The 72,089-nt window shown below is 46.5% G+C and overlaps 4 protein-coding genes across 7 annotated transcripts; 2 read left to right on the forward strand and 2 right to left on the reverse strand.

Moving 5' to 3' along the window:
* Positions 1–7,655: 7,655 nt before the first annotated feature.
* Positions 7,656–21,703, reverse strand: GPBP1L1 (GC-rich promoter binding protein 1 like 1). 2 transcript variants are annotated; one of them, XM_075287598.1, is made up of 12 exons: positions 21,592–21,703; positions 15,804–16,551; positions 14,545–14,667; positions 14,047–14,176; positions 13,618–13,907; positions 13,450–13,522; positions 12,714–12,907; positions 12,427–12,543; positions 11,851–12,003; positions 11,007–11,137; positions 10,631–10,733; positions 7,656–8,572 (listed from the first exon to the last, which is right to left on the reverse strand). In XM_075287598.1, the coding sequence occupies exons 3-12, from the start codon at positions 14,602–14,604 to the stop codon at positions 8,420–8,422; spliced, it is 1,404 nt and encodes a 467-aa protein (XP_075143699.1). In that variant the 5' UTR covers positions 14,605–14,667; positions 15,804–16,551; positions 21,592–21,703; the 3' UTR covers positions 7,656–8,419. The 2 variants fall into 2 exon arrangements, with proteins under 2 accessions (XP_075143699.1, XP_075143698.1); XM_075287597.1 differs by having other exon boundaries at positions 14,047–14,197.
* A 469-nt stretch (positions 21,704–22,172) lies between these two features.
* TMEM69 (transmembrane protein 69) lies at positions 22,173–26,992 on the forward strand. 3 transcript variants are annotated; one of them, XM_075287725.1, is made up of 3 exons: positions 22,173–22,212; positions 22,410–22,458; positions 26,121–26,992. In XM_075287725.1, exons 2-3 carry the CDS (start codon positions 22,411–22,413, stop codon positions 26,982–26,984), a joined length of 912 nt encoding a protein of 303 aa, XP_075143826.1. In that variant the 5' UTR covers positions 22,173–22,212; position 22,410; the 3' UTR covers positions 26,985–26,992. The 3 variants fall into 3 exon arrangements, with proteins under 3 accessions (XP_075143826.1, XP_075143825.1, XP_075143827.1); XM_075287724.1 differs by lacking the exon at positions 22,173–22,212 and having other exon boundaries at positions 22,244–22,458; XM_075287726.1 differs by lacking the exon at positions 22,173–22,212 and having other exon boundaries at positions 22,451–22,540.
* Positions 26,993–27,613: 621 nt separating this feature from the next.
* IPP (intracisternal A particle-promoted polypeptide) lies at positions 27,614–33,795 on the reverse strand. Its single transcript, XM_075287312.1, is given in 10 exon segments — positions 27,614–28,296; positions 28,471–28,691; positions 30,356–30,478; positions 30,563–30,590; positions 30,592–30,701; positions 30,977–31,144; positions 31,219–31,374; positions 31,454–31,885; positions 32,355–32,654; positions 33,777–33,795. Coding segments are annotated over 9 exon segments (1,740 nt in total). The 5' UTR covers positions 32,632–32,654; positions 33,777–33,795; the 3' UTR covers positions 27,614–28,071.
* Positions 33,796–33,891: 96 nt separating this feature from the next.
* On the forward strand, positions 33,892–40,608 carry DPH2 (diphthamide biosynthesis 2). The gene is made up of 7 exons (XM_075287313.1): positions 33,892–33,976; positions 34,436–34,606; positions 37,330–37,442; positions 37,874–38,094; positions 38,278–38,910; positions 39,114–39,305; positions 40,176–40,608. The coding sequence occupies exons 2-7, from the start codon at positions 34,448–34,450 to the stop codon at positions 40,298–40,300; spliced, it is 1,443 nt and encodes a 480-aa protein (XP_075143414.1). The 5' UTR covers positions 33,892–33,976; positions 34,436–34,447; the 3' UTR covers positions 40,301–40,608.
* Positions 40,609–72,089: the final 31,481 nt, after the last annotated feature.

A 72,089-nucleotide genomic window follows, 5' to 3' on the forward strand; every position in this document is an offset into this window, starting at 1 on the left:
GCATGGACGCTGTGACCGGTCAGTGACTACTCCATATACACAAGCTGTGCTGTCCTGTATATACTGACCCTTATATCATAGTCAGGGGTCAGCATGGGCGCTGTGACCGGTCAGTGACTACTCCATATACACAAGCTGCGCTGTCCTGTGTGTACTGACCCTTATATCATAGTCAGGGGTCAGCATGGACGCTGTGACCGGTCAGTGACTACCCCGTATACACAAGCTGTGATGTCCTGTATATACTGACCCTTATATCATAGTCAGGGGTCAGCATGGGCGCTGTGACCGGTCAGTGACTACTCCATATACACAAGCTGCGCTGTCCTGTATATACTGACCCTTATATCATAGTCAGGGGTCAGCATGGACGCTGTGACCGGTCAGTGACTACTCCATATACACAAGCTGTGCTGTCCTGTATATACTGACCCTTATATCATAGTCAGGGGTCAGCATGGGCGCTGTGACCGGTCAGTGACTACTCCATATACACAAGCTGTGCTGTCCTGTGTATACTGACCCTTATATCATAGTCAGGGGTCAGCATGGGCGCTGTGACCGGTCAGTGACTACTCCGTATACACAAGCTGTGATGTCCTGTATATACTGACCCTTATATCATAGTCAGGGGTCAGCATGGACGTTGTGACCGGTCAGTGACTACTCCATATACACAAGCTGTGCTGTCCTGTATATACTGACCCTTATATCACAGTCAGGGGTCAGCATGGACGTTGTGACCGGTCAGTGACTACTCCATATACACAAGCTGTGCTGTCCTGTATATACTGACCCTTATATCACAGTCAGGGGTCAGCATGGGCGCTGTGACCGGTCAGTGACTACTCCATATACACAAGCTGCGCTGTCCTGTATATACTGACCCTTATATCATAGTCAGGGGTCAGCATGGGCGCTGTGACCGGTCAGTGACTACTCCATATACACAAGCTGCGATGTCCTGTATATACTGACCCTTATATCACAGTCAGGTCAGCATGGGCGCTGTGACCGGTCAGTGACTACTCCATATACACAAGCTGCGATGTCCTGTATATACTGACCCTTATATCATAGTCAGGGGTCAGCATGGACGCTGTGACCGGTCAGTGACTACCCCATATACACAAGCTGCGCTGTCCTGTATATACTGACCCTTATATCATAGTCAGGGGTCAGCATGGGCGCTGTGACCGGTCAGTGACTACTCCATATACACAAGCTGTGCTGTCCTGTATATACTGACCCTTATATCATAGTCAGGGGTCAGCATGGACGCTGTGACCGGTCAGTGACTACTCCATATACACAAGCTGTGCTGTCCTGTATATACTGACCCTTATATCATAGTCAGGTCAGCATGGACGCTGTGACCGGTCAGTGACTACTCCGTATACACAAGCTGTGATGTCCTGTATATACTGACCCTTATATCATAGTCAGGGGTCAGCATGGACGCTGTGACCGGTCAGTGACTACTCCATATACACAAGCTGTGCTGTCCTGTCCTGTATACTGACCCTTATATCATAGTCAGGGGTCAGCATGGACGTTGTGACCGGTCAGTGACTACTCCATATACACAAGCTGTGCTGTCCTGTATATACTGACCCTTATATCATAGTCAGGGGTCAGCATGGGCGCTGTGACCGGTCAGTGACTACTCCATATACACAAGCTGCGCTGTCCTGTATATACTGACCCTTATATCATAGTCAGGGGTCAGCATGGGCGCTGTGACCGGTCAGTGACTACTCCGTATACACAAGCTGCGCTGTCCTGTGTGTACTGACCCTTATATCATAGTCAGGGGTCAGCATGGGCGCTGTGACCGGTCAGTGACTACTCCATATACACAAGCTGTGCTGTCCTGTATATACTGACCCTTATATCATAGTCAGGGGTCAGCATGGACGCTGTGACCGGTCAGTGACTACTCCATATACACAAGCTGTGATGTCCTGTATACTGACCCTTATATCATAGTCAGGGGTCAGCATGGGCGCTGTGACCGGTCAGTGACTACTCCATATACACAAGCTGCGCTGTCCTGTATATACTGACCCTTATATCATAGTCAGGGGTCAGCATGGGCGCTGTGACCGGTCAGTGACTACCCCATATACACAAGCTGCGCTGTCCTGTGTGTACTGACCCTTATATCATAGTCAGGGGTCAGCATGGGCGCTGTGACCGGTCAGTGACTACTCCATATACACAAGCTGTGCTGTCCTGTATATACTGACCCTTATATCATAGTCAGGGGTCAGCATGGGCGCTGTGACCGGTCAGTGACTACTCCATATACACAAGCTGCGCTGTCCTGTATATACTGACCCTTATATCATAGTCAGGGGTCAGCATGGGCGCTGTGACCGGTCAGTGACTACTCCGTATACACAAGCTGCGCTGTCCTGTATATACTGACCCTTATATCATAGTCAGGGGTCAGCATGGACGTTGTGACCGGTCAGTGACTACTCCGTATACACAAGCTGCGCTGTCCTGTATATACTGACCCTTATATCATAGTCAGGGGTCAGCATGGGCGCTGTGACCGGTCAGTGACTACTCCATATACACAAGCTGCGCTGTCCTGTGTATACTGACCCTTATATCATAGTCAGGGGTCAGCATGGACGCTGTGACCGGTCAGTGACTACTCCGTATACACAAGCTGCGCTGTCCTGTATATACTGACCCTTATATCACAGTCAGGGGTCAGCATGGGCGCTGTGACCGGTCAGTGACTACTCCATATACACAAGCTGTGCTGTCCTGTATATACTGACCCTTATATCATAGTCAGGGGTCAGCATGGACGTTGTGACCGGTCAGTGACTACTCCGTATACACAAGCTGCGCTGTCCTGTATATACTGACCCTTATATCATAGTCAGGGGTCAGCATGGACGTTGTGACCGGTCAGTGACTACTCCGTATACACAAGCTGCGCTGTCCTGTATATACTGACCCTTATATCATAGTCAGGGGTCAGCATGGACGTTGTGACCGGTCAGTGACTACTCCGTATACACAAGCTGCGCTGTCCTGTATATACTGACCCTTATATCATAGTCAGGGGTCAGCATGGACGCTGTGACCGGTCAGTGACTACTCCGTATACACAAGCTGCGCTGTCCTGTATATACTGACCCTTATATCATAGTCAGGGGTCAGCATGGACGCTGTGACCGGTCAGTGACTACTCCGTATACACAAGCTGCGCTGTCCTGTATATACTGACCCTTATATCATAGTCAGGGGTCAGCATGGACGTTGTGACCGGTCAGTGACTACTCCGTATACACAAGCTGCGCTGTCCTGTATATACTGACCCTTATATCATAGTCAGGGGTCAGCATGGACGCTGTGACCGGTCAGTGACTACTCCGTATACACAAGCTGTGCTGTCCTGTATATACTGACCCTTATATCATAGTCAGGGGTCAGCATGGACGCTGTGACTGGTCAGTGACTACCCCATATACACAAGCTGTGATGTCCTGTATATACTGACCCTTATATCATAGTCAGGGGTCAGCATGGGCGCTGTGACCGGTCAGTGACTACCCCATATACACAAGCTGTGCTGTCCTGTATATACTGACCCTTATATCATAGTCAGGGGTCAGCATGGACGCTGTGACCGGTCAGTGACTACTCCGTATACACAAGCTGTGCTGTCCTGTATATACTGACCCTTATATCATAGTCAGGGGTCAGTATGGACGCTGTGACCGGTCAGTGACTACTCCATATACACAAGCTGTGCTGTCCTGTATATACTGACCCTTATATCATAGTCAGGGGTCAGCATGGACGCTGTGACCGGTCAGTGACTACCCCATATACACAAGCTGTGATGTCCTGTATATACTGACCCTTATATCATAGTCAGGGGTCAGCATGGGCGCTGTGACCGGTCAGTGACTACTCCATATACACAAGCTGCGCTGTCCTGTGTGTACTGACCCTTATATCATAGTCAGGGGTCAGCATGGACGCTGTGACCGGTCAGTGACTACCCCGTATACACAAGCTGTGATGTCCTGTATATACTGACCCTTATATCATAGTCAGGGGTCAGCATGGGCGCTGTGACCGGTCAGTGACTACTCCATATACACAAGCTGCGCTGTCCTGTATATACTGACCCTTATATCATAGTCAGGGGTCAGCATGGACGCTGTGACCGGTCAGTGACTACCCCGTATACACAAGCTGTGATGTCCTGTATATACTGACCCTTATATCATAGTCAGGGGTCAGCATGGGCGCTGTGACCGGTCAGTGACTACTCCATATACACAAGCTGCGCTGTCCTGTATATACTGACCCTTATATCATAGTCAGGGGTCAGCATGGGCGCTGTGACCGGTCAGTGACTACTCCATATACACAAGCTGCGCTGTCCTGTATATACTGACCCTTATATCATAGTCAGGGGTCAGCATGGACGTTGTGACCGGTCAGTGACTACTCCGTATACACAAGCTGCGCTGTCCTGTGTGTACTGACCCTTATATCATAGTCAGGGGTCAGCATGGGCGCTGTGACCGGTCAGTGACTACTCCATATACACAAGCTGCGCTGTCCTGTATATACTGACCCTTATATCATAGTCAGGGGTCAGCATGGACGCTGTGACCGGTCAGTGACTACTCCATATACACAAGCTGTGCTGTCCTGTATATACTGACCCTTATATCATAGTCAGGGGTCAGCATGGACGCTGTGACCGGTCAGTGACTACCCCATATACACAAGCTGCGCTGTCCTGTATATACTGACCCTTATATCATAGTCAGGGGTCAGCATGGACGCTGTGACCGGTCAGTGACTACTCCATATACACAAGCTGCGCTGTCCTGTATATACTGACCCTTATATCATAGTCAGGGGTCAGCATGGACGCTGTGACCGGTCAGTGACTACTCCGTATACACAAGCTGTGATGTCCTGTGTATACTGACCCTTATATCATAGTCAGGGGTCAGCATGGGCGCTGTGACCGGTCAGTGACTACTCCATATACACAAGCTGCGCTGTCCTGTATATACTGACCCTTATATCATAGTCAGGGGTCAGCATGGACGCTGTGACCGGTCAGTGACTACTCCATATACACAAGCTGTGCTGTCCTGTATATACTGACCCTTATATCATAGTCAGGGGTCAGCATGGACGTTGTGACCGGTCAGTGACTACTCCATATACACAAGCTGTGCTGTCCTGTATATACTGACCCTTATATCACAGTCAGGGGTCAGCATGGACGTTGTGACCGGTCAGTGACTACTCCATATACACAAGCTGTGCTGTCCTGTATATACTGACCCTTATATCACAGTCAGGGGTCAGCATGGGCGCTGTGACCGGTCAGTGACTACTCCATATACACAAGCTGCGCTGTCCTGTATATACTGACCCTTATATCATAGTCAGGGGTCAGCATGGGCGCTGTGACCGGTCAGTGACTACTCCATATACACAAGCTGCGATGTCCTGTATATACTGACCCTTATATCATAGTCAGGGGTCAGCATGGGCGCTGTGACCGGTCAGTGACTACTCCATATACACAAGCTGTGCTGTCCTGTATATACTGACCCTTATATCATAGTCAGGGGTCAGCATGGACGCTGTGACCGGTCAGTGACTACTCCATATACACAAGCTGTGCTGTCCTGTATATACTGACCCTTATATCATAGTCAGGTCAGCATGGACGCTGTGACCGGTCAGTGACTACTCCATATACACAAGCTGTGCTGTCCTGTCCTGTATACTGACCCTTATATCATAGTCAGGGGTCAGCATGGACGTTGTGACCGGTCAGTGACTACTCCATATACACAAGCTGTGCTGTCCTGTATATACTGACCCTTATATCATAGTCAGGGGTCAGCATGGGCGCTGTGACCGGTCAGTGACTACTCCATATACACAAGCTGCGCTGTCCTGTATATACTGACCCTTATATCATAGTCAGGGGTCAGCATGGGCGCTGTGACCGGTCAGTGACTACTCCATATACACAAGCTGCGCTGTCCTGTATATACTGACCCTTATATCATAGTCAGGGGTCAGCATGGACGCTGTGACCGGTCAGTGACTACTCCATATACACAAGCTGTGATGTCCTGTATATACTGACCCTTATATCATAGTCAGGGGTCAGCATGGACGCTGTGACCGGTCAGTGACTACCCCATATACACAAGCTGCGCTGTCCTGTATATACTGACCCTTATATCATAGTCAGGGGTCAGCATGGGCGCTGTGACCGGTCAGTGACTACTCCGTATACACAAGCTGCGCTGTCCTGTATATACTGACCCTTATATCACAGTCAGGGGTCAGCATGGAGGCTGTGACCGGTCAGTGACTACTCCATATACACAAGCTGTGCTGTCCTGTATATACTGAGCCTTATATCATAGTCAGGGGTCAGCATGGAGGCTGTGACCGGTCAGTGACTACTCCATATACACAAGCTGTGCTGTCCTGTATATACTGAGCCTTATATCATAGTCAGGGGTCAGCATGGAGGCTGTGACCGGTCAGTGACTACTCCATATACACAAGCTGCGCTGTCCTGTATACTGACCCTTATATCATAGTCAGGGGTCAGCATGGGCGCAGTGACCGGTCAGTGACTACTCCGTATACACAAGCTGCGCTGTCCTGTGTGTACTGACCCTTATATCATAGTCAGGGGTCAGCATGGGCGCTGTGACCGGTCAGTGACTACCCCATATACACAAGCTGCGCTGTCCTGTATATACTGACCCTTATATCACAGTCAGGGGTCAGCATGGACGCTGTGACCGGTCAGTGACTACTCCATATACACAAGCTGCGCTGTCCTGTATATACTGACCCTTATATCACAGTCAGGGGTCAGCATGGACGCTGTGACCGGTCAGTGACTACCCCATATACACAAGCTGCGCTGTCCTGTATATACTGACCCTTATATCACAGTCAGGGGTCAGCATGGACGCTGTGACCGGTCAGTGACTACTCCATATACACAAGCTGTGCTGTCCTGTATATACTGACCCTTATATCACAGTCAGGGGTCAGCATGGACGCTGTGACCGGTCAGTGACTACTCCGTATACACAAGCTGTGCTGTCCTGTATATACTGACCCTTATATCACAGTCAGGGGACAGCATGGACGCTGTGACCGGTCAGTGACTACTCCATATACACAAGCTGTGATGTCCAGTGTATACTGACCCTTATATCACAGTCAGGGGTCAGCATGGACGCTGTGACCGGTCAGTGACTACTCCATATACACAAGCTGTGATGTCCTGTATACTGGCCCTCATATCATAGTCAGGGGTCAGCATGGGCGCTGTGACCGGTCAGTGACTACTCCATATACACAAGCTGCGCTGTCCTGTGTATACTGACCCTTATATCATAGTCAGGGGTCAGCATGGACGCTGTGACCGGTCAGTGACTACTCCGTATACACAAGCTGCGCTGTCCTGTATATACTGACCCTTATATCATAGTCAGGGGTCAGCATGGACGCTGTGACCGGTCAGTGACTACCCCATATACACAAGCTGCGCTGTCCAGTGTGTACTGACCCTTATATCTCAGCCTCGGCTCCTATAAGAGAAGACGACACGACTTAAGTTGCCAAACTGATGCAAAATATTTATTCCAAGTTATTAGCTGCAGTGCTGACGTCGCCCTCACATACAGGTAACCAATAATCTGTAAATAATGTTATCAAAATAATCTTCTGAAATCTTCCCCGACAACGGTCGTAGTTTTTTTTTTTTTTTTTAACATTTGTGATTTTTTTTTTTTTTTTTTTACCCAAATTTTTTATTTTACAATCCACCCTGAATGTCAAGGCTTTGAGAAAAGAAAGAAAAAAACAAAACTTCTTCTGAGATTCTTTCAGATGCAAAGTCATTCCCCCTTAGAGCAAGACACAAGCTAGAGAGCTCCAAGACAAAGTACCTGCCGCCACTAGCGCTGCAGAACATCCACGTGTCGCCGTGGTCAGGATCATCACAAAGAACAGGTGAGCATTTCTCCAAACAGTGATTGGTTTTAGTGGGTTAACGGGGATTTAATCTGCACAGTTAGAAGCTTCGCTGCCTGCAAATGATTCGTGTCAGACTCCAAGGAGGACGAGGGGGGAACAAAACCAAAAAGAGAAAAAAAAAAATCCCATGGGCCTCCAGAAACTGAGTCTAGGAAGCAGACGAGACTGTGTGCGCACCTCCCCCCTCCCCAAAAAGCTGCAAGGTAGCTCCCGATTTCCACAATACACTCCATAATCATTCTGACAGGCGGAGGCCGCTGACCCCAGACTGTGCTCATGGTAGGTACAATGCAGGACACAAGGGTGAGGAGAGATCTGCTGCCTGTCTGAAGTATCAAGAGTCATCATCTGAAGTGTCTGTGCTGCTTGTGTCGGTGTTAGAGCACTCGCTAGGGTCGGGGGTCAGAGGGCCACGCCAAGCAAAGAGTAGAGCGCATCTTCGGGGCTGCCTGAGGAAGCCATTTTGTCCAAGGCCGTTTCTTCTTAGCTGTAAAATAACAAATAAAATGATAAATTTCTAAAGTATTCAAAGAGTTTCTGAGAAATTGTAAAAGTGACACCAATATGGCCGAATAGGAAAAGACGACATGTAGGTGATATAGTGGGATATCATTAGGATATTACAGCTGGTGGCAGTGTGACCTCTGACGTAGTGTGGAGACCTGCACTGTACTGATCTATGGCACTAGCTGTCCCTGCACCCCCCCATGACTCCCCTGCCCAATACTGTCTATAGTGTACCTGCACCCCCTGCACTGTACTGATCTATGGCACTAGCTGTCCCTGCACCCCCCCATGACTCCCCTGCCCAATACTGTCTATAGTGTACCTGCACCCCCTGCACTGTAGTGATCTATGACACTAGCTGTCCTTGCACCCCCTATGACTCCCCTGCCCAATACTGTCTATGTTATACCTGCACCCCCTGCACTGTACTGATCTATGGCACTAGCTGTCCCTGCACCCCCCCATGACTCCCCTGCCCAATACTGTCTATAGTGTACCTGCACCCTCTGCACTGTACTGATCTATGGCGCTAGTCGTCCCTGCACCCCCCCATGACTCCCCTGCCCAATACTGTCTATGTTATACTCGCACCCCCTGCACTGTAGTGATCTATGACACTAGCTGTCCCTGCAACCCCCTATGACTCCCCTGCCCAATACTGTCTATGTTATACTCGCACCCCCTGCACTGTACTGATCTATGACACTAGCTGTCCCTGCAACCCCCCATGACTCCCCTGCCCAATACTGTCTATGTTATACCTGCACCCCCTGCACTGTACTGATCTATGGCGCTAGTCGTCCTTGCACCCCCCATGACTCCCCTGTTATACCCGCACCCCCTGCACTGTAGTGATCTATGGCACTAGTTGTCCCTGCACCCCCCCCCCCTTCATGACTCCCCTGCCCAATACTGTCTATGTTATACCTGCACCCCCTGCACTGTACTGATCTATGGCACTAGTTGTCCCTGCACCCCCTATGACTCCCCTGCCCAATACTGTCTATGTTATACCTGCACCCCCTGCACTGTACTGATCTATGGCACTAGCTGTCTCTGCCACCCCTCCCCCCCCCACTTCCCTCGTGACTCCACTGCCCAGTACTGTCTATGGTACAGAACAATAGAGCTGCGGGAAAGATGGGACTCCTAATATCAGAGGTCTCCAGACTCCGGGAAATTAAGTGGACACACAGAGGAGCCTAAAAAGAGTCTATGGGTCCTAAATGCCTCCCACACCAGTAACTGTGCAGAGAACTTTAATAGGAGCAGAAATGGAGCAATGCAGAGATAATCGTGCAAATCAGCATCAAGTGCACCGGGGCGGATTCATTGGCCTACAGATAATGGCATACAGGTAGAGGCAGATGTCAATCTGATCTAAAGAGGCGGTAATACTAGAGAGGCAGAGCACTTACCGGAAATCAGGCCCCGCCCCTGATGCACTTGGACATCAATTTACACATCCAGAAAAAGCAGAAATGGCTTAGGCTGCGTTCACACTACTACTGAATTCCATTATGAAGGTGTAACAAAACAAAAAAAAAAAAAAAGCGGACGCCTTACGTAACAGACACTAGCTGATGTTAACGTGTCCGGTTTTTTAACTGATCCATTTAATGGCGACACCGGCATCAATCAGTGTCACTTACTGTCAGTGTCTGGTTTGGTTTTCTTGTCTCTGCTTTCTGAGCATGTGCAGAAAAAACGGACACAAAATAAAGGACAGTAAGTCACTGTGTGTTACAAGTCCGGTGCCCATAGACTTCAATGGAGCTTGCCGTCTGGTTTTTCTAACGGACACAAACGTCCTCCTTGTAGGATTCTTTGTCCGCTGACTTCTGCCGGATTATGTATAAACGGATTTCTGACGGTTCATCTGGTGGCCGTTGTTAAGATCTTGTGATGGACACTGCTGACAGTCAGCAATGGTAGTGTGAACACAGCCTTAATCTGCTCGTCTATTAGCCCAGGAGGTTATTGTGGCTCTGACAGGCTCCCGTTATTGTAAATTCCAGAAGAGAGAAATCCTATTTACCTGCTGGAATTTAATGTGAAACTCTCGCAGCTCCTCCTCGGTCAGGGGCAGGCAATCCTCATCGTTCTCTGGAGACTCCTGCCATCCCATTTCTTTCAAAAGCCTGAAGGATGAAGAAGGACAAATCAATTAGGCCGCGCGATCCAGAGACAAGTAACGGGGAAGTCGCTATAGAGGAGGTGCTGGGAGACGGGGCTAAAAGCAATCTTTACATTTCTCTAGAAGGTTCAGGGTGGCGACACTAAGTTACCGCCATGTATAAGTTATGGTACGCTCATAGCAGACGTCTGCAGGCGTAACTCTAAAAGAAGGCACTGACCGCCGAGAAAGAGAAGTCACAAACATGGTGGGCGGCAGCATCGCTGTCATCACTTACCGGTGTTCTGCTTCCAGCGAGTATGACAGCCGCTCCTTCCTCTCCCCTCCTGAGACCCCGTTGTGATGGCCGCCCATGTTAATGTGCTCTGCAGAATTGTAGTTAAGATCCAAACTACACGGACTCGGCACCTGGAGGGAGAGGCAAAAAGCTTAAGGAAGACACAGAATCTAGGACTGGTACAGCTGGGATTGTGGAGGGAGAACACATGGACATCCCCTTTAACGTCAGAGCCCACTGAGTCCAATAAATAACTGGCGCAGCTGCTCTTAGAAAGCCCCAAAACAGAAGGAATGTATACAGCGTGTAGTGTGTGTGTATACTCGTATTATTTCACTTTTATACACACGAGGTATAAACCCTGTGTGTGTATATAATATATCCATCCTCATAGGCGCAGTGTGTACCCAGTGTGGATATAATGTAATATGATGGATAAATCTATATATTATATACACACATACAGGATGTACATTGTGTCTACAGAGATATATAGACAGATACACGTAGGCACAATGTATATAATATCTATCTATGTATACACGTAGGCACAATGTATATAATATATCTATGTATACACGTAGGCACAATGTATGTATATAATATAGCTATCTATGTATACACGTAGGCACAATGTATATAATATATCTATCTATGTATACACGTAGGCACAATGTATGTATATAATATAGCTATCTATGTATACACGTAGGCACAATGAGCTAGGAAGATCTCCCTCAATAACCAGCCATGGTCCTGTATTGTCACATATGGGGGGGGGGGGGGGGTCTCATATTTTATTCATCAGTGCAGGATTTATTCAGGCCCTTTGACTACGTCTTACATCTTCCAGTTTATCTCGGTCTTCATTCTGGTCCACATCCTGCTCGTCTTTTAGCGCTTTCAGAAACTCGCTCTTCTTGTCTGGGACTCGTCGTGTCATGCGGGTGAGACGTGAGATGCTGAGCTCCAGTGGAGGGGTAACACTGGCCGTACCCTGGGGGGGAAACAAAATGAATGGCATGAAACTGGTGATCAGACAATGCCCTGCACTCTGGCTCGATGGTTTGGGCTTGTACAGGTCACACAATGGCGGTGTTACAGTAAGTATCCCCGGGTTAGTCCTATATACACTGTACAACAGAGACAGCGGGAACGACCAGATTTCTTGCCCAATACAGTGAACATTATGCACAACTACTGGACATGAAAGATCCCGGCGATGACACGACAGTCATGACTGGATCAGAAATGCACAGTAATGATAAGCATGGAGTAGCCCCCCACCCCCATTACAGATCTGCCCATATTGTATCCCAGGATTTGGTAGGAACAATCACCAGGACTGCAGAAGAGCGGACACATACACCCCGTTTCACGCGCCAGTTTTGGCCTCTCTCTTTGCTTGGTTTGGACGTACCTCTTTTGGTGAGGACAACACAGGTGCCGGGACCAACACCGGGCTGGTGAAGGAGGAATCCCTGTTGAAAAACGAGCTGGATTTGGGCTCCCGGCCATTTGTCTTCCAGGGTCCAGGCTGTAAGAGACAGAGAGCTCCATTATAACCCGTCTACATGGAGAAGTCACTTCACGTTATAAACTTTGCTTCTGTCTACAAGTCCCCAGAGCCCTAAAGGCACAACTACTGCAAAGACAGTGGCCAGGTCTGCGGAGTCTATGGCGCAGGAGACTTTCACTTCTTCTTACCTTAGTGGATGAGGTCGCTGGTTTGGGAACCAGGTTTTTGTACATGATTGGCCCGGAGGGGCTGGTCTTGTTGTTTCCATTGGAAAGGTGAGGTACAGGAGAGGCGAATGCAGCGGAGAAAGCGGATGGATCGTCCTTGGAGATCTTCTTGATGACCAGCATCTTGAGCGGCTGCTTGGCACTGGGAGGGTTTTCTATAAAGAAATCCAGTCTATTAACAGGGCTCTGGGCAGAGACAATGACAGCACACATTGACACAGACGGGCCGGCAACTGAACATGGCTGCAAGCCTTAATATCGTGATACTGTGCAAGGACAGCAGAGGGTGAAGTGTCCCTATGCCAACACTTCCTGCACTGTGGACATAGGTATACCAGGATGATAGCAAGGTCTCCGCTCTCCTGGTGATCACTTACATGCCCAGCAATGGAACACCAGAGGAATTAGGAGTACAGCTCTGGATGTGACCACAGCATAAGGGATTATGTGCAGATTGGTGGCCACTGACCGCTCAGACCTCCACCAAAGACAACGGGGAGATTTTGCCCCTCTTCTGAATTAATCATTGGTATCAATGTATGGGATCTTTCCACTCCCACTGAAATAATTGGGGAACCAGTCTGAGCATTGGCCCCCCAACAAATCTACACGTTACCCCTTACCCTATAGATAGGGGATAACTAAGAAGGCAATAGTTAAGATTTGCACTGCTGTGGGTAGAAATGGTGTAACGTACCCCAGACTCCTGTCGGGGTCCCACTCTGCTTGTTCTGAACAACTTGCTTCCCAGGCTCAGGATTTAAGGAAGGCTGCAAAAGACAGAAGGAAAGAACAATAAGCGATTACTGCAGACGAATAGTGGGAGACCCCTGACGTAGCCCCCACCCCACACGCTGCCACATACAAAGTCTTCCTCTTCGAACTGTGGCTTCTTCTTGTCCGCGTTCTTTTCCTCTCTGGTCTCGGACGGCTGCTTGTCCTGCAGGGCAGCGTTCTTACGGAGAGCACTCCCGTTCCGGTGGCGATGGTTGCCACTCCCTGTCCCGTTACTGCCATTACCTCCTCTTGGCACTGGCCCATCCTGTTGCCCACGTGATGCCCCGTGCCACGCTGGCTGTGACGATGGGTTAGCACCTTTTGAGACACCAGAGTCCACCGAGTCATGACGTAGAAGGGATGGCTGATGCCATGGGTCTGTCAGGGAGATCATGGTGGTAATGTCATCATTCACTGACAGCAAACACAGGTCTTAAACAATGAAGAAATTAAACATACGATAGAAAGTTGCACAAGGCGGCCATGAATCCAGCTTTATTAACAAGTGGACACTCACCTCCTGTGGTGCGGAGGGGACCATTGTTGAAGAATCCATCAGACGAATTGTGTCTTCTGCGACTCACTCCCAGGCGGCCCTCGCCCCTAGGAAGGTGCTCTCCATGTTTCTCGACAACGCCTGCAGAGGACTGAGCCAGAGAGGAGACCGGCTGAAACCAATGACGGTAGATACAGCAATATCAGCAGACGCCAGAGAGCAGTAGCTGGTCTTCTCTCCTTATTCCCTACAAGTGACTCTATATCTTATGCTCTCCCAGCGCAGGCCCCGTACACACCCGACCCAGATCTCCCTCCATTACTGAGGTCAGCGCCGTTACCACATCCCACTGATGAGCCCGTACCAGCCCCCCACCAGAGGTACATGAGAGGCGACCTATGTAACCCTTCACAGACTGATTAATCTCCATTGATAGCAGCCTCCATGTTACTAGGTACTACTGTAAGGTTAATGCTAGGAGGGGAGCTCAGAAGGAAGAGCGAGGATGATGGCGGTTACCTTGGTGGACTGAGGTGTGGAGAAGCTAAGCCAAGCAGGAACAAAGTCATGCTGCGCCATTTAGGTTGTAGATCTTCTAACAATGAATTGAGGCATTAATCCTCATGGCCAAGGCAGGGTCTGCTGAAAGACAAAACCAAAAACACCTTCAGTGCACCTATCACAGAGAACAAGGTCACAACCTGTATTATACTCCAGAGCTGCGCTCACTATTCTGCTGGTACAGTCACTGTGTACATACATTACATTACTTATCCTGTATTATACTCCAGAGCTGCGCTCACTATTCTGCTGGTGCAGTCACTGTGTACATACATTACATTACTTATCCTGTATTATACCCCAGAGCTGCGCTCACTATTCTGCTGGTGCAGTCACTGTGTACATACATTACATTACTTATCCTGTATTATACTCCAGAGCTGCGCTCACTATTCTGCTGGTACAATCACTGTGTACATACATTACATTACTTATCCTGTATTACACTCCAGAGCTGCGCTCACTATTCTGCTGGTGCAGTCACTGTGTACATACATGACATTACTTATCCTGTATTATACTCCAGAGCTGCACTCACTATTCTGCTGGTACAGTCACTGTGTACATACATTACATTACTTATCCTGTATTATACCCCAGAGCTGCGCTCACTATTCTGCTGGTGCAGTCACTGTGTACATACATTACATTACTTATCCTGTATTATACTCCAGAGCTGCGCTCACTATTCTGCTGGTGCAGTCACTGTGTACATACATTACATTACTTATCCTGTATTATACTCCAGAGCTGCGCTCACTATTCTGCTGGTACAGTCACTGTGTACATACATTACATTACTTATCCTGTATTATACTCCAGAGCTGCGCTCACTATTCTGCTGGTACAGTCACTGTGTACATACATTACATTGCTTATCCTGTATTATACTCCAGAGCTGCACTCACTATTCTGCTGGTACAGTCACTGTGTACATACATTACATTACTTATCCTGTATTATACTCCAGAGCTGCGCTCACTATTCTGCTGGTACAGTCACTGTGTACATACATTACATTACTTATCCTGTATTATACTCCAGAGCTGCGCTCACTATTCTGCTGGTACAGTCACTGTGTACATACATTACATTACTTATCCTGTATTATACTCCAGAGCTGCGCTCACTATTCTGCTGGTGCAGTCACTGTGTACATACATTACATTACTTATCCTGTATTATACTCCAGAGCTGCGCTCACTATTCGGACTTACCCCTCAGTCTGAGCTCACAGGGCAGCACCTTCCAGTAATTTAGGCCAGTTCAGTCACTTCTTACTGGTTGGGGGAGGGGCGTTCCCTTGAGAAGACTGGCAGGGATCAGTCCGGCTCTACATGCCAGCTCGCCCTCTATCTTTCATGGACGTCAGGTGCGCATTCTGATCGCTTCCATGAAAAAAACTCCCCCAAAAAACTTTTAAAAAAATAAATAAAAAGAAAAAAAAAAAAAAAAAAATGAAATCCTGTAAATACAAGAGGTCACATGAGTCAGAAACCTCGTCACGGATCAGCACGGAAAAAAAGGAAAAGAAAAAAAAGTTCCCAGAATTCCACGTTCAGCTCATGAAACAGACATGAGGGTCAGTAAGAAGTCAATGCGGAGGAATATGTGCGTCATACAGAGGCAGCCATGCGGTCAGGGACGCAGACGGCACGGTGATGGGACAGGCCGCGCCAACGCTGAGCCGCAGCAACGCTGAAATCCTTCATGAAATTACAAAATACAAAGAATTCAAGTAAATCAAGTAAAAGTGTGAAAAACTTCTACAGCATTGATTGCAGAGCGCGATCCCCGGCGGCGGAGGAGCGACAACTACACGGCCATGATGGCGGAGACGGCGAGCTCATCAGAAGAGTCCGCAGCAGAGACACAGAAATCCAGTCATAGCCCCGGGCAGCATCAGGGGGCGAGGTATGGAGGAGGGCGGCGGAGGGGTCTCTGCGGAGCGCTCTGGATATCAACCTGCAAGAGGAAGAGGAAGACGTGAGAAACGGCCCCAAAACCCACAAGAGCCCCCCCCCCCCCCCCCCATGTCCTGTGCGCTGGGGGGCCACCGACCCCGTCCTGCAGGAGTTAGGCCTCGTTCACACAACGCATCACTACAACACTGAGATATAACCTGGCACAATAATCTCTTGGCTACGCTGGCGCGGAGCGGCGGCCACGTGACCGGCTGATATTTGTAGTCCCCGCCATTATCCACCAGGGCAGGGAGTGAGCGACACCTGGATCAGTGAGGACGAGCGCCGGTTATATAATGACAAGGGACTATTACATCACCCGCTGGCAGATAAAAACACGACAGACGAGTCCAAGACAACAGCAGCGCAACACCGCCCCGGCCCGTGCTCCACTCATACACCGCACACTCTCAGGTTATGGATGCAGATCTGGATGTGACTGGAGTATAACACCTGATCATTGGGGCACTAGCTGAAGATTGGGGTGAATCAGCGGGTGACTATTATATGGGGGGGGGGGGTCATTATAACGCCGGCAGCAGATCCTTTACCCGCAGCGCCGAACCGCGTGTCCTTCTAGGGAGATTCCTCAATGTAGGTGACGAGACATCAATGCTGCCCCTCCAGCCCCCGCCCCAATCCACACAGCAGCTTTATTAATAAAGACACCGACAACTGGTCCTGTGGACACAGCTGAGGTTTGTTACAGTGTATCACTACAGACAAGTGTGAGACCGGCACTGCCATTAGGATTAGGTTACAGGGACACACTGTAACAAAGCTTCAGCGAGGCAGCAGGACGGACATTACAAAGCTACAGAACTGTGCAGTAAGACTCCCAGCATCCAGCCTGTAGTCTCCATATCCTGATACAGAAGATCCTACGAGATATTACACCGGCCCGCCTGTCCTAATAACCGGGAGCACGACTACAGCCCGAGGGCCAGAACTGAGCACCTGCGGCCCCTGCAGACATCTCGTGTGGCCCCAGCATGTACTGATCATGTGACACGGGAGCAGCTTGGGATGTGGCTGGAGCAAAGACTGGTGAAAGTTCGCCGAAGCCACCGCAGCGAGGACGGATGTGCAGGAGCGGCCCCAGCGGGAGGATCAGACGTGCCGGATTTCTACATGCCCCATCATTGGCTTTCTCGGGGGGGGGGGGTTGTTGGAGCCCGGTGCGCTCACGTATGGGGGAGTAACAGCCCACCACTACCGTAACTCCTTAGCGCCCATGCAGCAGCGCAGGTCGGGCACCGATGCCCTGGGACGTATTGTGTATTCTTGTAAGGTCGCCCCCACACGTGCAGCAGACATACCGCTCTATAGTTCCTGCATCATTCCCCATCACTAGCTGGGTTCTTGTTCTGAGGAGGAAGGCCAAGCTCCTTACGGCTGCATTCACACGGTGCAGGTGAAATACATGGAAAAAGAATAAAGTGCACTGTGTGAATGAATCCTAAAACCAACCCTGGAGGACGCAGCAACACGAGCGGGGGAGAAAGACAACATTGTCCCCCCCCCCACAGTCTTCAGGACAGGGAATGAGTGTCTGATTGGTGGGATATCCTACAATCATGAGGATGGGGGGCCCCTGGTTATCCATATACAATCCCCCCCCCCTCCCCCCGGGTGAGGATATACAGGAGCCCGGCCATGGCATAGAAGTGTATGGAGCAGCGGCAATGCAGACACACCAGAGGGAGGAATCAGTGGTCAGACCCCCACGCCCCCGGCACATAACCCCACGTGCACAGAATCGGGTTATTGCCCTTTATGGGCCAGTGGTAACCACAGGGCAGATCCTCAGAGCTCACAATCCGGCCCCAGCCCCCGAGGCCACTTATCTCTCCCTGCACCTGGCACATTATCACAGGGCGCCGGCCGCGAGGGTGACGTAACCTCCAGAGACCACAGCGCTGAGGCGTCGCCATATACTGAGCAGTCCGACAACTCTGTGACAGGTTATATTAGGTCTGCCCTGTTGTCAGTGAATGGGAAGGTTCTGGTTTAGTGGCAGACCCCGCTGAAGGCATCACAGACATCTCTGGACTGAGCTTTGCTCAGACAAACACAGGAGAAGCTCCGCATGACGACACATTGTGCAAGACCTCCTGCAGCGAACAGAAAACAAAGGGCACAGGATTCCTGACAACCTGCGGCTCTGCAATAACTGGACCCACAACCAGCAGTAAAGTCTCATCGTGTCTGCCGGGACCCAAACCAGGAGTGACAGAGAATCCCTGCAGAGAATGCGGGAGACCGACAAGACGCGGCTGTAGTGGAGACATCATCTCCTGACAATGCAGGGGCCACAAGACTAGCGAGGTGCAGCGCTGAAGTAGCCCCGTAACTGGCGTCAGACCCCACCTAAGAGGGGCACGGGGGGGGGGGGGGGGGGGGGGTGCCATCTTAGACTAGGAACAGATAAGGGTTAATAGCACAGCTGTAGCCGCCTGCACTGTGTGAACACAGCCCTTACACAGACAGATCCAACCACAAGGTAAGGAACATCATCCACACCTAGGAATAAGGCGGAGGCCTCCCTTATAAAAGCCGATCCTTCAGACCTGTCCACAGAGGAGTCATCTGTAATCTCCATGGACTAACCTCCCCACCGGCCGCTGCCACCACCACCTGGGCAGTAACTACAAGAGGCAGATCCAAGGCCCATCCACAGACAGATTTACTGCAGATCTGCAACCTGACATTACAACCCCAGCGGTGGGGGCAACGTCCAGTCAGGAAGGGGTTACAGCCAATTGTAGAGATGACCACCCTCAGTAAGTGTCACAAACCAGGGCGGTCATGTGGAGCTGCAAATACCGAGGAGGAGGAGGAGGGCGCCTTTAAATAGCATGAGGGATATTTAGAGGAAGATCTGCCCGGTCCCTGTATGGTCGTCACCATGTCCTTACAGATAAGCACAGGACCAGGAGGCTGCTGCAAAGCCACCACATATCACAGGAGGAGCCAAGAAAAGGCAAATGGCGGGGGGGTCCTGCACCTCAACCAGGTCTACCAGAGTATTCCCCATCTACAAGACGTCTGACCACTGGGACTCCCAGAAATCAGTGGCCCCATGTGGTTGTCAGGCATGTCAGCTGGGTACAGTAATTCGCCACCTCTAGCACTGCCCTACAGCTGAACGGGGCAGCAAATACCCAACCTCTACCCCAGGAACACCCCCATTCCCTCAAAGGGCCAGACAAATAGAAGCCATGTCCTGTTTCCCTCCACATACAGCGCTGAAGGTCTGCTACAATGTACCAGTGCAGTCTGGAGTCCATGATCTGCAGCTCACATAAGTGAATACAGCTGAGGGGTTGTTACAATGGACCGGTCCACACAGAGGAGGCTCCAGCAGCACATCTCTCCTGTCCTGCTAGCAGGGGGGGACCTGATTGGCTGCCCGGAGTAACTACACTACTTGTGCCCATGATCTGCAGAATGCAGGAGACGTCAGCGCCGAGTCTGTGCACAGGAGATAAGGGGCCGCGCGCCCTGGACGGGGCCTCAGGTGTGACTAAGAGAGACCTGCACGGAAACAACAATTACTAAGCCGAGGGATCTGATAGTCAGCTCTGCGGGTCAGGATAGGTCCAGATCACATGACCAGGGACAGACACTAATATACCAGCCCTGCAACCCGGCACCTGTTCACACCTACACCCGACGCCATTGTGTCCCACTGGTCACCATTACACAGACTAGAGAGGTGCAAAGCTGATTCCTTTTGGAATCCACAAATGACTGATACCTGGGGCGCACATAATAAACGCTGACCCTCATCCTCCTCTCTGGCCTCCGCGGTGATGTCATGGGCCTGGGAGCTGCTGAGGGCCGTGATTGGACCTCGGTGGTCACATGGGGTGCGCCAGGATCAGGCCATAACATTGAGGCACTTCATGTGACCTGATCGGTGACCTGGGGGCCATAATGTCACCAAGGAGGGGGATCAGCCCCCTAATAATAACCAAGTCACAAAGTGTAAACCCCAGTGATGACCTATGACCCCTGAATGCTCCATACACTACAGCGCCACCACAGGTGAGTAGTAGCATTACAAGAAAGCAATGGCTGGTCCTGCATAGAGCTGCTCTGCCTCCATATAGCGCCCCCTCATGGACCACCAATGCTAGAAACCATTCAATACCCTGAAGAGCTTGTTACAATGTATCAGGGAGGACCTGCACTAATACACTGTAACAACCCCTCAGCTGTGTGAGATGGACCAGGTCAGGGTGAGCAGCAGCTGCATGTAAACAGTCTAGGGAACAATAAAGACTGCTCACAGCTGAGGGATTGTCACACTGTGTCAGTGCACTGAGCAGGATCTAGAGCCCTGGACACACAGCTGAGGGTTTGTCACAATGTATCAGTGCACTGAGCAGGATTCAGAGGCCTGGACACACAGCTGAGGACTTGTCACAATGTATCAGTGCACTGAGCAGGATTCAGAGGCCTGGACACACAGCTGAGGGATTGTCACAATGTGTCAGTGCACTGAGCAGGATCTAGAGCCCTGGACACACAGCTGAGGGTTTGTCACAATGTATCAGTGCACTGAGCAGGATTCAGAGGCCTGGACACACAGCTGAGGACTTGTCACAATGTATCAGTGCACTGAGCAGGATCCAGAGGCCTGGACACACAGCTGAGGGTTTGTCACAATGTAACATGACAGACAAATACTCCTGCAATGATACAATCTGAAGGTCACGTGTGTGGAGACTGCCAGCGCTGCGGGTCCGGTGCAGTGTCTGAGATCACGTGACTGGGAGCCCCCGCGATCCACACCAGGGGTACACATGGCTCCTCAGTGACGTCACACTACGGGTATACAGCTATTGATACAGGGCTGCAGCCGGGCCTCAGCATCACCCAGGACTCCGCTCCAGGCGGGGGCCACAGCACAGGGCCCCATCTCCACACAATCACGGCGACCCTGCACGGCTACAACTTGTCCCATACAAGCGCCCTCCCGCACCGCAGGGGCCCGCAGAGCCCGGCCCGGGGGCGCCCTCCCCCGCACACTCACCCTCGGGGCCTCTGTCACACCGGGCTCGGCCTCTCTCCCTCTCTCAGCCGCTGCTCGCTTCCTGCTCCTCACAAACCATAACAAAGCGCGCACCAAAATGGCGTCCCCTGGAACCTGACCATAGAGGAGAGCTCACGGGGTAGTTCGACTACGGACACGCCCCTCTCTAACTGCCGGCACCCACAGCGCCACCTACTAGGGGCCGCGAGCACTGCAGGCGCCGCCTCACTGACGTCACCCGAGCACCATGTTATGACTGGCTGCAGGATGACTGAACCGAGCCGGATGGCAGGCTGTAGGCTCTGATGTGTAGCGGCTAACCGTCAGTAGTCACGTGGTTAGTCGCATGGCTGGGTGAGAAGTGACAAGACTCCATGTATCTAAATAAAGCAGGAGGCTTAGATACAGCAGCTGAGCGGAGGGATCGGGGAGTAGCGGACATCACTGTACACACAACTTTCTAATGAGCGCTAGGATTTACTGCAGGGCAAAGATCTCAGTCTGCGCATGCTCAGTACCTGCTGCCCACACTTGTTATGGTTTCCCTGCTCACCGGAAGTAAAGCAGAACCACTTCCGGCTGGTGACCTTTCGCGGCAGTTCAGTAAAGCAGGTGGTGGAGGTAGGAAAGTGTAGAGGGTCATACCATTTATAATGAGGGGGAGCCATGGACTGACCTATAGGCCGTCCCATTAAAGGGGGAGTCAGGCTTGTGTGATGTCCCATCTCAGACCTATAGAGACCCCCCTAGAATGTGGGGGTGCTGGGGGCGGAGCTCTGTACAATATATGTAATAATAACCGCTTTCTCCTTTCTCAGGATGCTGCCGCTGCGTCTGGCCGGAAGGTGCGGGCCTGTGGTCTGGCAGGTATGACATCTGTAACAAACCCTCCGCTGTGTGAGCAGGACTAGGTCACCGTCAGAGGTTTGGGGCTCCATTGCTTGCTATGGTAACTAGGCCAGATGAGCTCTAATAATCCAGATTCCCACAGTAAGATTTATGTCTGGGACTATAGAGCGGGCCTGGTAGGGCGGTGAGGCCTCCCTTCTCCTGTATCGGGGGTACATTGCCATCCAAATCAGGATTTTATACGTATGCAGATTAGCTGAAAGGCCTTGGGGGTGTGGCTTGTCTAAACTTGCCCCCTAACTGCCAGCTCCGCCCCCAGAGGCTGAGGGACACCTCCCCCTATTGCCTAGATCAGGAGAGGACACGCCCCCTAGAGGGGGATCAGCTCATCTGCATAAGAATAAAACCCTGAAAGCCTTGGTATCCTGTACCACATACAGGATACCAAGGCTTTCTGAGAAGTATAGACTCCGCCCTCAAAGGGCCCATCCCTTTAAGTGACCACAAAATACAAGACAACACCAAACACAACTGACTAAATCTAGTGGATCTACAGACTAGATCACAAAGCTCGTAAACCCAAAGACTTCCCAGGTCTGCTAGGAGGCGGCCATTATTTCTCCCCCTCCCTAGTGCAGGTGGGGGGGGTACAATGTCTGGCCATTTCGGGTCAGTACCAACTGCTTGTTTGCCCAGCAGATTATATCATGTGATCTATAGGACCAGCAGATTATATCGTGTCATCTATAGGACCAGCAGATTATATCATGTCATCTATAGGACCAGCAGATTATATCATGTCATCTATAGGACCAGCAGATTATACCGTGTCATCTATAGGACCAGCAGATTATATCATGTCATCTATAGGACCAGCAGATTATATCATGTGATCTATAGGACCAGCAGATTATATCGTGTCATCTATAGGACCAGCAGATTATATTGTGTCATCTATAGGACCAGCAGATTATATTGTGTCATCTATAGGACCAGCAGATTATATCGTGTCATCTATAGGACCAGCAGATTATATTGTGTCCTCTATAGGACCAGCAGATTATATCATGTCATCTATAGGACCAGCAGATTATATCATGTCATCTATAGGACCAGCAGATTATATCATGTCATCTATAGGACCAGCAGATTATATCATGTCATCTATAGGACCAGCAGATTATATCATGTCATCTATAGGACCAGCAGATTATACCATGTGATCTATAGGACCAGCAGATTATACCATGTGATCTATAGGACCAGCAGATTATACCATGTGATCTATAGGACCAGCAGATTATACCATGTCATCTATAGGACCAGCAGATTATACCATGTCATCTATAGGACCAGCAGATTATATCATGTCATCTATAGGACCAGCAGATTATATCGTGTCATCTATAGGACCAGCAGATTATATCGTGTCATCTATAGGACCAGCAGATTATATCGTGTCATCTATAGGACCAGCAGATTATATCGTGTCATCTATAGGACCAGCAGATTATATCATGTCATCTATAGGACCAGCAGATTATATCGTGTCATCTATAGGACCAGCAGATTATATCGTGTCATCTATAGGACCAGCAGATTATATCATGTCATCTATAGGACCAGCAGATTATATTGTGTCATCTATAGGACCAGCAGATTATATCGTGTCATCTATAGGACCAGCAGATTATATCATGTCATCTATAGGACCAGCAGATTATATCATGTCATCTATAGGACCAGCAGATTATATCGTGTCATCTATAGGACCAGCAGATTATATTGTGTCATCTATAGGACCAGCAGATTATATTGTGTCATCTATAGGACCAGCAGATTATATTGTGTCATCTATAGGACCAGCAGATTATATCGTGTCATCTATAGGACCAGCAGATTATATCATGTCATCTATAGGACCAGCAGATTATATCATGTCATCTATAGGACCAGCAGATTATACCGTGTCATCTATAGGACCAGCAGATTATATTGTGTCATCTATAGGACCAGCAGATTATATCATGTCATCTATAGGACCAGCAGATTATATCGTGTCATCTATAGGACCAGCAGATTATATCGTGTCATCTATAGGACCAGCAGATTATACCGTGTCATCTATAGGACCAGCAGATTATATCATGTCATCTATAGGACCAGCAGATTATATTGTGTCATCTATAGGACCAGCAGATTATATCATGTCATCTATAGGACCAGCAGATTATATCGTGTCATCTATAGGACCAGCAGATTATATCATGTCATCTATAGGACCAGCAGATTATATTGTGTCATCTATAGGACCAGCAGATTATATTGTGTCATCTATAGGACCAGCAGATTATATCGTGTCATCTATAGGACCAGCAGATTATATCATGTCATCTATAGGACCAGCAGATTATATTGTGTCATCTATAGGACCAGCAGATTATATTGTGTCATCTATAGGACCAGCAGATTATATCATGTCCTCTATAGGACCAGCAGTATACTGTATACGATCAGTATGTGGGATATATACGCAGCACATTATAACCCAGAGAGTGAATCCCGCAGTTCAGTGACCGGCTTTGTGGTGAGTTTTGTCACATTGTTCTCTAGGACTAAAATCCAAGCGCGTCTTCTACGTTCAGCGCTCACGTGGCCGCTATACAGTGTACAGTACAGTCTGCCATGAGAACAGTGACCTGTCCTAAGGACAAGGCCGGGGAACCTATTACTGTGTAACTAGAGATGGCACCAAAGATGCCCCAACAGCCCAGAAAACCTTCTAGGCTAAAGCCTCACATTGTGCAAACCCAGGACTGGATTGAGCAGAAGGAAGGAGAATAAGAACAATAAGATCCTCCAAGATCTTTCCCCTTCCTTATGTAGCCATTCTTGGCTTTGGCACAAAAAAAATGCAACAAAATCTGCAACACTAAAAGCCTCCACCCCATGGGCACTTACCTCCAGTCCGGCCAATATCCAAGTTATCCAGGTCAGACTGTGACCAAGGCAAACTGTACAGAGCATTGACAAGGAATTGCATGAAGGCTAAGCCCCGCCCCGTGCACTGAGCCCCGCCCCTCCAGTTGGCTCTGTACATGCTGCTTTTTGTTGTGTATTGGAGATGTGAAGCCCCGCCCCACAGGCTAAGCCCCACCTCCTCCATTTAGCGCTGTACAGGGTGCCTTGTGCTGTGAAAGTGCATTGGAGATCTTAGACCCCCACCCCCAAACTAAGCCCCACCCCTTCCAAACCTCCTGTTTGAGTTCACACCGATTGCCCTGGCCAATGTGATGGTGACTGAGGAGCGGGCAGTAAGATTTGTAGCCAATCCTGGCTTTCAGGGTTGGGCGTCCCTTTAATAGAAACGATCAAGCAGGACAATTAAGGGTTCGCACAATTGTTGGGTGTCTGTTGTGATAGGGTCCATCCAAAATCCAGATGCCTATTATAATAGACACTGACTGATGTAAGCGTAAGGCTGGGTTCACACCTGCGCTGGATTCCATTCGGGGTTTCCGTTCCCAAATCCGTTTGAAGACCTCAGGACTTTTCTCTGCACGTTGTTCAGACGGAAACCCAGTGGGCCCCGTTACAGTCTAAATTCCGCTGTGTGACCCTAGCCATATAACACTTGTGTCACCCTGACTTGACACCCCCCCCTCCTTTTTTTATTCTAGTTTTGCAAGATGGCGGCACCAGAATACAGAATGAGGTCGCAGGTGGCGATGACCTGGAGGTCGTATAGGACGCAAGCCCCAATTACTGCCGCCCTCCCACCGCTGCAGCGCCCTATTACTGCCGCCCTCCCACCGCTGCAGCGCCCTATTACTGCCGCCCTCCCACCGCTGCAGCGCCCTATTACTGCCGCCCTCCCACCGCTGCAGCGCCCTATTACTGCCACCCTCCCACCGCTGCAGCGCCCTATTACTGCCGCCCTCCCGCCGCTGCAGCGCCCCTCTCCCCTCCTCCACTGTGGGGTCCACACCTCGAGTTCACTTCACAAGAGAAGAAGCAGCGCTGAAGACGACGAGGTCAGTCAGGCGCTGCAGAATTACGGCCAAGAGCTGAGAAAGACGCCGCGGCCGGCTGTGTACCTGAGCCTGGCCGGACTCCTCCCCGTGGTGGCCGCCCCCCTCACCATGACTTTTGGGGGTTATTATTACCCTGAGATGGCGTTTCTTCAACTTGCTGCCGCCAACTGCCTGCTGTCGTTCTATGGTGGGATTCGATGGGGTATTTCGGTTCCTGACAACAGCCCGCTGCGGCCGGACTCGCTGAACCTGGGCTTGGGCGCACTGCTTCCTCTCGTTGCATGGACTTCGTTACTTCTCTCGGACAATATAGGGGTGTCTGCGCTGATGCTGATTGGGGGGATGCTGATGGGGGTATTGGGGGGGGTTGGCCTGCTCCCACCTTACCCCTTTTGGCTCAGTTTCCTGAGAGCCGCCTCCTTCCTGGTCACCTTCATCTCCATCCTGGTCACTTTGTGGATTTCGGTTGTGTATCCAGAAAAATCATTGAAAAATCAAAGTGCAAAATAAAAACTGAGTCTTCAGGACGGTCGTGGTGCAGAAAACTATGTGGGCAGATCCTGACACCGGGGAAGGGGGGGATGGGTGTAAATTGTATAAAGATCAGACATTACAGGAGTCCCTGCAGACAAAACCTACAAAGTGTCAGCGATTGTCATTACAATCTGATCCATCCTGGCTTGTGCTCTAGTCACACCCACAGCTGCAACTATAATGCTAATGCCAGATATTTGCAAGCTATTCACCCCTGACAGCTTGAGGTGTCCTCCCTTGTTTGCCCATGTATATCCTGGATGTTACACTGCGACCCCCCACCCTCTTATTGCCATCCCATAATGCACTGCAAGTCTTTCTGCTCCACAGTGCCCAGTAGTGACACTACAACTCCCAGCATGCCCGCCACCAGACTCCAATCTATAGAAAATACAAGCAGAAAACATTAGCAGAATTTATATTACAACTGTCTGTGACTACAGTATAAACGTATCGGGGGAGGGGAGAATATTGTATTATTTTAATGCTCACACAAACCGTGCAGCGACAGCGTGAAAAAAAGTGGTTTATTATAAAAAATACTCAGTGACCACAAAACATCTAAGAATCTGACACTGCAGGTCCCCCTTACTTTACACTGCAGCTCTGCAAAGCTCTAGGAAGTCTCTGCAATGGAGCAAATGTACAGTATATAATGAGCTGTGCCAATATACATACAATACAGTCTATTACTATCTGTTATCAGCCATGTCAGGAGGTGAGGCCATGAGAAGTACTTTCTATCTCCAGAGCGGAGGTTCTTCTATATGGGACTGATCAGCCGCTCCTGCACTACTATAAGCTGCACACTTTCGGGTTAGCACCCAGTAGTCCTCCATGCTGACTGTTTCTCCTCACCACCAGTGGATTACCCAGCTGGCAGAACCCCGAGCCACTGGCATGTACCTGTCTGTGTGCACAGTGACTGCCAGGCAGAGCCCCCGTTACAGCGACACTAGTGTGCACACGGTTATAAACCACCAAGCTCCATCCTCAGCACCACTATCAGACATGGCTGCCGACGTCATCGGGCTGCACCCCCAGCCAGTACTGCAGCGTGTGGTTAGAGGACGGCCAGGCTGCCCTCACAGCGGCTTGTGATCATGCTGCCAATCTCCGTCCAGGAGTCAGTGTGCGGATTATAAACTTCCACAGAGTCAGAGGTCACAGGGGCTGAGAAGTTCTGTACGCTGGCTCTTCCCCCAGCAGCGTATAGGAGCCCGTTCACACTGATCACAGAGACACCGGCTCTGGGAATCCTCATCGCTGCCACCTCCACCCACTGCTCCTACAATGCCAGGAAAACAGAATGAGAATGAAGGTGAAGACAAGGACAGAGCAAACCTATTATCTGTCCTGATCGTTACAATGTGTCAGCCTGAAGGCTGGGCTGTTTAACTCCACTGGATAAAGTGTAACAAACCCCCAGCTGTGCACATCAGGGTCAGGAGCCAGAAATTACCTCCTCAAAAGAAAACCTCTCCACCGTGTTCAGGGCATCCTGGCGATCATTCCAGCCGCCCACCGCATACAAGCAGTCGTTTAAAGAGGCTACACCGAGGTACGCCCTGCGGGTCCCCATAGACGGCAACGATGTCCAGCGCTTGGCAATGGGATCAAATACTTCAGCCGAAGAAAGTTCTATCCCCTCGTGACTAATCCCCCCAACCACATAGATCAGACCTACAAGAGGAACCAGAGTACAGCGTCACAACAGAGTAGATGTCAGCTCTGAAGCTACAGAATGGTGAATGCAGCATCCGTACAGGATAAGTAATGTATGTACACAGTGACTGCACCAGCAGAATAGTGAGCGCAGCTCTGGAGTATAATACAGGATAAGTAATGTAATGTATGTACACAGTGACTGCACCAGCAGAATAGTGAGCGCAGCTCTGGAGTATAATACAGGATAAGTAATGTAATGTATGTACACAGTGACTGTACCAGCAGAATAGTGAGCGCAGCTCTGGAGTATAATACAGGATAAGTAATGTATGTACACAGTGACTGTACCAGCAGAATAGTGAGCGCAGCTCTGGAGTATAATACAGGATAAGTAATGTAATGTATGTACACAGTGACTGTACCAGCAGAATAGTGAGCGCAGCTCTGGAGTATAATACAGGATAAGTAATGTAATGTATGTACACAGTGACTGTCACAGCAGAATAGTGAGCGCAGCTCTGGAGTATAATACAGGATAAGTAATGTAATGTACGTACACAGTGACTGTACCAGCAGAATAGTGAGCGCTGCTCTGGAGTATAATACAGGATAAGTAATGTAATGTATGTACACAGTGACTGCACCAGCAGAATAGTGAGCGCAGCTCTGGAGTATAATACAGGATAAGTAATGTAATGTATGTACACAGTGACTGCACCAGCAGAATAGTGAGCGCAGCTCTGGAGTATAATACAGGATAAGTAATGTAATGTATGTACACAGTGACTGCACCAGCAGAATAGTGAGCGCAGCTCTGGAGTATAATACAGGATAAGTAATGTAATGTATGTACACAGTGACTGTACCAGCAGAGTAGTGAGCGCAGCTCTGGAGTATAATACAGGATAAGTAATGTATTGTATGTACACAGTGACTGTACCAGCAGAATAGTGAGCGCAGCTCTGGAGTATAATACAGGATAAGTAATGTATTGTATGTACACAGTGACTGTACCAGCAGAATAGTGAGCGCAGCTCTGGAGTATAATACAGGATAAGTAATGTAATGTATGTACACAGTGACTGCACCAGCAGAATAGTGAGCGCAGCTCTGGAGTATAATACAGGATAAGTAATGTAATGTATGTATACAGTGACTGTACCAGCAGAATAGTGAGTGCAGCTCTCGAGTATAATACAGGATAAGTAATGTAATGTATGTACACAGTGACTGCACCAGCAGGATAGTGAGCGCAGCTCTGGAGTATAATACAGGATAAGTAATGTAATGTATGTACACAGTGACTGCACCAGCAGAATAGTGAGCGCAGCTCTGGAGTATAATACAGGATAAGTAGTGTAATGTATGTACACAGTGACTGTACCAGCAGAATAGTGAGCGCAGCTCTGGAGTATAATACAGGATAGGTAATGTAATGTATGTACACAGTGACTGCACCAACAGAATAGTGAGTGCAGCTCTCGAGTATAATACAGGATAAGTAATGTAATGTATGTACACAGTGACTGCACCAGCAGAATAGTGAGCGCAGCTCTGGAGTATAATACAGGATAAGTAATGTAATGTATGTACACAGTGACTCCATTAGGGGGCAGTACTTTATTCCTTTAGTAATAGCAATAACATTACAATATGGATGAGATCTTTCTCCCGCTCACCTTGTCTCTCGCAGCAGGAGAAGTTGTACCTGGGCACAGACATTTGCCCCACTATCTGCCAGGCGTTGTCCTCCGGCGAATATCGCTCAATGCCATTTCCGATCTCTGCCCCCACCCACCCTCCTGTAATGACAGACGACATTTCTATCATCCTCCGGTTGTGACACAAGTTCAGTATTTAGTTATTATTTACGGAGCAGCGCTCACCCATTGCGTAGATGGCGCCGTGGCAGGGAACACACCCCTAGACCACAACGTGGCTGATTCATGGAAGGAATGGCTGTCCACTGTTTACTGACAGGGTCATAGCACTCCACACAGTCAAAGATCATTGAGTCCTTTTCCCCTTGAGAGGAGAAGAGCGTTACTTTACAGGGTAAAACACAAGATGTCACCTCTACAGGAGCCCGAGACAGAATTGCCCAGCACTGTGCCCACCACAAGCCCATCTGTCTGTGAAAGTGTCAGTCTTCACTGAGCCTCTAGCATTATGTTCATGAATCCAGAGGCCATCATCAATGTCTAGTAAATTGTGTAGATTATTAGAGGAACCTGGAGAGCAGCGTTACCTAACCACTTATGATGGAGAGTGACAATATTTTGGGAGGTGTGGAGCCGTACCTCCAACCACGTAGATCTTTCCCTCCAGGACAGCCACGCTCATCCCGCTCCGTGCCTGGTGCAGGGAGGACACTGTGCTCCAGTACTGACTGAACGTATCGAACCTCTCCACGCAGCTCAGCGCTCTGCTGTCGCTCCACCGTCCACCCTGCAGGCGGGTGTATCCCCCTGTACGGAGGAAGGTCAGAGGTCACAGTATTCAGGTCTCCAGTGTAACCCCTCCCCCTTCATGTTAGGCTTACCTATAGCATACAGAAATTTGCGCGCTTTCCTGCGGGGTCGGACACGTGAGGTCTGGAGGAAGCTGCAAAGCTTCTTATCTTTAGGAGACAGGTTGGGTTCACAATACTCTCTCAGAAGTGTCTGTAGCGCCACCCGCAGGCTGAAATCTGTGACTTCTGTAAGAATAAAGAGACCCAGACTGAGAACTAGCGGCGGCTCCGGTCTGAGGATGCAGTGAGTGGCGATTGTACTTACCTTCGATATTTTTCTGAAGTCGCTGCGGAGGAAGCAGAGAGAAGCGCACGGGCTCCAGGACCTCCACCACGTGTCTCTTCCGTGTCGCGGTGTCTTTCTGGAGCCAGGACATGGCGGCGGCGAACACCTGATGCTCGTCTTCAATGCACAGCTCCTCACTGCGCAGGAGGCGGATCAGCTGCTCCTTGGTCAGCGCCAGGAATTCATCCCCCTGTTGCACTTCCGGGAAATGGGTGTGGATGTAGGTCTCGGTGAATTCTAGCAGGGGCTGACAGGCCAGCTGCTCCGAGAACTGGAAGAAGCCGATGCAATTCCCAGGCTCTATCTGTTCCTTTAAGTAATCGCAGCACAGCGCCACCACGTGGTTCAGCTGCAGCATGTCGGCCGCCGTCATCAGGTCCTGAACATTGTCTGGACTAATAAGGACTGAGCCTGGGACCGAGAACAGACAAGGACATCGCAGGAACAGTCAGTATAAGCCTCTTCTGTTCCTGGGAGAGCTGGGTGAAGACCAATATGGCTGCCGACTACCCAGATGATTTACATGCCTGCACATTTATGGCGTCATTGCAGGCTGTGAGACAACCACACGGGAACCTTTGCGGCAGCCATACTGGTTGTCACCCATCTTTTCCAGAGGCAGATGTAGTTATTATTGCAGAGGAGGAAGAGAAGTGTTGTCACCTAACTTTCCAAGGACAGGAGATGACTAGAAATGGTTGAACACAGATTCTAGGAAGGAAATTCTCAGTCGTGTGCAGATGTAGCAGAGCTGACTTTGTAATTCTACATATTCTATGTCCTTATCCACAAAGTGCTCTGACACGGCACACTCAGCTCTGCTACACCTGCACAGCACTGCACGTTCTTGGCACTAGAGATGGTTTTATGATCCACTTACCAGAATATATATAATCCAGCAGGAGCTGAAAGATGGCGGGCGACACCTCCTGGATCTGCACCACGTCACCGGATGACTCCTTCATACCACCGGACAGCAGGGCAGCAAAGTAAGGACTGCTCGCCGCCAGCACCAGCTTGTGCACCCCAAAAACCGCCTGACCGATGTGGACGTGCAGGTCGCAGAACTCCATCTGCTGCCTCATCTTACTCATCTGCTGCAGCACCATCTGTGCGTGCTTCTCCACCGAGCGCAGCGAGCCGGCGGCGGCGTCCATGACTGCGGCACAACCAGAGCGACCTGAAAAACGTAAAGAGCAGCTATGAACAGGCGAGTCTGGGGGTGCACAAGTCCCATGAGCGCGTCTCCCTCCAGTCATGTGTTAAGATCAGAAATATAGCGGAAGAGAAAATAATAAAATACCCCCCCCCCCCCCCTCCCCATATACTGACGTATGGCGGCCACACGGGAACGCACCGAGGCGCAGGTTACAGGACGGCATTAACCCTGTGATCACCACTACATGTAACCTGCCCTGTACAGTGACCACAGGCACCACAACTATCAGGATACAACTGGGGGGACATTACAGGGGGGTGCAGGGAAGATGCACAGAGCACAAGGGTCAGACTGCGGGGGTTACAGGATATGGGGGGTGATACAATATATAACAGATGTCGGGGAATTGGGGGGGGGGGGGGGGTTTACAATATACTAGAGATATCGGGGTGTCCTGGGGGTAATATAATGTGTGACAGATGTCAGGGTGTCCTGGGGGGGGTGATACAATGTTCCACAGTTGTCAGGGTATGGGGGGGGTGATACATTATATGACACTTGTCAGGGTGTCCTGGGAATGGAGGGGTGATACAATATACGACAGTTATCGGGGTGTCCTGGGGTTGATATAATGTGTGACAGATGTCTGAGTGTCCTGGGGGGTGATACAATATATGACAGATGTCGGTGAATTGGGGGGGTATACAATATACTAGAGATATCGGGGTGTCCTGGGGGGTAATATAATGTTCCCCAGTTGTCAGTGTATGGGGGGGGTGATACATTATATGACACTTGTCAGGGTGTCCTGGGAATGGAGGGGTGATACAATATGCTAGAGATATCGGGGGTGTCCTGGGGTTGATATAATGTGTGACAGATGTCGGGGTGTCCTGGGGGGGATGATACCATGTATGACAGATGTCGGTGAATTGGGGGGGGTATACAATATACTAGAGATATCGGGGTGTCCTGGGGGGTAATATAATGTTCCCCAGTTGTCAGGGTATGGGGGGGGGGGGGGGGGTGATACATTATATGACACTTGTCGGGGAATGAGGGGTGATACAATATGCTAGAGATATCGGGGTGTCCTGGGGTTGATATAATGTGTGACAGTTGTCGGGGGGCCGATACAATCACCTTCTCCGTTCAGCTCTTCATTCAGTCAGCTCTGTTGTGATGACGTCATGACGCTTACGTCCTATCTGTAATCCGGCCAGTGCGGGCGGCCATGTTGGAGGTGGCGCGGAGGGTTCCGGGGCTCCATGTGTTCTCTGCGCTGCTTACAGTGTGTCTGGTGCCTGTAGTACTGCGCTGAGCTCCGGACCTCGGGCACACAGGTAAGTCACAGTCACATATACGGCTGTTAGTCAGGATAGCACTGTCACATACAGCATGTCCTCAGCTAATATCATCCTGCCGAACTCCTGAAATCCTCTGTACTGCTGGGGACCCTGCTCCTCCACTATGTAACTCTGTGACCTCCTCTATAAGATCAGCACACTGCTCTCCTGAAATCCTCTGTACTGCTGGGGACCCTGCTCCTCCACTATGTAACTCTGTGACCTCCTCTATAAGATCAGCACACTGCTCTCCTGAAATCCTCTGTACTGCTGGGGACCCTGCTCCTCCACTATGTAACTCTGTGACCTCCTCTATAAGATCAGCACACTGCTCTCCTGAAATCCTCTGTACTGCTGGGGACCCTGCTCCTCCACTATATAACTCTGTGACCTCCTCTATAAGATCAAAACACTCCTCTCCTGAAATCCTCTGTGCTGCTGTTCTCTGTCCTGCAGGTCCTGGCGGTGATGGCGGCCGCTCTGTTCAGCAGTGATGGGGCAGACGTCATCCAGCGGGTGTTGAGTCCCCCGGAGCTGAGTGATTTGGCGTTGGCTGACGCGGCGCTGGACGACGTTTACGACATTCAGAGGACTGTTGATTTCCTTAAGGAAAAGGCGGCAAAGAAGGTGAGAGATGAGGCTGCGGTCCGATAGTCCGGCCCCGTACTACAGTGAGGTATTATATAGATATATATATATATTATGCTCCTCCCCCTCTATGGATACTTTGTAGCATCTCATTGTGGGAGGAGCCAATATTCAGGTCAATGATGACATCATCAGTCCATACTATTCGGTGTCCGCAGACTACCCACCTTATTCTATACATTGTAGCGGTTCCCCGTCGCCATGGTTACAGTATAATCAGTGAGTGGTAAGATTGTCCCAATCACACAGCTGAGGGTCTGTTACAATGTATCAGTGTGAACAAGGCTCTAATATACACACAGCAACATGGAGCTTTCTCCAGTCCTGGACTGCTGCCATAGCTCTCGTCTCTGCTGGTACATTGTCACAAACCCTCAGCAGACAAAGTAACAGCCCCGGCACTGACAGCAGGCGAGGGCCTGAATCCTGTCACTGTAAAGAGGAACCGAGCGGTCGGACAACCTGCGAGGCCTGGACGGACTTGTGTCATTCATACAATCTGTAATAACTTTATTAGCACATTGTGTCTCCTTCCTGTGACATCCCCCCCCCCCCCCCCCCGTCCCCTGAGATCTGTTCCGGCCTCTCACTGATGTTACTTATAGAATCTATACAGTATATAGGAGGATCCAGGGGGTCTGATCTGCCCAGCGAGGAGGGGGCCGTGTAATATACTATAAGAGAATCTCCTCTATGTGCATTGTATAATGTCTGAGCTATAACTGTATGTAGTGACCCCCCCCCTCCATTCTCTATATATTACACAGCCCCCTCCTCCATACACAGTGTATATCCTATTAATATTATAAATGTGAAAGTTTGTGAGTTTGTGGGTTTGTGAGTTTGGATGTTTGCATGTTCGGATGTTTGTTCCTCAATCACGGAAAAACCGCTCCACCGATTTGGCTGAAATTTTCCACAAACATAGTCATTACACCCGATTAAACAATAGGCTACTTTTCGTCACAATAGCGCACATACGTTTGTGCCAGGACCTCCACAAAACCCAAACTCACACCACCATCTCTGCAATCTCACACACTTTGGACCATAGCAAGCCACAAAATTCATATTACCGTCTACAGCCTCGCCCCTAACCCCACACAATCTCATATACATATACTTTACCACTTTGCCCCTCACCTTAACGATACTCCAGGAGGTTCTCTTTAACGCTCCGGAGCAGCCATATTTGCCGACCCCCACCGCTCTGACAATCCGCGACACCGCCCACCCATGTCAATACTCCTAGGCGGTCTAATAAATGCAAAAATAAAAGTTTAAAAAAAGTAAAAAAAAATATAAAATAAATAAATAAAAAGGATTAAAAATTCAAATCACCCCCCCCCCTTTCCCTAGAACACATATAAAAGTAGTTAAAAACTGTGAAACACATACATGTTAGGTATCCGCACGTCCTAAATCGGCCACTCTACAAAGTTATACAAATATTTTTCCTGTTCGGTAAACGCCGTAGCGGGAAAAATGGTCAAAAGTGCCAAACCGCCGTTTTTTTCACTGTTTTGATTCTGCTAAAAATTTGAATAAAAAGTGATCAAAGCAATAACATTTCCCGAAAATGGTAGAACTACAAAGTACACCTGGTCCCGCAAAAAAAAGACGCCCTATACATCCCTGTACACGCACGTATAAAAAAGTTACCGCTGTTGGAATATGGCGACTTTTCAAAAACTAATTTTTTAACACAGTTTTGGATTTTTTTTAAGGGGTCAAAATGTAAATAAAACCATATAAATTTGGTCTCCCCGGAATCGTAACGAAGCACAGAATACAGGGGACATGTCATTTTGGTTGCACAGTGAACGCCGTAAAACCAAAGCCCGTAAGAAAGTCGCAGAAATGCATTTTTTCTTCAAATCCACCCCATTCTGAATTTTTCCCTGCTTCCCAGTACATTATATAGAATAAATAATGGCGGCATCATGAAGAAAAATTTGTCCCAGGAAAAATTAAGACCTCATATGACTCTGGGAGCGGAGAAATAAAAAAGTTATGGGGTTTAGAAGGAGGGGAGTCAAAAACGAAAATCAAAAAATGCCATCGGCGTGAAAGGGTTAACTTCAAATACTTCTGTCCCAAAGTCACTATGTACAGTATATACCAACACCGTATATATAGCAGCTCAAATACAAAGTAACTGCAACACAAAACTCTCACATATTCTCAGAATTACAGCAACAACAAGATACAAAGTTACATTTCATATCCCATCCCTTATACACAGTACGGAAACCTTACCCACACCTGTATATACCCACTGCTACAATCACCGCAGACTAAGTCGCGGGTACCAGCTAGTAGATTATATAAGAAGAGAATCTGCTCTATGTACATTGTATAATGTCTGAGCTATAACTGTAGGTAGTGACCCCCCCCCCCCCAATTCTCTATATATTACACAGCCCCCTCCTCCATACACAGTGTATATAGATGAGCTGCTCAGATCACTGCATTATCCTTATATACTGTATAGATTCTATACGTAACATCAGTGAGAGGCAGGAACAGATCTCAGGGGACGGGAGGAGAGATGTCACAGGGAGGAGACAAAATGTGCTAATAAAGTTATGACAAATTGTATCAATGACACAAAAATTGCCAGAAATCACAAGTTGTCGCAACGTTCGGTTACATCTATCCTGACTCTGGAGTTTCCCTGTAATTCTGCTCTCCCTCTCCAGGTGGCGCTGCAGTTCCCGGACAATCTCCTTGCCTGCTCCATCACCATAGCCAGGAGACTTGAGGAGGCCACCGGAGCCAAGACCTACATCCTGGGGGACACGTCGTACGGCAGGTGAGGGGGGGGGGGGGCGCCATGCCATGCCATGCCAGGGGTCGACAATCTGCAGGACTACAAGTCCCATCATGTATGGAACTCCCATATAACTGAATGGAGCATGCTGGGAATTGGAGTTTCATAAATCATCTCTTTCTAACCAATTTGGCCGTCTGTTCACCTTTCTCAGGGGTTGTCACCCAGCTTTCCTGAAGTCCTGAACAGCTTCATTGTATTGAAACGTCACCCCAACCCTCATACCAATGTGTGTTTTTGCCACTCAGGACTGTGAGAAAGCAGAGTGACGACTTTATAAAGTGTGCCCCCCACCCCGTACTCCTGGGCTTTGTGCGCAGTTATGGCGGTCTGTCTGTCTCGTTTTCACCCAGCTTTCCCAGGTACTGATATACCTATAAGCTATAGCATGTCCCTCTTCTTGCCTCCGGCAGCTGCTGTGTGGACGAGGTGGCGGCAGAACACGTCGGAGCTGATGCTTTGGTACATTATGGTTGGGCCTGTCTGAGCCCGTGTCGCCGGCTGCCTGTCACATACGTGTTTGGACGTAAAGCCGTGAGCGCCGATCTCTGCACAGAGGCTTTCCGGAACCTGTTCCCTGAGCGAGACGCTGTGGTCGTGGTTTTCAGTGACGTTGTGTATGATTATATTTTAGGTATGTTTGTGCCCCATCCCCCTTAGACTCCAGAGTCATGTGACTGTAACGCCACAGTCTGTACAAGAGTTACTGATGCTATACCTCCTGCCATCTCCAGGTGTCGCCATTGTCTATGCTATTTGTAAGATCCGCGGCTTTGTAGCTTTCGGTGCCCTGACCGCACTGCTCTTCTGTCCGCAGGTGACCTGGAAACCCGCTTGTCGGCTGCTTATCCCCGTGTTGTCTTTTGTAAGCTGTGCTGGCTGGAGGTGGCGCCCGCTGCTGGTGAGGTCTATAAGTTTGGCAGGAAGTTCTCCCCTGACCTGAGCCTCTGGCCAGACGGCTACAGCATCTTCTACGTGGGGGGTGAAGGCGCGACACTCAGTAACCTCCTGCTGACTTGGCCGCGCTGCACCTTCTACAGCTTCAACCCAGCGACCAATGAGTCCCGGAGGGAGGGCGTCCATGTCAACCGCGCACTCATGAAGCGCTTCTACCTGATTGAGAAGGCGCGGGATGCCCAGGTAGTGGGTATCCTGGTGGGCACCCTAGGGGTCTCGGACTATCTCTCTGCTCTGTCGCACCTGAAGAGCCTCATCCATCGGGCCGGGAAGAAGAGTTACCTGCTGTCCATGGGGAAGCTGAACCCCGCCAAGCTCGCCAACTTCCCTGAGATCGACATCTTTGTGCTGGTGGCCTGTCCTGAAAACTCGCTGCTGGACTCTTCAGATTTCTACCGTCCAATCATCACCCCCGATGAGATGGAGGTGGCCTGTAACCCGGCGCGGGAGTGGGGTGGCCAGTGCATCACTGACTTCCGGGAACTACTTCCAGGTAAGTAGAGTTAAAGGGGCTGCAGGGGGCGCTAAAGGGGGTAGGGCAATTCCCTAATCTCATGTGCTCACACTCCTGAGACTCCAATAGACGGTGCGGTCAGGCCGGAGTCACAGGTCCTCACTGCAGTGTAAAGCACAAGGGTGGAACAAGGTGCAGCTGTGTATGTTACACCATGTCCTTCCTGTCTGATGACATCATAGGCGGTCCTGCTCATGTGACGTTCCCAGAGATTAACCCTGAAGATGCCGAACGGACAGATGTCTCCTTGATCACAGGGGAGCTGAGGTCTCTCCGATTCTCATCGGCGGTGGAGGAAACCTCAGAGGAGGCGCCAAGTATGACCCTGGTACAAAGGAACAGCAACACCACTGTGGCAGAGCTCGGAGCGGCAGGTAAGGGGCGGCCATCTTAATAATATCGTGTGATTAGAGGGGAAAGAATTCACTGTAAATGCAGATTGTGTTGTGACTCTCCCCTGTGAATGGAGAAGAAATTCCACTATGGCCTCCCTATACATAGCCTTATAATCCTGAATTACATCATATCTTATACTACAGTCAGATTCCAGAGCTGCATACGTGGTTTTATAGTTTCATCATGTCTTTTACTCTAGTCAGATTCAAAGCTGCTCTTACTTATAGTCAGGACCTATAAGTACCGGGGTGCGCTCCCCAATAATAAGCTGGACCGGGCCGATCACCTGGCACAGTAAGGGCCACACTAGGCTCTACCTGCTCAGGAGGCCGAGGGTCCAGGGGCCACTCCTTAGGGGCTGTGGGGTCCAGGGGACACTTCTTAGGGCTTTTCCATCTTCTCTGGAGTGGCCTGCTGGGGGCGCTGTATACCAGCCAGGGATAGGAATAGACTTGTCAGGCTGCTTAGAAGGGCCGGCTCTGTCCTGGGGGGCCCCTGGGCCCAGTACAGGTGGGGGGTGACAGAAGGACACTGTCCGTGGTGACCTCCATGCTGGAGAACATCTCCCACCCCATGTATGAGACGTGATAGCACCGGGCAGTCCTGTCAGTGACCGACTGCTGCACCCCAAGTGTGAGAAGGAGCTATCGGAGATCCTTGCTCCCTGCTGTGGAACGTTACTCGCTCTACATAAACGTTGCTTGAATATTGGCGAATAAATTGACGGTTCGTACACCACACGCACAGCTTACATTGTGCCCCTGGAATCCCCTCATGCTGTATTGTATTGTGGGACATGTAGTTCTTCCTGCCCCGCTGCCTCTGACCTCTTCCATTTTCTCCTGCAGCCTTCTTCTTGTCTTCCCGGAGCTGGCAGGGACTGGACAAGGCTTTGGGTGAGACGCCGGTGGTGAAGGCCGTGGAGGGACGCAGAGGGATCGCTATAGCGTATGAGGATGAAGTGAGCAGCTGATGGCGAGATCTCCTGTGACTGGCGCCCCCTGGTGCATGGACTGTAGGTGACTCTTCGCAGTAGATGGTGCTGTCCCGGAGCTGCTGCCATGTTTGAGGAGGTGTTATCGGTCACACATGGCGGTCGGTCATCTGGCTGTGTCCTGATTGTAGTGACCTCACTGACTAGCCGGGTGATGAGGCTCAGCTGCAGGGACTACTCGCTCATCATTCTTCGGGTGGCGCTGTGCACTTCTAGGCTGCTGGATCCAGTGAAATCGGCGCAGGTTTCTAGGCCACTGGTTTTATCCGATTTCCACCCAAATCACCCGCCCCACCCCCATCACTGGGATGTCTAATGTAAATAAAATATCATTGTACATAAAATCCTCAGTCTTTCTAATATTTTTCTTTCTTTCATGACCGGGGACAGCCAGAGACCTGCAGAGTGTTACAATGTATCAGTCTGAACCATAGAGGGTTATAGGTCAGCTCCACTGATACATTGTAACAAACCCACAGCTGCGTCCTGAATGCTGGGACAAAGTGAGGGCAATCACTGACCGCCCCACTGGACAGGCGGCCATGTTTACTCCCCTGGGTGTTTCTTCACAGTAGGGGGCGCTGTCCCTGAGCCATGGACCTGTTCACCATTTCCTGAACGCTCCAGCTGGTGATCTGCCTGAAACAAGAAGGTGAGCGGCTCCATGACTTGTATTAGAGGATAGTCGATGTTTCCTTAAAGCAGCAGTTGTGATTGTTTTGCTGTCATACATCATTTGGCCACCCAGGGGCGACGTGGCTGCAGTTTTATTTATGAAGACCTCAAGCTGAACTGAATCGGCGGCGTTGGCATCGATAGTCAGGAGTCAGTGCCAGGCGGATATACAAAGAAGAAAATGTGTGCAGCGACAGGCGTCTGAGAGCTGCGCGGCCCCTGGCACGGCTGCACGATGTGACTAATGGCAGGCGCTGCGCTCCGTGCCTACGAGACATGATTGGAGCCGCAGCCGCCGGGAACGCCAGAAAACAACGTCACTTAGCAGCGATTTCTGCAGATAAATGGAGGGAAGAAAATGAAAGACAATTTATCATTACATTTAAATCAGTGGCGAAGCATCTGCAGGAGTCAACGGCACGTGGCCGGGGGAGGGGGCGCCGTGTCTGCGCATTCGGAGCGGGGGGTGACGGCTCCCATCTGATGACTTAAGAGATGGTTTTGTTTGTGGGTTTTTTCATGTTTTGTGCAGAGAAGAAGGAAAATTAAATTATTGCGACATTCAGAACAAAGATTCTGCGGCTTTTACCTAAAAAATCTGTCTTAGGTCTTCCATATCATACAAAATGCTGACTGAAACTCGCCAAACATCAGATCTCTGCTTGCTGTCAGTGAATGTCAGTCTGCAGGGCTTGTGGCAGCAGGTCAGGGCGGGTTATGGGTTATATAGGGCCGCACTGAGCCATACAGCTGTGTTAACAGGTCTGGGCTTAGCTATCAGTGGTGCGGTGTAATATCACTAGCTATCATTGTAGCGGTATAATAACAGCTGTCAATGATGCAGTGTAATAACACTTAGCTGTCAGTGGTGCGGTGTAATAACACTTAGCTGTCAGTGGTGCGGTGTAATAACAGCTGTCAGTGGTGCGGTATAATATCACTATCAGTGGTGCGGTGTAATAACACTTAGCTGTCAGTGGTGCGGTGTAATAACACTTAGCTGTCAGTGGTGCGGTGTAATAACAGCTGTCAGTGGTGCGGTATAATATCACTATCAGTGGTGCGGTGTAATAACACTTAGCTGTCAGTGGTGCGGTGTAATAACACTTAGCTGTCAGTGGTGCGGTGTAATAACAACTGTCAGTGGTGCGGTATAATATCACTATCAGTGGTGCGGTGTAATAACACTTAGCTGTCAGTGGTGCGGTGTAATAACACTTAGCTGTCAGTGGTGCGGTGTAATAACACTTAGCTGTCAGTGGCGCGGTATAATAACAGATGTCAGTGGTGCGGTATAACACCATCATGGTTTGGCTCCTGGGCCCCATTGCCTGCTGCGGTGCCTCAGACTGTACAACAGAAGGAGATTCGAGTCTCTGATAACGGTAAGAACAGATTGAAAGTTGCAGAGCGATGCCGTGAGGGATCCAGCGATCAATATTCCAGGTTATGTGACAACGTTATTGATGGGCTGTGACAGTAATGATGGTGAGGGTCAGCAGAAGCCCCTCAGGCAGGAGACGCCCCCTGTGGTGTTCTAAGGGGGAGCAGAGCCCCTACTTATCTCACCCTGGATTGGCCCTGTATCTATGGTCATTAGTGTATACTCGAGCCTGGTATTGACTTGGCTCCCAGCTCCATTAATGACCCCATACACAGGATATCAGCCGCAGCGCCTCTTATGTCCTATGACCTGTAGGGGGCACTCAGCTGCCGGCACGTTCCTGCCTTATGAACATCAGGTCTACCCATTAGTATGTAGCGGTTGTGTGTCTGCGGCGGACATCACAGGGAGGCGGCACAGCCTGCGCTGCCAAGGTGTCATTACATATTCAGTATCGCAGCAGGCAGTAAAGCTGGATGCTCCTCTGGACTGTATGACTGACATCTAGTGGCCAAGATGAAAGCTGAAACACCTCAGAATTCATTTTATATGGATAATATAAGATGGAGATGAAGACGGAAGATGTGGCGGAGGCTCTGCCTTGGGGTTCAGGGGCCCTGTGATTTTGCTGAGACCCTGATTGGGATGTTACTTGTCTCATCGCTGTAGTCTGAGGGGATGATATATATTCCTCTGTCACGCTGCTCCCTCTTCATCATTGCTTCTTTCTTATTAATTGTTACCCCCCAATCCCTTTGACCGTTGCCGTGTGTCAGTATTGACATGTCAGAGCCCCTGGACGTACCCCAGCCCTCATCTGTCTGCCCCCGGGGCTCTGTGACGTATGAGAACCTCAGTAACTATATACATGTAGCTATAACACTATATACACTGCTCAAAAGAATAAAGAGACCCCCCAATAACCTCCTGGATCTGAAGCAATGAAATCTTCTCATTGTTTGTTCTGTATAAAGTTGAATGTGATGACAACAAAATCCCACAAAAATCACATTTATTAACCAATGGAGGCCTGGATTTAGAGTCACCCCCAAAATTAATGTGGAAAAACTCACTGCAGCCTGATCCAACTGAGGTAATGTCCTTATAACATGTCCCAATGAGGCTGAGTAGTGTGTGTGGCCTCCATGGGCCTGTATGACCTCCCTACAATGGCTGAGTAGTGTGTGTGGCCTCCATGGGCCTGTATGACCTCCCTACAATGGCTGAGTAGTGTGTGCGGCCTCCACGGGCCTGTATGTCCTCCCTACAATGGCTGAGTAGTGTGTGTGGCCTCCACGGGCCTGTATCACCTCCCTACAATGGCTGAGTAGTGTGTGTGCGGCCTCCATGGGCCTGTATGTCCTCCCTACAATGGCTGAGTAGTGTGTGTGGCCTCCACGTGTCTGTATGACCTCCCTACAATGGCTGAGTAGTGTGTGTGGCCTCCACGTGTCTGTATGACCTCCCTACAATGGCTGAGTAGTGTGTGTGGCCTCCACGGGCCTGTATGTCCTCCCTACAATGGCTGAGTAGTGTGTGTGGCCTCCACGGGCCTGTATGTCTTCCCTACAATGGCTGAGTAGTGTGTGTGACCTCCACGGGCCTGTATGACCTCCCTACAATGGCTGAGTAGTGTGTGCGGCCTCCACGGGCCTGTATGACCTCCTTACAATGGCTGAGTAGTGTGTGCGGCCTCCATGGGCCTGTATGTCCTCCCTACAATGGCTGAGTAGTGTGTGTGGCCTCCACGGGCCTGTATCACCTCCCTACAATGGCTGAGTAGTGTGTGTGGCCTCCATGGGCCTGTATGTCCTCCCTACAATGGCTGAGTAGTGTGTGTGGCCTCCATGGGCCTGTATGACCACCCTACAATGGCTGAGTAGTGTGTGTGCGGCCTCCATGGGCCTGTATGGCCTCCCTACCACGCCTGGCCATGCTCCTGATGAGGTTGTGCATGGTCTCCTGAGGGATGGCACATCAATGTGAGCTGTGGCAAGAAGGTTTGCTGTGTCTGTCAGCGTAGTGTCCAGAGCCTTCTATCGTCGTCCCCTCCATAGTTCATCATCACATCACTCAAAGAAGCTTCACCAGGACAACGACCGATCCTGGAGGTCTCTTGTCAATGATTGTATATGGCAAATGAGTGGAGGAGACCAGACGCCATAACAGCGGGACAATGGTGAGATATTCTACAGAGTGCTCCATATGTAGACAGTCATACACATTAGGCTGCCATCTCCTCCATCTACCCCGCACACATGCACCCTCGGCTCAAATCTATCCTTGGCTGCCTCAGACCTGTCAGATGTTTGGCGCCGCTGCGAAGACCGAGAGCAACGAGATACCTGCAGGGATTACAGGCGACCACAGAAACCTGCAGCGGGGTCCTGTGTGACCACCGCCCTAATCCGCCTCTTGATTATTTATTCCGCCAAGCTCAAAAATGATCATCATGTCCGCTGGCAGCAACAGCAAAATCTGGAGAAATGTCATAAAATGGATGAGATGGAACGAAAGCCATTTAGATACCTGAGATACAGCGTGACTACAGGCGTCTGCTGCATTTGCACTCGGCTTCTTCTGACACTTCTGGTGGGTTGTGACAATGTGTGATGACTGTGAGATAACGCATAAGATAATGAGTATACGGAGTCTGGGCAGTATATGGGGTGCATGTAAGAGTTACTGAATCTCCAGCGTCACATACAATGTCCTACTATCCAGAATACAATCCTCTATTCTTTACACTGCAGGCTGCAAACAGTTGTGAAGCCTGAAAAATAGGAAGCAATTTTATATCTCACCAGAACTTCTTCTTCCCTGTCATGTCTCTGATCCCCTGAGAATATGGACACGGTAAGAAGCTTTATAATCTCCAGCAACAGCTCCTGGTGATATTCCTCTTCCCGCAGGTTATTACCTCTCCTGGATTCAACGTTTCATGCTCTGAAGATTCATATTAAAGCTGCAGCTCAACCCCTGGTGACCTGGATCTAGATGAGCGAAGTCTGAAAATATCTAATAGGAAGAAAACCTCAAGATGAAAATCAGATATGAGAAGATGGAAAATCACAGCAGATGTCCACCAGATAACACCTCCTGGCATCAAGGTGGACTATAGGACTGATCACTGGGAAATCTGGCAACTGATTGTATTCTCCTGTCCTACAGTCGGCCTCTCCTCTCCTGACATGGCTGATAACAGATAGTAATAGATTGTATTCCCCTGTCCTACAGTCGGCCTCTCCTCTCCTGACATGGCTGATAGCAGATAGTAATAGATTGTATTCCCCTGTCCTACAGTCGGCCTCTCTTCTCCTGACATGGCTGATAACAGATAGCAATAGATTGTATTCTCCTGTCCTACAGTCGGCCTCTCCCCTCCTGACATGGCTGATAACAGATAGTAATAGATTGTATTCCCCTGTCCTACAGTCGGCCTCTCCTCTCCTGACATGGCTGATAACAGATAGTAATAGATTGTATTCCCCTGTCCTACAGTCGGCCTCTCCTCTCCTGACATGGCTGATAACAGATAGTAATAGATTGTATTCCCTGTCCTACAGTCGGCCTCTCCTCTCCTGACATGGCTGATAACAGATAGTAATAGATTGTATTCCCCTGTCCTACAGTCGGCCTCTCCTGACATGGCTGATAACAGATAGTAATAGATTGTATTCTCCTGTCCTACAGTCGGTCTCTCCTCTCCTGACATGGCTGATAACAGATAGTAATAGATTGTATTCTCCTGTCCTACAGTCGGCCTCTCCTCTCCTGACATGGCTGATAACAGATAGTAATAGATTGTATTCTCCTGTCCTACAGTCGGCCTCTCCTCTCCTGACATGGCTGATAACAGATAGTAATAGATTGTATTCCCCTGTCCTACAGTCGGTCTCTCCTGACATGGCTGATAACAGATAGTAATAGATTGTATTCCCCTGTCCTACAGTCGGCCTCTCCTCTCCTGACATGGCTGATAGCAGATAGCAATAGATTGTATTCCCCTGTCCTACAGTCGGCCTCTCCTCTCCAGACATGGCTGATAACAGATAGTAATAGATTGTATTCCCCTGTCCTACAGTCGGCCTCTCCCCTCCTGACATGGCTGATAACAGATAGCAATAGATTGTATTCCCCTGTCCTACAGTCGGCCTCTCCTGACATGGCTGATAACAGATAGTAATAGATTGTATTCCCCTATCCTTACAGTCGGCCTCTCCCCTCCTGACATGGCTGATAACAGATAGTAATAGATTGTATTCCCCTGTCCTACAGTCGGCCTCTCCTCTCCTGACATGGCTGATAACAGATAGTAATAGATTGTATTCCCCTGTCCTACAGTCGGCCTCTCCCCTCCTGACATGGCTGATAACAGATAGTAATAGATTGTATTCCCCTATCCTACAGTCGGCCTCTCCTCTCCTGACATGGCTGATAACAGATAGTAATAGATTGTATTCTCCTGTCCTACAGTCGGCCTCTCCTCTCCTGACATGGCTGATAACAGATAGTAATAGATTGTATTCTCCTGTCCTACAGTCGGCCTCTCCTCTCCTGACATGGCTGATAACAGATAGTAATAGATTGTATTCCCCTGTCCTACAGTCGGCCTCTCCTGACATGGCTGATAACAGATAGTAATAGATTGTATTCCCCTATCCTTACAGTCGGCCTCTCCTCTCCTGACATGGCTGATAACAGATAGTAATAGATTGTATTCCCCTGTCCTACAGTCGGCCTCTCCTCTCCTGACATGGCTGATAACAGATAGTAATAGATTGTATTCTCCTGTCCTAAAGTCGGCCTCTCCTCTCCTGACATGGCTGATAACAGATAGTAATAGATTGTATTCCCCTGTCCTACAGTCGGCCTCTCCTCTCCTGACATGGCTGATAACAGATAGTAATAGATTGTATTCTCCTGTCCTACAGTCGGCCTCTCCTCTCCTGACATGGCTGATAACAGATAGTAATAGATTGTATTCTCCTGTCCTACAGTCGGCCTCTCCCCTCCTGACATGGCTGATAACAGATAGTAATAGATTGTATTCTCCTGTCCTACAGTCGGCCTCTCCTCTCCTGACATGGCTGATAACAGATAGTAATAGATTGTATTCTCCTGTCCTACAGTCGGCCTCTCCTGACATGGCTGATAACAGATAGTAATAGATTGTATTCCCCTGTCCTACAGTCGGCCTCTCCTCTCCTGACGTGGCTGATAACAGATAGTAATAGATTGTATTCTCCTGTCCTACAGTCGGTCTCTCCTCTCCTGACATGGCTGATAACAGATAGTAATAGATTGTATTCTCCTGTCCTACAGTCGGTCTCTCCTCTCCTGACATGGCTGATAACAGATAGTAATAGATTGTATTCTCCTGTCCTACAGTCGGCCTCTCCTCTCCTGACGTGGCTGATAACAGATAGTAATAGATTGTATTCCCCTGTCCTACAGTCGGCCTCTCCCCTCCTGACATGGCTGATAACAGATAGTAATAGATTGTATTCTCCTGTCCTACAGTCGGCCTCTCCTCTCCTGACATGGCTGATAACAGATAGTAATAGATTGTATTCCCCTGTCCTACAGTCGGCCTCTCCTGACATGGCTGATAACAGATAGTAATAGATTGTATTCCCCTGTCCTACAGTCGGCCTCTCCCCTCCTGACATGGCTGATAACAGATAGTAATAGATTGTATTCTCCTGTCCTACAGTCGGCCTCTCCTCTCCTGACATGGCTGATAACAGATAGTAATAGATTGTATTCTCCTGTCCTACAGTCGGCCTCTCCTGACATGGCTGATAACAGATAGTAATAGATTGTATTCCCCTGTCCTACAGTCGGCCTCTCCTCTCCTGACGTGGCTGATAACAGATAGTAATAGATTGTATTCCCCTGTACTACAGTCGGCCTCTCCTCTCCTGACATGGCTGATAACAGATAGTAATAGATTGTACAGTTATAGGATTGCGGCCCCAGTAACCCCTGCTCTCCCTCTGATGTCTCGGTGACACTTCAGCACTCTGGACAGCTCCTTCTCTCTCCCTTGCAGTTAGTATAATACATGTATGAGGACACTTCTAGATTTTGTCACCCCCCCTCCCCCGGTCACCATTACTCTGTATATAACCCCCCCCCCCTCCTCCATTATCCTGTATATGTATCTCTGCATGTTTCTCGTACATTATGCGGTATTTGTGGCGGTACACACTGTCCCAGTCTCGCACATGTGATTGCTCATTACACTATTAGTGCAGTACAAAGGCTCCATTCACCGGCTGCCTCCAGAGCTGAAAGCCTCTCGTCTCAGAATGTTCTGTCTTCACCTACTAAGTAAATGACCCCAGAAATGACCCATGAGATGGGGGGGGGGGGCAGCGCGGCCCCCCGACATGAGGACAGGGTGCTGAGGTCACTGCGAGCACTGGAGGCATCTCAGGAGGAGGCAATAAACTATAGGGGTGCAGAGGTAGAGGCCGCACTCCGGACCCGGGGGCCTAAGGACCACCCCACCCCCACCCCCCCTCCCTGGAGCAAAGCGGCCGACACAGGAGGAAAACAGCCGAAATGACTTAGGCGAGGTTCACATCTGCAGTCGGGTGCCTTCCATCCACTGGTTGCATCAGTCCCTGCTAATAAGGGGGTGGTACCAAGTTATGGCTGTCCTGCAGGGTCAGTGAGGTCTGGGGGTCACCCACCACAGAGGGGTGCTCTCATCCTGCTCTCGGGCTGCTTCATTCTGTATAGAAGTGCTGGATAGTGGAGAACTTCATATCTGGTGCGGTCCCTTTAAGGATGTGTTCACACGGTGCAGCCAGTGCTTTGTGGTTTCTTATTCTCACTGGTGATTTACATTTACAAAATCTGCTCCATATAAATGTGTTGAGGTGTTTTTATGACACAGTTGTCACTGCACAGTGTGAATGCGGCCGAAGAGTGTTCAGGATTTTCTGTGATGAAGAACATCCCATTAATGTGAGGCCTTGGCCCCCGGGGAGCTGTTATATGAAAACACTCCATGAAATGTCACCCCGGCTCATTATCACACCCCTCTGGGACAGGTCACCGCCGCCGCCATGAAATATATATACACCAGGAAGCGAGCGCTGCTCTGGGCTCAGTGTACACAGACTACAGCGCAGGAGAGGGGGCTAGAGAACCCTCCCCCAACTCTCCATACACTGCACATGTCCTACCATATCATCTTTTTATCAATGTCCTCCTACATTCCCATCCCTGTAGCTCTGTTCAGCCTGAGCTTTCTGGTTCCTGAATAAAATGCTAGGACCACAGTGAAGACTGAGACATGAGACCTGAGGATTTGGCCCCATCAGCCATGAGATCTAGAGGTGCCATGCTCTTACTTTAGGGGTGATTGGTACCCCCCACTTGTTCTCAACCCACAGACTCCATCTTACCTTTCGGTTGATATCCAGACCCCAGAAGAGATTCATCCACATTTCTCGGCAGTAGCGACATAAATTATAAACCCCGAGAGTCTGATCACTTGTTTAACTCTGTCATTATACTATGTGCCCCCACATAGTATAATGTACCCACACATAGTATAATGTGCCCCCACATAGTATAATGTACCCACACATAGTATAATGTACCCCCACATAGTATAATGTGCCCCCACATAGTATAATGTACCCCCACATAGTATAATGTGCCCCCACATAGTATAATGTGCCCCCACATAGTATAATGTACCCACACATAGTATAATGTGCCCCCACATAGTATAATGTACCCCCACATAGTATAATGTGCCCCCACATAGTATAATGTACCCCCACATAGTATAATGTACCCATAGTGCCCCCACATAGTATAATGTACCCACAGTGCCCCCACATAGTATAATGTACCCACAGTGCCCCCACATAGTATAATGTACCCACAGTGCCCCCACATAGTATAATGTACCCCCACATAGTATAATGTACCCATAGTGCCCCCACATAGTATAATGTACCCACAGTGCCCCCACATAGTATAATGTACCCCCACATAGTATAATGTACCCACAGTGCCCCCACATAGTATAATGTACCCACAGTGCCCCCACAAAGTATAATGTGCCCCCACATAGTATAATGTACCCACAGTGCCCCCACATAGTATAATGTACCCACAGTGCCCCCACATAGTATAATGTACCCACAGTGCCCCCACAAGCAGAATAAACAAGATGCATGAGGCTGAATACCACGATAATTGAGCCCCGATCCCTCGCCCTAAATACCCCCGATTCTGTGACCTCATCACTCCATTCTTCAGCCTCAGCTCCGGCACTTTAATTAACCCCGGCAGCGAAGCCTGATATAAAACGTCAACAGGCGGCTGAATCAGAGAAATTCCTGGAAATATGGAGAAGCCGCAGGTAGAGGCAACATCAGGATAGTAAGGGTTAATATCGGTGCATGAGCCAAAGAACATTAACCCTTCAGTGTCCTTGAGAACAATTGGTGCAGCCGAAAAATTGCACCTTGTAGGATGTAGGTAAGAGCCACAAGCATGGGCAGGAGCAAGGATGACAGTCATTGAATATACCGTACAAGGCAGCAACCACTGAATATACCGTACATGGCAACAACCACTGCATATACCGTACATGGCAACAGCTACTACTATAATACTACCTCCTATGTACAAGAATATAACTACTATAATACTACTCCTATGTACAAGAATATAACTACTATAATACTGCTCCTATGTACAAGAATATAACTACTATAATACTACTCCTATGTACAAGAATATAACTACTATAATACTACCTCCTATGTACAAGAATATAACTACTATAATACTACCTCCTATGTACAAGAATATAACTACTATAATACTACCTCCTATGTACAAGAATATAACTACTATAATACTACCTCCTATGTACAAGAATATAACTACTATAATACTACCTCCTATGTACAAGAATATAACTACTATAATACTACCTCCTATGTACAAGAATATAACTACTATAATACTACCTCCTATGTACAAGAATATAACTACTATAATACTACCTCCTATGTACAAGAATATAACTACTATAATACTGCTCCTATGTACAAGAATATAACTACTATAATACTACTCCTATGTACAAGAATATAACTACTATAATACTGCTCCTATGTACAAGAATATAACTACTATAATACTACTCCTATGTACAAGAATATAACTACTATAATACTGCTCCTATGTACAAGAATATAACTACTATAATACTACTCCTATGTACAAGAATATAACTACTATAATACTGCTCCTATGTACAAGAATATAACTACTATAATACTGCTCCTATGTACAAGAATATAACTACTATAATACTACTCCTATATACAAGAATATAACTACTATAATACTACCTCCTATGTACAAGAATATAACTAATATAATACTACCTCCTATGTAGAAGAATATAACTACTATAATACTGTTCCTATGTACAAGAATATAACTACTATAATACTGCTCCTATGTACAAGAATATAACTACTATAATACTGCTCCATGTACAAGAATATAACTACTATAATACTGCTATGTACAAGAATATAATTACTATAATACTACTCCTATGTACAGGAATATAACTACTATAATACTACTATGTACAAGAATATAATTACTATAATACTACTCCTATATACAAGAATATAACTACTATAATACTGCTCCTATATACAAGAATATAACTACTATAATACTACCTCCTATGTACAAGAATATAACTAATATAATACTACCTCCTATGTAGAAGAATATAACTACTATAATACTGTTCCTATGTACAAGAATATAACTACTATAATACTGCTCCTATGTACAAGAATATAACTACTATAATACTGCTCCATGTACAAGAATATAACTACTATAATACTGCTATGTACAAGAATATAATTACTATAATACTACTCCTATGTACAGGAATATAACTACTATAATACTACTATGTACAAGAATATAATTACTATAATACTACTCCTATGTACAGGAATATAACTACTATAATACTGCTCCTATGTACAAGATAAAAATAATATAATACTACTCCTATGTACAAGAATATAACTACTATAATACTACTCCTATGTACAAGAATATAACTATTATAATACTGCTCCTATGTACAAGAATATAACAACTATAATACTACTCCTATGTATAAGAATATAACTACTATAATACTACTCCTATGTACAAGAATATAACTACTATAATACTACCTCCTATGTACAAGAGTATAACTACTATATTACTACTCCTATGTACAAGAATATAACTACTATGATACTGCTCCTATGTACAAGAGTATAACTACTATAATACTACCTCCTATGTACAAGAGTATAACTACTATAATACTACTCCTATGTACAAGAATATAACTACTATAATACTACTCCCATGTACAAGAATATAACTACTATAAAACTGCTCCTATGTACAAGAATATAACTACTATAATACTGCTCCTATGTACAAGAATATAACTACTATAATACTACTTCTATGTACAAGAATATAACTACTATAATACTACTCCTATGTACAAGAATATAACTACTATAATACTACTCCTATGTACAAGAATATAACTACTATAATACTACTCCTATGTACAAGAATATAACTACTATAATACTACTCCTATGTACAAGAATATAACTACTATAATACTACTCCTATGTACAAGAATATAACTACTATAATACTACTCCTATGTACAAGAATATAACTACTATAATACTACTCCTATGTACAAGAATATAACTACTATAATACTGCTCCTATGTACAAGAATATAACTACTATAATACTACTCCTATGTACAAGAATATAACTACTATAATACTACCTCCTATGTACAAGAATATAACTACTATAATACTACTCCTATGTACAAGAATATAACTACTATAATACTGCTCCTATGTACAAAAATATAACTACTATAATACTACTCCTATGTACAAGAATATAACTACTATAATACTGCTTCTACGTACAAGAATATAACTACTATAATACTACTCCTATGTACAAGAATATAACTACTATAATACTGCTTCTACGTACAAGAATATAACTACTATAATACTACTCCTATGTACAAGAATATAACTACTATAATACTACTCCTATGTACAAGAATATAACTACTATAATACTACTCCTATGTACAAGAATATAACTACTATAATACTACCTCCTATGTACAAGAATACAACTACTATAATACTGTTCCTATGTACAAGAATATAACTACTATAATACTACTCCTATGTACAAGAATATAACTACTATAATACTACTCCTATGTACAAGAATATAACTACTATAATACTACCTCCTATGTACAAGAATATAACTAATATAATACTACCTCCTATGTAGAAGAATATAACTACTATAATACTGTTCCTATGTACAAGAATATAACTACTATAATACTACTCCTATGTACAAGAATATAACTACTATAATACTACTCATATGTACAAGAATATAACTACTATAATACTACCTCCTATGTACAAGAATATAATTACTATAATACTACTCCTATGTACAGGAAAATAACTACTATAATACTGCTCCTATGTACAAGATAAAAATAATATAATACTACTCCTATGTGCAAGAATATAGCTACTATAATACTACTCCTATGTACAAGAATATAACAACTATAATACTACTCCTATGTACAAGAATATAACTATTATAATACTGCTCCTATGTACAAGAATATAACAACTATAATACTACTCCTATGTACAAGAATATAACTACTATAATACTACTCCTATGTACAAGAATATAACTACTATAATACTACCTCCTATGTACAAGAGTATAACTACTATATTACTACTCCTATGTACAAGAATATAACTACTATGATACTGCTCCTATGTACAAGAGTATAACTACTATAATACTACCTCCTATGTACAAGAGTATAACTACTATAATACTACTCCTATGTACAAGAATATAACTATTATAATACTGCTCCTATGTACAAGAATATAACAACTATAATACTACTCCTATGTACAAGAATATAACTACTATAATACTACTCCTATGTACAAGAATATAACTACTATAATACTACCTCCTATGTACAAGAGTATAACTACTATATTACTACTCCTATGTACAAGAATATAACTACTATGATACTGCTCCTATGTACAAGAGTATAACTACTATAATACTACCTCCTATGTACAAGAGTATAACTACTATAATACTACTCCTATGTACAAGAATATAACTACTATAATACTACTCCTATGTACAAGAATATAATTACTATAAAACTGCTCCTATGTACAAGAATATAACTACTATAATACTGCTCCTATGTACAAGAATATAACTACTATAATACTACTCCCATGTACAAGAATATAACTACTATAAAACTGCTCCTATGTACAAGAATATAACTACTATAATACTGCTCCTATGTACAAGAATATAACTACTATAATACTACTCCTATGTACAAGAATATAACTACTATAATACTACTCCTATGTACAAGAATATAACTACTATAATACTACTCCTATGTACAAGAATATAACTACTATAATACTACTCCTATGTACAAGAATATAACTACTATAATACTACTCCTATGTACAAGAATACAACTACTATAATACTACTCCTATGTACAAGAATATAACTACTATAATACTACTCCTATGTACAAGAATATAACTACTATAATACTGTTCCTATGTTCAAGAATATAACTACTATAATACTACCTCCTATGTACAAGAATATAACTACTATAATACTGCTCCTATGTACAAGAATATAACTACTATAATACTACTCCTATGTACAAGAATATAACTACTATAATACTACTCCTATGTACAAGAATATAACTACTATAATATTGCTCCTATGTACAAGAATATAACTACCATAATACTACTCCTATATACAAGAATATAACTACTATAATACTACTCCTATGTACAAGAATATAAGTACTATAATACTGCTTCTATGTACAAGAATATAACTACTATAATACTGCTCCTATGTACAAGAATATAACTACTATAATACTACCTCCTATGTACAAGAATATAACTACTATAATACTACTCCTATGTACAAGAATATAACTACTATAATACTACTCCTATGTACAAGAATATAACTACTATAATACTACTCCTATGTACAAGAATATAACTACTATAATACTACTCCTATGTACAAGAGTATAACTACTATAATACTACTCCTATGTACAAGAATATAACTACCATAATACTACCTCCTATGTACAAGAATATAACTACTATAATACTACTCCTATGTACAAGAATATAACTACTATAATACTACTCCTATGTACAAGAGTATAACTACTATAATACTACTCCTATATACAAGAATATAACTACTATAATACTACCTCCTATATACAAGAATATAACTACTATAATACTACTCCTATGTACAAGAATATAACTACTATAATACTACTCCTATGTACAAGAATATAACTACTATAATACTACTCCTATGTACAAGAGTATAACTACTATAATACTACTCCTATGTACAAGAATATAACTACTATAATACTACTCCTATATACAAGAATATAACTACTATAATACTACTCCTATATACAAGAATATAACTACTATAATACTACTCCTATGTACAAGAATATAACTACTATAATACTACTCCTATGTACAAGAATATAACTACTATAATACTACTCCTATGTACAAGAATATAACTACTATAATACTACTCCTATGTACAAGAATATAACTACTATTATACTACTCCTATGTACAAGAATATAACTATTATAATACTACTCCTATGTACAAGAATATAACTACTATAATACTACTCCTATGTACAAGAATATAACTACCATAATACTACCTCCTATGTACAAGAATATAACTACTATAATACTACCTCCTATATACAAGAATATAACTACTATAATACTACTCCTATATACAAGAATATAACTACTATAATACTACTCCTATGTACAAGAATATAACTACTATAATACTACTCCTATGTACAAGAATATAACTACTATAATACTACCTCCTATGTACAAGAATATAACTACTATAATACTACTCCTATGTACAAGAATATAACTACTATAATACTACCTCCTATGTACAAGAGTATAACTACTATAATACTACTCCTATGTACAAGAATATAACTACTATAATACTACCTCCTATGTACAAGAATACAACTACTATAATACTACTCCTATATACAAGAATATAACTACTATAATACTGTCCCTATGTACAAGAATATAACTACTATAATACTACTCCTATGTACAAGAATATAACTACTATAATACTACTCCTATGTACAAGAATATAACTACTATAATACTGTTCCTATGTACAAGAATATAACTACTATAATACTACTATGTACAAGAATATAACTACTATAATACTACTCCTATGTACAGGAATATAACTACTATAATACTGCTCCTATGTACAAGAATATAACTAAAATAATACTACTCCTATGTACAAGAATATAACTACTATAATACTACCTCCTATGTACAAGAATATAACTAATATAATACTACCTCCTATGTAGAAGAATATAACTACTATAATACTGTTCCTATGTACAAGAATATAACTACTATAATACTACTATGTACAAGAATATAACTACTATAATACTACTCCTATGTACAGGAATATAACTACTATAATACTGCTCCTATGTACAGGAATATAACTACTATAATACTACTCTTATGTACAAGAATATAACTACTATAATACTACTCCTATGTACAAGAATATAACTACTATAATACTACTCCTATGTACAAGAATATAACAACTATAATATTACTCCTATGTACAAGAATATAACTATTATAATACTGCTCCTATGTACAAGAATATAACAACTATAATACTACTCCTATGTATAAGAATATAACTACTATAATACTACTCCTATGTACAAGAATATAACTACTATAATACTACCTCCTATGTACAAGAGTATAACTACTATAATACTACTCCTATGTACAAGAATATAACTACTATGATACTGCTCCTATGTACAAGAGTATAACTACTATAATACTACTCCTATGTACAAGAATATAACTACTATAATACTACTCCTATGTACAAGAATATAACTACTATAATACTACCTCCTATGTACAAGAGTATAACTACTATAATACTACCTCCTATGTACAAGAGTATAACTACTATAATACTACTCCTATGTACAAGAATATAACTACTATAATACTACCTCCTATGTACAAGAGTATAACTACTATAATACTACTCCTATGTACAAGAATATAACTACTATAATACTACCTCCTATATACAAGAATATAACTACTATAATACTACCTCCTATGTACAAGAGTATAACTACTATAATACTACTCCTATGTACAAGAATATAACTACTATAATACTACTCCTATGTACAAGAATATAACTACTATAATACTACCTCCTATGTACAAGAGTATAACTACTATAATACTACCTCCTATGTACAAGAGTATAACTACTATAATACTACTCCTATGTACAAGAATATAACTACTATAATACTACCTCCTATGTACAAGAGTATAACTACTATAATACTACTCCTATGTACAAGAATATAACTACTATAATACTACCTCCTATATACAAGAATATAACTACTATAATACTACCTCCTATGTACAAGAGTATAACTACTATAATACTACTCCTATGTACAAGAATATAACTACTATAATACTACTCCTATGTACAAGAATATAACTACTATAATACTACTCCTATGTACAAGAATATAACTACTATAATACTACTCCTATGTACAAGAATATAACTACTATAATACTACTCCTATGTACAAGAATATAACTACTATAATACTACTCCTATGTACAAGAATATAATTACTATAATATTGCTCCTATGTACAAGAATATAACTACTATAATACTGCTCCTATGTACAAGAATATAAGTACTATAATACTGCTTCTATGTACAAGAATATAACTACTATAATACTGCTCCTATGTACAAGAATATAACTACTATAATACTACCTCCTATGTACAAGAATATAACTACTATAATACTACTCCTATGTACAAGAATATAACTACTATAATACTACTCCTATGTACAAGAATATAACTACTATAATACTGCTCCTATGTACAAAAATATAACTACTATAATACTACTCCTATGTACAAGAATATAACTACTATAATACTGCTCCTATGTACAAGAATATAACTACTATAATACTACTCCTATATACAAGAATATAACTACTATAATACTACTCCTATGTACAAGAATATAACTACTATAATACTATTCCTATGTACAAGAATATAACTACTATAATACTACCTCCTATGTACAAGAATATAACTACTATAATACTACTCCTATGTACAAGAATATAACTACTATAATACTGCTCCTATGTACAAGAATATAACTACTATAATACTACTCCTATGTACAAGAATATAACTACTATAATACTAATCTTATTACAGACCTTGGCATTGTACGGCCCGCAGCCACATCCGTCCCTCTAACTGTCTCTGATCGCATAGGGCGTAGGATAAAGGTAGATGCTGAATGGCAATTCAGGTAAAGGACCTTTGATGTCGTCATCAAAGGTCCTTTAACTCACTATGCTATGAGCAGACTCTTTAGTGGTGTAAAGAGTGTTTTTCAGTGTGTTACACAGGAAGAACAAGCTGCCGGGAATGGAGACTGATGGAAGATGAGGAGAGAAGAGACAGTATGATTGAGCAAGAGAGAGAGACTGGGGGCAGATGTAGCGACAGTTAAACTGATGGCAGATGGAGGGAGGAATTAAAGTGGGCAGCTGGAGGAGGATATTAAACCATGGGGGTACCTGGAGGGGGACATGTCTGCCTCTAGTTGCCCCCAGTTTAATGTCCAACTACCCCCACTGTTGAAAGGGGTTGTCCCATCTCGAGGATCCTATCTATACTTGTAGCTTAAGTAAATTGAAGACTTTTTCTAAATATATTGCTTTAGAAATGCTGCTTTGTTTGCCTGCTATGTGACCTCATTCCTCCTATTGTTTACACTGCATTGCTGTAAACACGGACCTGGGAGATAGGACAAGTGAGGTCACTTACTCAGTGCGGGACAATCCTTCAGAAAATTGCACTTTGCTGATAAAGACTATTCTGTTATCTCTCTATGTAAACACACATATAACACGGAGTCCATTGTGCACAAGAATCTGCAGAAGTGTTGTGAGACTTCTCTGGCCTGTTTAGAAGGAGGGAGGAAAAATAAAGGAAGTGAGAAGCAGACACTGTGGGTAGAGCCGAAACAGTGAAATGGGAGAACCCTTTTAATGTTCCCCTCCAGTTGCCCCAGTTTCACGTCCCCCTTTAGTTTCTGCCAGTTTATACTGGGGCACGAGGAGAGGGACTTAATACTGTGGGACATTTGGAAGAGAGCATTATAATGTGGGGGTGTATAATGTTAGGGTGACTGTAAGAGGATTATACTGTGCGGGGACACATGGCAAAATAGATGAGAATGGGCGGAGTCAATGTAAAAGTGGGTGGAGCTAAATATGCTGCAGCACACGTAGCCCTCTAGAACTGTTTCATTTCTCATGCGGCCCCATAGGAATATGAATTTCCCACCCGCCCTGCGCCATAGTATATACTCGTATTATATACTTGTGACCGTTTCTTATCCTGTTGGTTTATAGTGTGCTATGAGATTATTTGGCCGCTCTTTATGATTGTGGTGCTGCGGCTCCCGTCTCCCTCCTCTCGGGGCCCGCGCTGTGTTTGGCCGCTATCTACGCTCTCTACTTGGAGCGCCCGGGCTCTGATTTCTGCTTTTGTGCCTGAAACTGAGCGATAAGACTTTGCCATTTTCTGTATAATTGGGAACACATTAACCATCAGAGAGGTTCTGACCTTCAACAAATATTACATCTGAGCGGGATGGAGGACGTCACATGGCTCGCCGCCATTGTCTTTGGTGTGAAGAGCTCTTTTTATTGACGTTGCTTAGTAATAAAGATCAGAACCCAGATTTCTAAAAGCCTGAGAAGTCACTTCACATTCAAGCCAATTGTATCATCAAAGCCCTGAGAGACTGCAAAGTCATTGAGTTCTCCTCTCTGATGTAAATGACTTCAATTCTCTATTACATTATGTATCCTCATTATATCTGTGCAGAAGAGGTAGTCACAGCCCCGCCCCCTGTTACTGACAACCAGCTGTATATATCATGTGTAGAGGTAGTCACAGCCCAGCCCCCTGTTACTGACAACCAGCTGTATATATCATGTCTGAGAGGTAGTCACAGCCCCGCCCCCTGTTACTGACAACCAGCTGTATATATCATGCCTGAGAGGTAGTCACAGCCCCGCCCCCTGTTACTGACAACCAGCTGTATATATCATGTCTGAGAGGTAGTCACAGCCCCACCCCCTGTTACTGACAACCAGCTGTATATATCATGTCTGAGAGGTAGTCACAGCCCCGCCCCCTGTTACTGACAACCAGCTGTATATATCATGTCTGAGAGGTAGTCACAGCCCCGCCCCCTGTTACTGACAACCAGCTGTATATATCATGTCTGAGAGGTAGTCACAGCCCCGCCCCCTGTTACTGACAACCAGCTGTATATATCATGTCTGAGAGGTAGTCACAGCCCCGCCCCCTGTTACTGACAACCAGCTGTATATATCATGTCTGAGAGGTAGTCACAGCCCCGCCCCCTGTTACTGACAACCAGCTGTATATATCATGTCTGAGAGGTAGTCACAGCCCCGCCCCCTGTTACTGACAACCAGCCTGTATATATCATGTCTGAGAGGTAGTCACAGCCCCGCCCCCTGTTACTGACAACCAGCCTGTATATATCATGTCTGAGAGGTAGTCACAGCCCCGCCCCCTGTTACTGACAACCAGCCTGTATATATCATGTCTGAGAGGTAGTCACAGCCCCGCCCCCTGTTACTGACAACCAGCCTGTATATACCATGTCTGAGAGGTAGTCACAGCCCCGCCCCCTGTTACTGACAACCAGCCTGTATATATCATGTCTGAGAGGTAGTCACAGCCCCGCCCCCTGTTACTGACAACCAGCTGTATATATCATGTCTGAGAGGTAGTCACAGCCCCGCCCCCTGTTACTGACAACCAGCTGTATATATCATGCCTGAGAGGTAGTCACAGCCCCGCCCCCTGTTACTGACAACCAGCTGTATATATCATGTCTGAGAGGTAGTCACAGCCCCGCCCCCTGTTACTGACAACCAGCTGTATATATCATGTCTGAGAGGTAGTCACAGCCCCGCCCCCTGTTACTGACAACCAGCTGTATATATCATGTCTGAGAGGTAGTCACAGCCCCGCCCCCTGTTACTGACAACCAGCTGTATATATCATGTCTGAGAGGTAGTCACAGCCCCGCCCCCTGTTACTGACAACCAGCTGTATATATCATGTCTGAGAGGTAGTCACAGCCCCGCCCCCTGTTACTGACAACCAGCTGTATATATCATGTCTGAGAGGTAGTCACAGCCCCGCCCCCTGTTACTGACAACCAGCTGTATATATCATGTCTGAGAGGTAGTCACAGCCCCGCCCCCTGTTACTGACAACCAGCCTGTATATATCATGTCTGAGAGGTAGTCACAGCCCCGCCCCCTGTTACTGACAACCAGCCTGTATATATCATGTCTGAGAGGTAGTCACAGCCCCGCCCCCTGTTACTGACAACCAGCTGTATATATCATGTCTGAGAGGTAGTCACAGCCCCGCCCCCTGTTACTGACAACCAGCCTGTATATATCATGTCTGAGAGGTAGTCACAGCCCCGCCCCCTGTTACTGACAACCAGCTGTATATATCATGTCTGAGAGGTAGTCACAGCCCCGCCCCCTGTTACTGACAACCAGCTGTATATATCATGTCTGAGAGGTAGTCACAGCCCCGCCCCCTGTTACTGACACCCAGCTGTATATACCATGTCTGAGAGGTAGTCACAGCCCCGCCCCCTGTTACTGACAACCAGCCTGTATATCTCATGTCTGAGAGGTAGTCACAGCCCCGCCCCCTGTTACTGACAACCAGCTGTATATATCATGTCTGAGAGGTAGTCACAGCCCCGCCCCCTGTTACTGACAACCAGCTGTATATATCATGTCTGACAGGTTGTCACAGCCCCGCCCCCTGTTACTGACAACCAGCCTGTATATATCATGTCTGAGAGGTAGTCACAGCCCCGCCCCCTGTATATATCATGTCTGAGAGGTAGTCACAGCCCCGCCCCCTGTTACTGACAACCAGCCTGTATATCTCATGTCTGAGAGGTAGTCACAGCCCCGCCCCCTGTTACTGACAACCAGCTGTATATATCATGTCTGAGAGGTAGTCACAGCCCCGCCCCCTGTTACTGACAACCAGCTGTATATATCATGTCTGACAGGTTGTCACAGCCCCGCCCCCTGTTACTGACAACCAGCCTGTATATATCATGTCTGAGAGGTAGTCACAGCCCCGCCCCCTGTATATATCATGTCTGAGAGGTAGTCACAGCCCCGCCCCCTGTTACTGACAACCAGCTGTATATATCATGTCTGAGAGGTAGTCACAGCCCCGCCCCCTGTATATATCATGTCTGAGAGGTAGTCACAGCCCCGCCCCCTGGTACTGACATCACTGATATAATGACATGTGATCAGACCTGAGTTCCTGCTGTGTCCATGCATTGTACAGATGGTTCATTGGTTGCTGAGGTTGTCAGGGGACACATTTATAAAGTTGTCAGGTTCTCTCCCCCACCACCTCATCTCTCTTTCTGTCCCTCCTTTGTATCACTGACAACCTCTTGTATCTGTGTAGCGTTCTGCCTGACACCGCCCCGGGGATCTCAGTGACCGTGCGCTGTTACCATTACCGGGCGCGTTCAGTGCTGTATTATTTCGTTCCAGGGCGCGAGGTAGGAGCCTCGAACGCCTCATTGTTTTTAGGAATAGTTGCCAAGGATACTAATGTGGAATTTGTCATAGTGGCTGAAATGTGCGAACCTCTCATGGCTATTGTTCGGAAACGTTCCGTCAATCTCTGACACGCTGAGCGGATAATAATCAGAAAACCTGCAAAACAACATGAGCCGGGCCGAGGTCTGCAGAGAACGAGGAGGTGAGGAAGAAAGTCCCAGCAAGGAGGCCGAAGAACTAGCCGAGCACAAGAAACTGCCCCGTAGAATGAGAGCGACCTGCTCCGAGAATGACGGCGACATCTCTGACAGATCCAAAGGCCGCCAGTAGTCACCCACTAATGGATCCCAGCAAAGAATCCTTACAAGTAAAAGCAAAATCCACATCACCCCGGATCAACCTCAAACCGATCCTCAAATGCTCATGAACTGTAGCTACACTGGAAAACATGGCCGCCCACAGGGGCCCAGGAACAGCTGTAAAGGAAAGGGCCCCCAGGGCCGGTGCAGAGATTACCATCATGTATGTACCTGCCGCCGCTGTGCCCCGATGCATTATAGCTGTGGCTGGGCTTGGTAGGTCCTGTGCATTCAGTGCAATTGGTGAAGGGTGCTGGGCCCCTGGCCCACTAACTGTGCGGCGCCCTCCTGAGGCCACAGCACATAGGGGGGCAGTGGTGAGGCAGGGGCTGTCTGCAGAGGCTCCTGCTGCATTTACCATTGTGTGCAACTCATCTGCATACAATTATTGTATAACTGGTGAATGGAGCAGAGGGCGGAATTGTGTAGGTAAGGAAAAGTTGGGTCAGGCACCGGGAAAAGCGAGGAGCAAAGAGGTCTGTGTTGGAAACTTGTACATAGAAGCACATTGCATAGAAATGGCGGCATCATGAAGAAAAATTTGTCCCGCAAACGTTAAGACCTCAAATGGCTCTGAGAGCGGAGAAATAAAAAAGTTATGGGGTTTAGAAGGAGGGGGGATTGTCAAAAACCAAAATCAAAGAATGTCATTGGCGGGAAGGGGTTAAGAATGTTTGAGTGTCCTCTCCATCCTCGTCCTCCTATCCTACCTTGTTTTCATTACTTTGGGCTCTGACCCCCCCTATATATCCTCGTTCCACTCATGTTCAGATGATTATACATATATTATGTGAATGGCCACTCGGGCTGATCATCGGAGCCGCTCTCCTGCAGATTCAAGGGCTCTGCTGTTATATGACAATTATCCCACCTAATAAAGGACCTGGTGTCAGAGCCGCCTGTGACACCGGGAGAGGAGGCTGCAGAGAGATGGCGACACAGGTCCCTCACGTGGAGTACGGGGTTACACTCACACAATCGTCAGGAAAAGAGCAGAGGTTCATCTATGAGAGATGGAGGGGTCAGCGGCCTGGAACAAAGAGCTCACATATTGTGTTACTGGGATGTGTTATCAACCTCGTAGCAGCGAGGACACAGAACTCTACAGACACTCCTTCAGTCCCCCCAGAATCGGGGCTCATTCACTAAGACCGTCTATTACTTAATCATTGTTTTTGCTTCAAAATGTCAAAAATTCAGTGTAAACAAATGAGAAAACAAGCGCAACATCCCCAGTAATCGCACCGCCGCCTCGTATACCATTCAGGGGTCGGCTACTTTTTTGGAAATCTTTGGCTTGTGGATCCAGTTGACCTTCACCAGACCTGCCGCGGTGACGTCTCTCATGCACTTTGAGAAGACAGTTCCGCACTGACAGGCGCCTTCATTGTTGCGCTCATTAGCTGCGGATAAGGTTACCGCCGCAATATAACAGCGGGATTCATTTATGGATTTAAGAAAGTTCAGTTGTCAAATGACGAATCTCCACAGCTGAAGTCTGAGCAATCCTGTGATGTCATATGTGATGTCATATGTGATGTTATATGTGATGTCATATTTCTGCTCTCCCGCCATATTGTATGGGATTGGCACTAACTGTTACATTCTGGTTTCTACAATGTAACAACTTCTGGCTCCTCCTCTTTTCACATGTGGTCACATGACAATTTAGCACATGACAATGATGCCTTATGGGAAGTCAAACCTGATCATCACCGCGGTCCTATAGGATGAGGGTCATTGTGTGGTGAATATATGTCATATATGGTGAATATTCCCATCAGTGCTCTGGAGATTTCAGGCCTTGTCAGATTTTCTGCCTCTGACTATAAGAATTCTCCTCTGATGATAAAATCTCTGACGCTCCAGGAAACAAAACCCCTGGTGGTCCGGTGGAGATATCATTCCCGGAAATCCAACAGAGATACAAGGGTGTGAACTTTGTGGGTGTCTAGTGCAGAGGTAATCCCTGGAGTATGGTCTTCTGTATGGTCTTCTGTATGATTTTCTCCATGGTCTTCTCCATGGTCTTCTGCATGGTCTTCTGCATGGTCTTCTGTACGGTCTTCTGCATGGTCTTCTGCATGGTCTTCTGCATGGTCTTCTGTACGGTCTTCTGCATGGTCTTCTGCATGGTCTTCTGCATGGTCTTCTGTACGGTCTTCTGCATGGTCTTCTCCAGGGTCTTCTGCATGGTCTTCTAAGAAGTCTTCTGTATAGTCAGCTGTATATTCTTCTGTACGGTCTTCTGCATAGTGTTCTCCAGGGTCTTTTGTACGGTCTTCTGCATAGTCCTCTGTATGGTCTTCTCCAGGGTCTTCTGCATGGTCTTCTAAGAAGTCTTCTGTATAGTCAGCTGTATATTCTTCTGCATGGTCTTCTGTACGGTCTTCTGCATAGTGTTCTCCAGGGTCCTCTGTATGGTCTTCTCCAGGGTCTTCTGTATGGTCTTCTGTGCAGTCTTCTGTATAGTCAGCTGTATATTCTTCTGCATGGTCTTCTGTACGGTCTTCTGCATAGTGTTCTCCAGGGTCTTCTGTATGGTCTTCTGTGCAGTCTTCTGTATAGTCAGCTGTATATTCTTCTGTATGGTCTTCTGTGTTATTTCACCCCATTACCCCTGGAATGGACTCTGTGACCCACCATGTTCTTCTCATTCACCTTCACAGCTGTATCTCTGACACGTTATTGTGTCCAGATATTCTGGAACCTTGTCATGAACCACAAGCCCACCATGTACCACATCCAAACTGGGCACATCACCAGGCAGACAGACCAGGCTGCCGTCTATCAGGACCACCCAGCTTTTCCAGAAGCAGAAATACCTGGTGTTTTATCATGTGACAGCGATTTTGATCCTTGATTTGCAATTATTTCAGATATTTTCCATCGTGCCTCGCTTTGATGGCGATGTACCGATCCCCCCGGACTATGATGGGCACACATGGCTGGTAATGACATTATCCGCCGCCAGGGAGACGCTCCAGAAATTGCAATCATCTCTGAAATCCTGCCGGCGAGCGCTGAGACCCCACAATCCCCTGTCCCAAGTGGAGACACAGTCGTAAGCGATGGCAATGATGGATCTGAGTGGGATTAACGTCTCTCCAGAAAATTCTAATAAGTAGAGCATTAGCGTCCAGACAATCGCCGACACCGCTAATGCAGATGGCGAGCCTGGGGCAAGAGAACCGCGCCAAAAGTGCAAATCCCACAGAACGGGCAGATGGCAGAGTAACCGCGAGAAGCTTCACAGCCTCATATTGGACATGAATAATATCCTTTATTAACAGGTGGCGCCGGTCCAGCGCGCCGGGGACAGCGATAACTGAATCATACCGCACACAAGCTGCAGTAAGTGCAGCGCCCCCCACTGCACAGCCCGCGCTCTGAAGGGTACATAATGGGGTTCAGGCCGCAAATACGAAATAACCCTCATTGTGCTTTCATGCAAAAAAACAAATATGTGAACGCGGGCGGAGGACACAGATCTGCTGAATTATTCATGGAGCCGAGGAGAGCGGAGGATTGTGACGGCGATATTATCGCACATCTCATGAATAAGTCATGACCGCGCTCCGCACATCGCACTCCGATCCAGGCGCTGACTATTGTTCTGGGCCCCTTCTTACTGTGACAGATCAGACACCGAACAGCTCGAAGCTTCTCTGCCGGGCTCAAGGAATATGTTCTGGGTGTTATAGGGGAGGTAAAAGCCCCCACCCCAAATAATAGCCCCAAGAGACATCAGCCCCGCAACGTGTTCTAAGATGTGAAGACGCCTTCTCCAGATAAGATCCAGACGTCTTATTACAGGGCTGAAAACCTGCAGACGTCTAAGACTTACCACAGCTGAGGGTTTGCTTCAGTGTTATCCACTCTATATAGTCCTCGCTGCACTTAGAGCTGATGCGTTTTGAGCTGCGTTCGCACTGGCGTTCGCGTTTCCGTTCTTTGAGTCTGCTTGGGGGTCCGATCAGCAAGGGCCGGTCTTGTCCTTGTTTTCAAGACTTTTCTCTCTATATGTTTTAATCTGAATGGGGGACGAGGTCCCTGAACGGTCACACAATGATAGTGTGAATGCAGCCTTACCTGGCTGGAAACATTGTAGCAAGTGGGGCGAGTACAGGATTGGCTCACAGAAGATTGGAGGAGATACATTGTTACAAATCCATCAGCAGCGGGAACAGGACCAAGTCTCAACAGCAAGCAGAGATGTCAGTGAGGCCTTACATGAAATGTATATCACACGGCAATGCAACTGAGCAGATCTATCCTACTTGCTGATGGTTTCCACAAGGCAGCCATTAAAAAGATTGAAATTAGTTGTAAAGATAAGCAAGGGGGAGGGGGGAGGGGATACTGCTGAGGATGTTTGCAGGATTGGCATTTTCCTAAAAATCGGTCGACCCCCCACACACACAGATAGACACCCCCCAATCTAGTATGGAGAAGAGGGTAAGAGGAGCAGCAAGGAGAATTGAAGAGAAGGTGGGGGGATATTATCATTTAGTACAGTCTCCTTCTTATACTGGAAAGGGTTAATGTCTTCTACGTGACCCCCCCAACAAAATCTGGTGAAATATTTAGGGCGCTCGGATTCTGTCTATCCCGCTGAACACAACACAGCTTCATAGGAGCAAATGACTGCAAGCAAAAATTATACCAAGGACGACCCCGACCAAAGCGACGGCGCCCCCCGGAGTCCTGAGCGAGCAACTGCAAGAAAGAGGATGCCCCCCCCCCCAATACCGGAGAATAACCCTCAACACAGGATAGGATTAGATACAGCTCAGTATACAGTATCACACAGGATAGGATTAGATACACAGCTCAGTATACAGTATCACACAGGATAGGATTAGATACAGCTCAGTATACAGTATCACACAGGATGGGATTAGATACAGCTCAGTATACAGTATCACACAGGATAGGATTAGATACACAGCTCAGTATACAGTATCACACAGGATGGGATTAGATACACCGCTCAGTATACAGTATCACACAGGATAGGATTAGATACACGGCTCAGTATACAGTATCACACAGGATAGGATTAGATACACCGCTCAGTATACAGTATCACACAGGATAGGATTAGATACACGGCTCAGTATACAGTATCACACAGGATAGGATTAGATACACAGCTCAGTATACAGTATCACACAGGATAGGATTAGATACACGGCTCAGTATACAGTATCACACAGGATAGGATTAGATACACAGCTCAGTATACAGTATCACACAGGATAGGATTAGATACACAGCTCAGTATACAGTATCACACAGGATAGGATTAGATACACAGCTCAGTATACAGTATCACACAGGATAGGATTAGATACACGGCTCAGTATACAGTATCACACAGGATAGGATTAGATACACAGCTCAGTATACAGTATCACACAGGATAGGATTAGATACACGGCTCAGTATACAGTATCACACAGGATAGGATTAGATACACGGCTCAGTATACAGTATCACACAGGATAGGATTAGATACACAGCTCAGTATACAGTATCACACAGGATAGGATTAGATACACAGCTCAGTATACAGTATCACACAGGATAGGATTAGATACACAGCTTAGCATACAGTATCACACAGGATAGGATTAGATACACAGCTCAGTATACAGTATCACACAGGATAGGATTAGATACACAGCTCAGTATACTGTATCACACAGGATAGGATTAGATACACAGCTCAGTATACAGTATCACACAGGATAGGATTAGATACACGGCTCAGTATACAGTATCACACAGGATAGGATTAGATACACGGCTCAGTATACAGTATCACATAGGATAGGATTAGATACACAGCTCAGTATACAGTATCACACAGGATAGGATTAGATACACAGCTCAGTATACAGTATCACACAGGATAGGATTAGATACACGGCTCAGTATACAGTATCACACAGGATAGGATTAGATACACAGCTCAGTATACAGTATCACACAGGATAGGATTAGATACAGCTCAGTATACAGTATCACACAGGAGAGGATTAGATACACAGCTCAGTATACAGTATCACACAGGATAAGATTAGATACACGGCTCAGTATACAGTATCACACAGGATAGGATTAGATACACAGCTCAGTATACAGTATCACACAGGATAGGATTAGATACAGCTCAGTATACAGTATCACACAGGATGGGATTAGATACAGCTCAGTATACAGTATCACACAGGATAGGATTAGATACACAGCTCAGTATACAGTATCACACAGGATGGGATTAGATACACCGCTCAGTATACAGTATCACACAGGATAGGATTAGATACACGGCTCAGTATACAGTATCACACAGGATAGGATTAGATACACCGCTCAGTATACAGTATCACACAGGATAGGATTAGATACACGGCTCAGTATACAGTATCACACAGGATAGGATTAGATACACAGTTCAGTATACAGTATCACACAGGATAGGATTAGATACACGGCTCAGTATACAGTATCACACAGGATAGGATTAGATACACAGCTCAGTATACAGTATCACACAGGATAGGATTAGATACACAGCTCAGTATACAGTATCACACAGGATAGGATTAGATACACGGCTCAGTATACAGTATCACACAGGATAGGATTAGATACACAGCTCAGTATACAGTATCACACAGGATAGGATTAGATACACGGCTCAGTATACAGTATCACACAGGATAGGATTAGATACACGGCTCAGTATACAGTATCACACAGGATAGGATTAGATACACAGCTCAGTATACAGTATCACACAGGATAGGATTAGATACACAGCTCAGTATACAGTATCACACAGGATAGGATTAGATACACAGCTTAGCATACAGTATCACACAGGATAGGATTAGATACACAGCTCAGTATACAGTATCACACAGGATAGGATTAGATACACAGCTCAGTATACTGTATCACACAGGATAGGATTAGATACACAGCTCAGTATACAGTATCACACAGGATAGGATTAGATACACGGCTCAGTATACAGTATCACACAGGATAGGATTAGATACACGGCTCAGTATACAGTATCACATAGGATAGGATTAGATACACGGCTCAGTATACAGTATCACACAGGATAGGATTAGATACACAGCTCAGTATACAGTATCACACAGGATAGGATTAGATACACGGCTCAGTATACAGTATCACACAGGATAGGATTAGATACACAGCTCAGTATACAGTATCACACAGGATAGGATTAGATACAGCTCAGTATACAGTATCACACAGGAGAGGATTAGATACACAGCTCAGTATACAGTATCACACAGGATAAGATTAGATACACGGCTCAGTATACAGTATCACACAGGATAGGATTAGATACACAGCTCAGTATACAGTATCACACAGGATAGGATTAGATACAGCTCAGTATACAGTATCACACAGGAGAGGATTAGATACACAGCTCAGTATACAGTATCACACAGGATAAGATTAGATACACGGCTCAGTATACAGTATCACACAGGATAGGATTAGATACACAGCTCAGTATACAGTATCACACAGGATAGGATTAGATACACAGCTCAGTATACAGTATCACACAGGATAGGATTAGATACACAGCTCAGCATACAGTATCACACAGGATAGGATTAGATACACAGCTCAGTATACAGTATCACACAGGATAGGATTAGATACACAGCTCAGCATACAGTATCACACAGGATAGGATTAGATACACAGCTCAGTATACAGTATCACACAGGATAGGATTAGATACACAGCTCAGTATACAGTATCACACAGGATAGGATTAGATACACGGCTCAGTATACAGTATCACACAGGATAGGATTAGATACACAGCTCAGTATACAGTATCACACAGGATAGGATTAGATACAGCTCAGTATACAGTATCACACAGGAGAGGATTAGATACACAGCTCAGTATACAGTATCACACAGGATAAGATTAGATACACGGCTCAGTATACAGTATCACACAGGATAGGATTAGATACACAGCTCAGTATACAGTATCACACAGGATAGGATTAGATACAGCTCAGTATACAGTATCACACAGGAGAGGATTAGATACACAGCTCAGTATACAGTATCACACAGGATAAGATTAGATACACGGCTCAGTATACAGTATCACACAGGATAGGATTAGATACACAGCTCAG

Source organism: Leptodactylus fuscus, chromosome 9 (genome assembly GCF_031893055.1).
Source record: "Leptodactylus fuscus isolate aLepFus1 chromosome 9, aLepFus1.hap2, whole genome shotgun sequence".
NCBI lineage: Eukaryota > Metazoa > Chordata > Amphibia > Anura > Leptodactylidae > Leptodactylus > Leptodactylus fuscus.

Excerpts from the sequence above, each read along its gene's own strand:
- DPH2 (XM_075287313.1), top strand. The coding sequence starts at position 34,448 with ATGGCGGCCGCTCTGTTCAGCAGTGATGGGGCAGACGTCATCCAGCGG. Across the intron at positions 34,607-37,329 it reads AGGAAAAGGCGGCAAAGAAG|GTGGCGCTGCAGTTCCCGGA; the intron begins GTGAGAGATGAG and ends CTCCCTCTCCAG. Across the intron at positions 37,443-37,873 it reads GGGGACACGTCGTACGGCAG|CTGCTGTGTGGACGAGGTGG; the intron begins GTGAGGGGGGGG and ends TGCCTCCGGCAG.
- TMEM69 (XM_075287725.1), top strand. The coding sequence starts at position 22,411 with ATGCTGCCGCTGCGTCTGGCCGGAAGGTGCGGGCCTGTGGTCTGGCAG. Across the intron at positions 22,459-26,120 it reads GCGGGCCTGTGGTCTGGCAG|TTTTGCAAGATGGCGGCACC; the intron begins GTATGACATCTG and ends TTTTTATTCTAG.
- GPBP1L1 (XM_075287597.1), bottom strand. The coding sequence starts at position 14,604 with ATGGCGCAGCATGACTTTGTTCCTGCTTGGCTTAGCTTCTCCACACCT. Across the intron at positions 12,544-12,713 it reads CAGCGACCTCATCCACTAAG|CCTGGACCCTGGAAGACAAA; the intron begins GTAAGAAGAAGT and ends TGTCTCTTACAG. Across the intron at positions 12,004-12,426 it reads TGTTGTCCTCACCAAAAGAG|GGTACGGCCAGTGTTACCCC; the intron begins GTACGTCCAAAC and ends TTTCCCCCCCAG.